We start from the raw sequence: 72089 nt of genomic DNA, 5'->3' as shown, positions 1-72089 counted from the left end.
GACAATAATCAATTCCTAGATTGATTTCAATTGTATACATATTAGAAAATAGATCCTATCAAAAGTGGTTTTGTTTTGTTAACATGAATGATGATTTTTAATAAAATTCTTTATTTGAGAATTTTGGCAAAAAAATTTGATTTGCCTAGGTAGAAAAGGTGCCATTTTCTTGTTCCGAAAGTCTTTGGTTTTATAGACTTGGGTACATGCTGTGTCAAGTTTGTCATTAGAGTATTGGGCATTACAGTTTTCTAATTTTTTTTATATAAATTTGTGATGAGTTGATGTGATTTTTTTTTCATAATTAAAAAATAAGGCAATCGTTAAGTGTATAATTGTTTGCGCCTTTCCTAAGTAAGACCTATGTCAAGAATCTGATCTTCAGTAGTTGTCGTTTGTTGATGTCGTTCATAGGTGTTTCTTGTTTCTCGTTTTTAATATAGATTAGACCGTTGGTTTTCCCGTTTAAATGGTTTTTCACTAGTAATTTTGGGGCCCTTTATAGCTTGCTGTTCAATGTGAGCAAAGGCTCCGTGTTGAAGACCGTACTTTGACCAATAATGGTTTACTTTAATAAATTGTGACTTGAATTGAGAGTTGTCTTATTGTCACTCATACTACATCTTCTTATATACATCATGCACATAGACAGGCATAGGTGACTTATTGCATTTAGTCATGATGAGACCGGTTAAAAAAGGCTCTGAAGAGTCAAGGATTTAGAAATAATGGTTAAAACTGCATGTCAAATAACACAGAAAAGTCTTATTCATTGAGGTATTCTTATTTAACTTCAAGATCTCCTGAAGTAAGTGATATTTCATAAATAAATAAACCGGCCATACCAGATATCGATTTGAACATATAGCCTTAAGTTTCAATTTCAAACATAGGAGTCTGGAGTTTTTTTCTCCATTCTGTATACTAGAGCTCTTACTTTTATATGAAATGACTATTAAACAAACAGAGGGAAAAAATCGCTTGTAGGCCACCATCTTGAAAATCTCTAAACCGTCCTTGGAAGTACGGTTAAAGGTTTCATTAACCAAATAACCAATTGGTTAAGAACAAAAATTAATAAAACATTGAACCAATAACCAAACTTCAACCAGGTTAATGATTAAAGAAAATAAAACACGCCTTATATTGGTTGACAGTTTTTCCACTAATTCCACGTGTTTTCAGGTGATAGTAAACTCGTAATAGCCCACAATGCATTGTAGTTCATTGAGTCCATTGGTCAGTTTTTCAAGGCCGTATTTGGCCTTGTGTTTGGGAAATTACTATTCTGACGTAAGGAAATCTAGAGTTCTCGGAAAAGACTCTATCAAATTCACGTAGAAAAAAATCAGTGTATATGCTGGGATTCGAACTCAAGAACTATAGCATATCAAGCCACGACACATACCACTTCACCAGGAAGACTCGATACGAACTGACAGTAATTTAACATACTTCTAAAAATGGAAGCAAGATTTTTCGGGAAAAGCTTTAATTATTAAATCCTTTGTACTGTCTGTCATTGGACACAAAATTAAAATGAGAGGTATACCGGATATATACGAAAATCAAATAAATAATATTATATGGTCCTTTAAATGGGATGGGAAAACAAACCAAATGGCAAGAACAGTGTGCTGTTTACCGAAAGAAAAAGGGGGATAGGAATGATAAACTTAAGGGACTTTATTAAATCAAAACAGGTGAAAAGTATGTACAGTATTGTTAACTCAAAAACACAAAAATGGAATGCAATAGGAAAATACTGGTTAACCTCACTAGACGAAAAATATGATACAGACTTTTTTTTATGCTCTTGTTCAAACACTACATGTTTTAGGCAAATACAAATGTTCAAATATTATAAAGAACTTTTAATTTCCTGGACTGAATTACAGAAAATCCAAAAATCGGTCGCGAAAGAGAACCTTTTAGAAGAAAATATATTCGGCAATTGTAAATTTTAGTTCAAGGGACATGCATTATATTATGCAAATGTTGCCTCTAGTGGAATAAAAAAAAATAAAAGATATAATAAATCCTTTAAATCTTTTTTTGATATTTTTAACAATCTTAAAGATAAAAGGAATTGGATAGCACAACATAGCTGCATTAAATCTTCGTTAACACCTCAACAAATTGACGTTTTAAAAACCGACTCTATCATACAAAGTCATTCTGATAGACCTATAAAAATAATAAATTCTTGTCAATTTATAATTTATGATCCGTGTTTCTATTGATAAAGATTTGAACGAGCGATGAACTTTCTCCAGCTGTTTAAGATTTAAATGTGTGTAACGGTACAGATTAGATCTGTCATAGATACAGACTTACAGCGACTGATGAAGTATAGCAAATTGCCACCTAAGTTAAAGTAATCAAATCAATTAAGAATGACTAATGTTTATTATATATAATTACACAGACTTGTATTCAAGTTATAATATATACAAAAGAAATAAAAAAAAAAACATAATATAATATAATACAAAATATAAAATTGGCGTTACGGGCAACATGCTAGCAATTGATATGTTTTTAAAAAATAAAAATAATACATATCTCAATTAGATTCACATTATTCGAGCATCTATCGCGGCATTTGCACTTGACGACAGAGTGTAGATGTGGTACCGTGACTTCAAATAACTTTGACCATATACTTTAAGGAGAAAGTCACGAGCCACTTTAGTATACATCAAACAGAAACATAACTCGTAGAGTATTGAATGAAACCTCAAACAATGTGAACCTAATAGCAAAGCAAGCCTTTTAAAAGAGAGTATTAAATGAATTGAATGTCCCTTTGGTATCTTTCGCTTCTCTAGTACAGAGGCAGAATGTTATATTTTCGGCACTGATATTGTGATTGTTTCTTTAACTTAAAGCATGCGAAGATGTTCTTTCAATGTAACAGTTTCGTTCTATATGTGACCTTTACCCTCAAAGATTTAAAATCCAAACCACCCGATTCCTCTTGCGCATCGTCCCTATACAAAAATAATACCGCTCGTCGTGTCATAGAGACATAAGCATCGTTAACAGTGATCAGCTTGGACAGTTTAAGCAAGACCCAAATGTCGTATTCTACAGTACATCACCCCGAAAAAAGATTCCCAGGTTACTTATAGATACAGTTGAGAATTATACCATAACATAGGTAACTGCCAGCTCATGGGTTACAGACCCTTTTAGGAAGTTCAATGTTGTGGAATGCTCCATCCCTCCTTCACGAAAAATGTGTTGTTGTTTTAGCAGACAAGGCCTCACACAATATTTCATTTTTACAGTGTTGTTACATTATAACATTTAATGTTTCTACACATTACACTACTAGGCTCAGTTGAAAGACAGAGTACTATCATCGCATTAAACAAAGTTTTTCTACACAAATGAGAAACGTGGGTTCAAATTCCTTGTGCAAAATGTTACTTTGTGAAGACCAACTGATTTCCTCTACACATACACTGGTGATTAAATCATCAAAACAATGGAATTTTTGATTTACAACATATTCGTTGAGTTCGGGGGATGAAATTTTAGTGGGCAGACGGTATTCCAATGTGTACTTATAGTGCACCACTACTGCCCAACTTGTTTTGTGTATTCAAATGAAGCAGCATTGATTCAAAACCTTCTAAAATAAACAAAAGAAGAAGCACCTTACAAAGTTATTTTATTTCGCTTTCAGATATATGAATGATACTCTGTCAGTCAGAAACCCACATTTCAACGAGTGCTTACATTTCATATATCCCAGTGGATACCACCGAAGGAGTCTGTTTCATATCTTGATCTTTTCCTCGATTTTGACATCGACGGAAGACCTCAAACTAAAATATATGACAAACGGGATAATTACAACTTTGTTATTGGCAACTTCCAACAACAGTAACATACCATTTACTCTATCGTATGGTGTCACACTATATGGACTCTGACAGGGTTTGTTCCTTCAACAAAAAATGCTCCGACAGAATTATGAAAAAGATCGAGTGAAATCGACACTACATACATTTTATGCTCACCATCAGGAATTGGGTTGGCCGATACGACGTGTTGGTGCCTCAACTCACTGGGGACATCGATACGTTGTGTCAGTTTCTCAACTCACTAGCGAAATGTTTTCTCTGTCTTAGATCGTTTTATGTCAGACTTTTGGTCTGGGTTTATTTACATGTTGTATCCTATATCTCATTGCGATTATTTTTACTAAGTGTGAATTAGTATGGTAAGTCTAGTGTTGCATGTACAGCAGAAGACACTCATCAAGTCTGCGCACCAGGATGTCAATCCCTCAGCTTGTGTTTGTTACCTTGATTTTCCTGATCCTACATTTTAATTTATTTGCGAGATTCGAACATCGTTTGACTACTGTTACCTTATTATAAAGGGCCGAAGCCTCATCAAAGGGAGAGTTTAAATAAATGACATCCGTACTCATAAGTTGTATTACAGTAGCTCCGTTTCGTCGTATTTGTGGTTTGCGTGCTTTGTATATTTAAAAAAGAAGATGTGGTATGATTGCCCATGAGACAACTGTCGACAAGAGACTAAAACGACACAGACATTAACAACTATAGGTCACCGTACGGCCTTCAACAATGAGCAAAGGCCATACCGCATAGTCAGCTTTAAAAGGCCTCGATATGAGTATGTAAAACAATTCAAACGAGAAAACTAACGGCCTTATTTATATAAAAAAATGAACGAAAAACAAATATGTAACACATAATCAAACGACAACCACTGAATTACAGGCTCCTGACTTGGGACAGGCACATTCATAAATATTGTGGCGGGGTTAAACATGTTAGCGGGGTCCCAAACCTCCCCCTAACCTGGGACAGTGGTATAACAGTACAACACAAGAACGAACTATAAAAATCAGTTGAAAAATATTTGTGTTTCTTTGTTACATATGACGTGGCTCTGTACCTATACGTCATTGTGTTATTGTATTATGCTAAATTTTTGTATTCTTGTCTTTCATTTTTGCTAATGTACTCTGTTTATATGCCTTTTTGTGCTTCTTTATAACACATTTTTATGTTTGTATATTGATTAAGAATATAACACAATGTTGACTTCTTTACCCCTAGTTTTGACATTTTTACCTATTATGTCTGTTTGTTTTGTTCACACATCATTGTCCATATAATGATTTTTTTTTACCACTGTCATACAAGTGTTAGGTTTAGCTGACAGTTGTTATCCATTTGTTTAGTGTAAAGTTAAATCACAAAAATACTGAACTCGGAGGAAAAATCAAAACGGAAAGTCAACAATCAAACTGCAAACTCCAAACATCAAACGAATTGATAAAAACTGTCATATTCCTGATTAAGGTAAAGGCCTTTTCTTATGTAGGAAATTGTGGATTGAACCTGGTTTAATAGCTAGCTATACTGCTGACTTGTATGACAGTCGCATCAAATTCCATTATATAATATTTACTACGATGCATGAACAAAACAAATAGACATAACAGTCAAAAATATCAAAATAAAGCAGTCAACAATGTGTTATAATCTAAATTTCTTAAAACAACATACAAGTATGTAACAAAGAGGCACAAAATGGCATATAGAACAAGCAGATTATCAAAAATTGAGAACAAGAATAGGATATATCAAAAGGTTGTCTTGTATAAAAATTAAGAAATACTTGAAAAATCAATTTTCCGACTCCTTCCTACAAAAAGTTACAAAAAATATCGAACTCCAACGAAAATTCAAACAAGAAACTCCCTTATCGATAAACAAAATCAAAAGTTCAAAGTTGATATTTTGGTTATTCTTTTTAGTTTCCTGTTTCTTTTGCTTCATCGTTTCTACGTATTATCAATGGTTTTCAAATATAAGGTTCCAATGTAGGATAAGCGATTTGACGCACGCATTTATAAAGTGTTTCTTTCATTTCAATATTATCTTGTATAACATAAATGTTATCAAGTCTTGTGTATGCATATTTATTGAACTAGGTGTAATTCCAGATAATTTCATGGATGGACCATTAATTCAAAAGTGTTAAAATTTTAAACTGGCGAAAAACGAATTCTGAAAAAGGATGTTATAATAAATGGTTATAAAAAATAAATTAAGTGTATGTAGTACTGTAATAGCATAAATGCAACCCATACCATCACTGCAAAATAGATAAATTGATAACTTTTTGATCTATAGATAGCATTTTTTTTAATATGATATGCTTATTATAAAAACATGTTGTTGTTTTTGTTTGTTTGTTTGTTTTAACTTTGTCTGAGTTGTCAACTACAAATGTTTTGATGTGAATTTTCTCAGCTTTGGTTTAAGAGCATCTTTATTTCTTACAAATTGTTGATGACTTAACATTTCAATATCTTTATATTGGGTTAACAAGATCTATTTCTATGATAAGCTATTATATAATGTAATATTGGATTATCGTTTAATGTTTTCATTAATTATTATATTGTTGTACTTATATATGGATTGTTTATTTTTGCATGAGCTAAGTTTTTACTTTGAATAAGTACAAGTAACAACCAGTGAATAAATGATCTTGACTTTGCGCAAGCATGCACAGTTAGTGCGCCAATATAAGAACAAAGCTGTATATTATATTCGTTTTCCGTTAATAACAACGAAAAAAAGAAAAATGAAACCGACAGTTCTTTTTTTCCCCGTTTTATGCCAGTGCCTCGTTAAGAATTGAAGAAATACAAGTCAAATAGCTTGTGGTATGATACAAATAACAAAAATATAATGAATAAACCGTCCAATAAACGATTTATACGATATTCCCGGGCTAGAGTTTCCTATTATGATTTTCTTGATAGAGGGTTGTCAATAGGAAGCTTTTAAACCAAGAGTTCCAAATGGTGAAGTTGTAATCATCCCTTCGTAAATTTAGCGGACGCCATCATGCGTTTGTTCACTGTAATTGAATGACCGTATAACCGTTTCACAGATGATATCGAATATGCTCCTTATGTCGTTACTACAATCCCCTCCCCTTTTCACGAATGTGACTTATCGAATCAAAATTGAGAATTGAAATGGGGAATGTGTCAGAGAGACATCAACCCGACCATAGAACAGACAACAGCAGAAGGTCACCAACAGGTCTTCAATGCAGCGAGAAATTCCCGCACCCGGTGGCGCCCTTCAGCTGACCCCTTTATTACTATTTACTGGGTTTGTAATAACATGATCAACACGACGAGTGCTACATGTGTAGCAAGATATGCTTACTCTTTCGGAGCACCGATGACCACCCCCAGTTTTTGGTGGGGTTCGTGTTGCTTGGTCTTTTGTTTTATATGTTGTGCCTTGTGTGTTGCATTGTCATTTGTATTTTGTTCACGTCAGTGTTTTTGTTGTTTCGTTGTTTTCCTCTTATAGATGATTTGTTTCCCTCGTTTTAAGTTTGTAATCCGGATTTGTTTTCGTCTCAATTGAGTTATGAATTTTGAACAGCGGTATACTACTGTTGTCTTTATTTGTATGTTTGTCTATTTGTCTGTTTGTCTTTTTCATTTTTAGTCATGGCGTTGTCAGTTGATTTTCAATCAATGAGTTTGACTGTCCCTCTGGTATCTTTCGCCCCTCTTTTATAACAGGATTTATAATTGAAAAAAAAATATGAAGAAAAAAAAAGAAAACATCTGCAAATAATAGTTATCAAAAGTACCAGGATTATAATGTTATACGCCAGACGCGCGTTTCGTCTACATAAGACTCATCAGTGACACTCAGATCAAAATAGTTAAAAAAGCCAAATAAATACAAAGTTGAAGAGCATTGAGGACCCAAAATTCCAAAAAGTTGTGCCAAATACGGCTAAGGTTATCTACTCCTTGGGTAAGAAAATCCTTAGTTTTTCGAAAAATTCTAAGTTTTGTAAAAATGACCATATAATTGATATTCATGTCAACACCGAAGTGCTGACGCCTGGGCTGGTGATACCCTCGGGGACGAAACGTCCACCAGCAGTGGCATCGACCCAGTGGTGTAAATAGTTATCAAAAGTACCAGGATTATAATTGTACACGCCAGACGCGCGTTTCGTCTACATAAGACTCATCAGTGACGCTCAGATCAAAATAGTTAAAAAAGCCAAATAAATACAAAGTTGAAGAGCATTGAGGACCCAAAATTCCAAAAAGTTGTGCCAAATACGGCTAAGGTAATCTACTCCTGGGGTAAGAAAATCCTTACTCATTATAGATATCAGGATTAAAATTTTATATTTACGCCAGACGCGCGTATCGTCTACAAAAGACTCATCAGTGACGCTCCAATCAAAAAATGTTTAAAAGGCCAAATAGAGTACGAAGTTGAAGAGCATTGAGGACCACAAATTCCTAAACGTTTTACCAAATACAGCTAAGGTAATCTATTCCTGAGGTAGAAAAGCCTTAGTTTTTCAAAAATTCAAAGTTTTGTTTATAATTACGAACATATCAATGACAACTCAAGTCAACACAGAAGTGCTGACTACCGGGCTAGTGACACCCTCGGGGAAATAAATCTCCACCAGCAGTGGCATCGACCCAGTGGTTGCAATTAAACTCATCATAGATACCAGGATTAAAAATTTATATTTACGCCAGAGGCGCGTTTCGTCTACAAAAGACTCATTAGTGACGCTCCAATCAAACAATGTTTTAAAGGCCAAATAGAGTACGAAGTTGAAGAGCATTGAGGACCAAACATTCCTTAACGTTTTGCCAAATACAGCTAAGGTAATATATTCCGGAGGTAGAAAAACCTTAGGTTTTCAAAAATTCAACGTGTTGTTAACAGTTAATTTATAATTATGAACATATCAATGATAACTCAAGTCAACACAGAAGTGCTGAATATCGGGCTGGTGACACCCTCGAGGAAATGAATCTCCACTAGCAGTGGCATCGACCCAGTGGTTTCAAATAAACTCATCATAGATAACAGGATAAAATTTTATATTTACGCCAGACGTGCGTTTCGTTTACAAAAGACTCATCAGTGACGCTTCAATCAAAAAATGTTTAAAAGCAAGGACAGTTCCCACTAATATAGATTAATTAAATTCTTATCTTATCTTGATTACAGGTCAATCGAATATTATCATTACTATGCTTAGTAATTCATTCAACAAGGATATTTAAGGGACGGTACTTAAAAAAATTATCTTCAAAGTCAAAATAAACGATATTTGAAAGAGAAGTTAAAACATCAAATATATTTTGTATTGTTTTTACTATCTTTGATTATGGTCCACGTAATTGTGGTTTATTCAAGATAATTTTCCAATGCCGAGTATAACAAACATATTAAGACTGGAACTTTGATAATTAAAGTGCGATATAATATGAAATTCTTATCTTTTTGCCTGAAATCAAATGAAATATTGCATTTCATACTCATTTTCAATTGATTTCAATAGACATGTATGTAGACTCTGGAAAACCTCGAAATCAAATAACCACCCCAAACGACAAAGATTAGTTACCAGGAAAATAAATAAAACAAATACTGGCAATACTTCCCGCGCTAAGCTTATTTTCATTAAAATTTTAGAATTTTTAATTGAAAAAAACTTGTTGTATAATGCATCAAATTAACCGTTCCATGAATAAGCTATCCCTTAAATCATAATTGAAAAAAAAATTAAAAAAGAAAAAAATATACACAAGGAAAGGATATCCTTCAAATGAAGTTGACAATAATGCAAAACAAGCCAATCGAATATAATCATTTATTATCCTAATTAAATCAGTTATCAGGGGAATACTAGTGCTGCTTTTCAACAAACTTTTGAAACATTTTAAAGGCGCAGTACACTTTATTTTGAGAAGTTGAAAATCATGAAATATTCTATGTTCATTTTAATCTCTATGATGGTGTTCCTTGTAATTGTGGTTAATTCGAGAGAAATTTCCAATTTCAATGCAGAGTATAACAGAAAAATTCATACACGAACTTTAATGATTAAAGTGCGCTCTAAAGTGGAATGTATATCACTTTGCTTAAGAGACAACGGTTGCTGTTTTACTAACTATAAGGATTTGACAAAGGAATGCATTGTCGGAACACCTATAAGATGTTATGCTTTATCAAAAAAAGCAGTAGGATGGCAGTTACTCAGACGAGGTATTATTATTATTATTATTATTATTATTATTATTATTATTATTATTATTATTATTATTATTATTATTATTATTATTATTATTATTATTATTATTATTATTATTATTATTATTATTATTATTATTATTATTAACATACGTAACATTTTAATACAGAGAAGTCCCACGAAAGCTTTATTCACATGATACCTTAATGTATTATTGTTTTATTTTGTTGTTGCTATTGTTTGTTTTATCTGTTTTGTGCTTGCAGAAGATATATTTCATCACATATGTGTTTGAACCATTATGTAGTTTGTTAAATGTACATACTGTAATGCAGCCTGAAAGATTTTTTTTAATATCTAGTATTGCAAAACGCATTTAGAGGTTGTATGAAAATACATATTTGTAGAAATTCTGGAGTTTTGATATCAATTAACCACACCAAAGATGTCTAGGAAATAATTTAGTATGCACAGTTTGTTTTATATTACGATAAAATACATCTAAATTTTAGGTAGAGTCTACAACAACAAGGTGTTCTTTCATTTTGGAGATTCCAATAGTTGGTCTAATGCACAGGTCGGTAACTATATGTAACAAAACGTTAAAAAAACCCAGAATGCATTATATAGCAGTTTTAGAAGAAGAGAAATGTTAAATAGAATTCGATGATATTTTTTGCATTAGGCAGTACATTTCAGTGATTGCATACTACTACAGATATATGTAATGAAGCAATAACTTTATGTCTTTATTGGCTATCAACATACAGAATCTGTTCTTATAAAAACTAGTACCAATATCATAGGGTTCAAACATTTACAGATACTGTCCGGTGTAAGATATATATCAATTATCATTAAAATGTATCAACCAGATGGATTTGTTTTCGAACAAAAAACCAGTAGCTTGTGCTCTATTTTTGTATCTTCGAATTCAGTGCATTTCAAATATGTTGGAATTGTAAAAAAAGTCTCTAATCCTGCTTTTTATTTCATTTTAGGCACATTGTGGCAGTTTTGGAATGAGACTCGCAACTGTTAACAGCTCAGTTGAAAACGATTTCATAAAGTCTCTAACGAATCGTAAGTTAATTAGAATGCATTGCTGTAAATTAACCTACTAACTATAATATTTCAATAGTTGGTTTACCTGACAGTCACAAAGGTAGTTGGTAGAGTGTGTCTATTTGACCAAATTTCACACTGTTCTTTATAGGAGTAATTGCGTTTTTGATAAAAGCTCTCCCAGTTAGAGAGAATCTTTAAAAATATACAACTTCTTATAAGTCAAATGACTTATGAATATGATTTATTGCTCTTTAAGTACGACACGATCTACATTTCTTGGCATTATTTATAGCAGGTACAGAGAAAAATAGCATAATAGTGCTGCAAGCGTAGTTTAACAGCAATAATTCAATCAATAAACATTTGTATTACTAGTATGTTTTGGATTTTTGAAAATTTCATCTCGAGAAACACTGTAGATACATTAATTGTAAAAAAAAACCGCATGAGGTGTCGTATCTTTCGTACCATATTTGCAGGATGACCCCTTCATCACAATTGTACAATTAAATTTTTTTTAAATCGATCTTGAAACTATAATGGATAGAAAAACTCTGTACGGTAAAAATCATAAGCAAAATTTCGTTCCACATAATTGCCAACTTAAAATATAACTCCTCTTTGTATATTTCATGAGTTATATGCAAAAATGATACGTGCACATATTCGAGATACAATCAATAATTTGCAAAGAACAAACATGTGTGCAGCAAAATTACTCTAGGACAAGTCTAAATTCTACTTTATCTACTAATCAGAAATAGAAAGATGTGGTATCAGTGCCAATGAGACAACTCTCTCTCCAAATAACAATTTACAAAAGTAAACCATTATAAGTCAATGTACCGCCTTCAACACGGAGCCTTGGGTCACACAGAATAGCAAGCTATAAAGGACCCCAAAAATTAGTTATGTAAAACCATTCAAACGGGAAAACCATCGGTCTAATCTATATATAAGCATTATTGATAATATGTTCTAAAACTATGTTTTGTCATAAATCAGATTGTAGATGTTTTCGTTTTAATAGACAACATCCGGAAGGATCCACACTTTGTCAATTTCCGGTACTTTGTCTGTACCCTAATCACATTATATAGGGGCGCGGTTATTTACGGTTTAAATTAAAATGAACGTCGATTCACCAAATTGCCAAACGTGAACAGTTTCTGTAGGACAATTTGGTTCCACAAAATGAAGAAACACTTTCTTACTCTAAATCTTGTGTATTGTAAATAAACTTTATTGCTTGTTACCATCGCTAAACTATTGACTTGCCATTGTGATAAGACGTACTTTGTTTTTTTTTAAGGTATGTCGTGTCTTTTACAGTGATTAATAATTAATCATTAGAGATCCCTTCAAAGGTTTTGACGAGTCGTTACATACTGATGAGGGTTAAGGTCGTTTTGGTGTGTTACATTCTGTTTTATAGTTTCAGATGTTCTCTATGAGGTAATGATAGAGGGTTCGATGTCTCCTTTTTGAAAATTTTCATTATGTTTTATACATGAAACTTAAAATGTCAATAAATTATAGTAATTAAGGATATAAAAACTTATATTTACAACTGTAAAGAGTAACACATAATGTTATTAAAATAATTAGTAAAATTTGATTTTGCTTAACAAACTTTTATTCGGAAAATGCTTTATTTATTTCCTGATATTATTTACTTCCATAGTTTGAACATCTATTACAACGCATTACTGGTATGTAAAATTGTCCTCTTGAATTTATTTCACACTGGGAATATTTAGAAAAATCTGTTTTGAAAGACGGTTCATGATTAGGTAAGATACTTATTGGTTTAAAATCCAAAATAACAGGATTGTTTAAAACGAAAATTAATATTTGCTAAACATTAACATACAAACATAATATGTTCACATTACAAACGAAGGATACATACATTTGTTTATCACTTTCATTATTAAGAAAATATTGATACACTTATATATGTATCTAATGTCTGCTGAGGAGGTGGTCAGTGGCGGATCCAGAACTTTTCCTAAGGGGGGGGGGGGGGCCGCTGACTGACCTAAGGGGGGGCCGCTCCAGTCATGCTTCAATGATTCCCTATATAATCAACCAATTTTTTCCCACAAAAGGAGGAGCCCGGGCCCCCAGCCCCCCCCCCCGCCCCTGGATCCGCCTATGGTGGTACCACAAAGTTATTTATAACTCAATGAAAATATTTTAAATTTTGCGTGTTGCTTATGAATTTTACAATAATTCTAAATCAAATCTTAACATCTATCAAAACTGCTTGAATTATATTTTTTCTTTCTTGTTAAATATACAAACTGATGCTTTGTGACAAATATGGCATTGGTGTATTTTCAAACGTAAAAATGTTTGAAACCTTACAATATCTAAGGCGCCAACAAAAAGGAATGTAAAAACTTACATGTGTTTGCCAACCTGGTGTTCCATAATTTTTATACTTGATACATTCAATTCTAGAGCCTGACGGATTATGGATTGGAGGCTCAGATTCGATAACTGAAGGACAATGGAAATGGGATAAGCCAACAAGAACTATAACCTTCGACGACTGGGGAACGTCAATTTTTTTAGTACAACCACAAGGATGGTTCATTGAAAACTGTCTTTCATTTTGGAATTGTGATCCATGGGGTTTGCAGTATCAATGGGCAGACGAGCGTTGTAGCATCGACTATCCGTTTTTGTGTGAAAGGTAACATAAGCTGAAAAGGAACTTATTAGCATAAATTTGATAAAGGGAAATATGTAAGCAGACATATATATGCTCCTCACAATTACTTTACAAGGCAATATATATCAATCAACTCGAATGTATTTCAAAATGCCGTTGAGACCAAATAATGAAAGTCTTAATATGTATTGAAGCTGATTTTTAGCTCACCTGGCCCGAAGGGCCAAGTGAGCTTTTCTCATCACTTGGCGTCCGTCGTCCGTCGTCCGTCGTCCGTCGTCTGTCGTCGTCCGGCGTCGTTAACTTTTACAAAAATCTTCTCCTCTGAAACTACTGGGCCAAATTTAACCAAACTTGGCCATAATCATCATTGGGGTATCTAGTTTAAAAAATGTGTCCGGTGACCCGGCCAACCAACCAAGATGGCCGCCATGGCTAAAAATAGAACATAGGGGTACAATGCAGTTTTTGGCTTATAACTCAAAAACCAAAGCATTTAGAGCAAATCTGACAGGGGTATTATTGTTCATCAGGTCAAGATCTATCTGCCCTGAAATTTTCAGATGAATCGGACATTCCGTTGTTGGGTTGCTGCCCCTGAAATTGTAATTTTAAGGAAATTTTGCTGTTTTTGGTTATTATCTTGAATATTATTATAGATGGAGATACACTTTAAAAAGCAATAATGTTCAGCAAAGTAAGATGTACAAATAAGTCAACATGACCAAAATGGTCAGTTGACCACTTTAGGAGTTATTGCCCTTTATAGTCAATTTTTAACCATTTTTCGTAAATCTTAGTAATCTTTTAGAAAAATCTTCTCCTCTGAAACTACTGGGCCAAATTTAACCAAACTTAGCCATAATCATCATTAGGGTATCTAGTTAAAAAAATGTGTCCGGTAACTCGACCAACCAACCAAGATGGCCGCCATGGCTAAAAATAGAACATGGGGTAAAATGCAGTTTTTGGCTTATAACTCAAAAACCAAAGCATTAAGAGCAAATCTGATAGGAAGTAAAATTATTGATCAGGTCACGATCTATCTGCCCTGGAATTTTCAGATGAATCGGATAATCGGTTGTTAGGTTGCTGCCCCTGAATTGGTAATTTTGAGGATATTTTGCTGTTTTTTTTGTTATTATCTTGAATATTATTATAGATAGAGATAAACTGTAAACAGCAATAATGTACAGCAAAGTAAGAACTAAAAATAAGTCAGTATGACCAAAATAATCAATTGACCCCCTAAGGAGTTATTGCCCTTCATAGTCAATTTTTAACAATTTTCTTAAAGTTTGAAGATTTTCAATAACATTTTCCACAGAAAGTACTGTTATAGATATAGATAATTGTAAGCAGCAACAATGTTTAGTAAAGTAAGATCTACAAACACATCACCATCACCAAAACACAATTTTGTCATGAATCCATTTGTGTCCATTGTTTAATATTCACATAGACCAAGGTGAGCGACACAGGCTCTTTAGAGCCTCTAGTTTGTTGTTGTTTTAGCAATGTTCAGTGTCTTCCATAAAAATGAGCAAAGTTTGGCAGTTTAATAAAAAATAACTACTAACTAATTTCGTGCATCGTAAGCACTTTTCATAATTTCAGGAACACTAACTTTTATGTAAATATTTGAAATTCAAGGATGTGGCCGCAGACTGCAATTTATGCCATTATATTTCTTTGTAATATTCCGTTGAATTAAACAATTCGGCTCAGTTACTTGACCAATCTTGTGTTAGTGATATCTACTGTACAAGTCTAAAATATAGCCAATATTTATAAACATTGAACCTTTACAAAGCACCTAAAACGTAAAGCCTTATTCATCAATGGTCAACTTTGCATTATGTAGTTTAGTTTCCCGAAAACTGCTTTGTTAATCATCGACAAGTTTGAGAAAACTATGTTTTACATCATGTTAAGAACTGAGCTGAGAACACCTCCATCCAGGGAATAACACTCCACCACGAAAGACATAGACCTAGTGTTTGGATAAACAAAGTGTCAAATAAGATCTAAAATTAGCTCAAATCTAGTAACCCTAGATCTTCATGTTTAAAATATGCCAATATTTCAGTTTTTTAAAGAGTATTTTTCAATTTTTTTTAATTTCTTCAAATTTAAGACAATATAAATAAACAAAAAGTTCATAATCGTTTTTAACTTTTCACTATTTATGTGCTGACGCTCGCCCGCATTAACAGTGATTTTTATATCAGCATGACGATACTTTTAAAATTTAAAAACTTTACATTGAATTACTGAGAATTTTCTAAACAAAAATAGATAACCTTATTTGTATTTGGCAAAATCATTTCACTTGCTTGTCTGAGCGTCACTGATGAGTCTTTTGATGAAAAAAACACGTGCCTGGCGTACTTATTAATAACCTTAATACTTTTGATATTTGAAATTTCGTATTTGGGTTTATTTTTATAAGTAAATAAATATGGTGAAATTTTAAATGAATAACTTTTCATCCCAGAAAAAAATCGGGATAAACATTCTTCAAAAAAATTTCAATAACAGATTGGCAATGCAAACATGCACCAGGCTGGATCTAAAAGATAAAAAATGTGGTACTGTTATAAAGATGCTCAAGCGCTCAAACCCTGGTCTCTTGTGAGTTTTTGTTAACTAACACCCAAAGTGTCCTTTTGACACGCACAACGAAAGGTACACAACAATTTGATACTGTTTGACTATCATACAATTTATCAAATCTTTAAAAATACCTTGTTTAAGAAAGTGAAAATATTATAAACACTTGAGAAATTATATGGTCGATTGTAGTTTTAATGGCATTGTCAGTTTGATTTCGACTGATGAGTTTGGAACGTCGCTTGATATATTTCGCCTCATATTTTACTAATATCAACTCGTCTCATTGAGTTGCCATATAAGCCGCATATTTCTTTTTATGCCCCACCTACGATAGTAGAGGGGCATTATGTTTTCTGGTCTGTGCGTCCGTTCGTTCGTCCGTCCGTCCGTCCGTCCGTCCGTCTGTCCCGCTCCAGGTTAAAGTTTTTGGTCAAGGTAGTTTTTGATGAAGTTGAAGTCCAATCGACTTCAAACTTTGTACACATGGTTCCTATGATATGATCTTTCTAATTTTAATGCCAAATTAGACTTTTTACCCCAATTTCACGGTCCACTGAACATGGAAAATGATAGTGCGAGTGGGGCATTCGTGTACTGAGGACACATTCTTTTTCTTTTTCAGAGTTCTTCGTGTCGATAGTGAAACGTGGCTCATTGAATGATCAACAAGATAGTCAAGTCAAGTGGAGGGAAAATTTCTTTTATATTTAGTAGTTATTTCAACAAAACAAACTTGTTTGATAGTTAAATTGTTTACAAATTGCAAATACCGATTAAATAATCAATGGTACTAATATGTACTATCACGCAAGTATATTATATATTCTCCGGTAAAGTTTGAAAATTTGATATATGCAGCCTCGTTCAATACAAATGCTTCATCTACCGATACTAAATAGATAAACTTTTTATAAATTAAGTCTCTATTAGAACAAATTAAACCGTTAATGCTCCACTTTGTAATTATAGCATAACAAATAGACTCGTAGATTGCAGCTGAAATAAACTCATCATAGATACCAGGAACAAAATTTTATATTCACGCAAGACGCTAGTTTCTTCTAAAAACGACTCATCAGTGACGCTCAAATAGAAAAAAAATTTTAAGGGCAAAATAGAGTACAAAGTTGAAGAGCATTGAGGACCACAAATTCCTAAAAGTTTGGCCAAATATAGCTAAGGTAATCTATTTATGAGGTAGAAAAGCCTTAGTTTTAAATATTATTTTAATTATTCTTTTGATATGTTTGAGATTTTGATTTTGCCATTATAATACGGACTTTCCGTTTTGAATTTTCTTCGGAGTTCTGTATGTTTGTTATTGAACTTTTTTTATTATTATTTCGTACAAAGACAGTTTCTGTACAAAATGTCAGCTCAGTCAGTGTAATATCGCGATATTAAAGTTGGTTTCCAGTATGATAGTGTCAAAAGTAAATCATTAACAACAATGCATGTTCCCTCGAAAGTTTAACGCAGTAATCATGCAATTTAGAATAAATTCATATTCCTTACAGTTGTCAGTTTATTTTCAATCTATGAGTTTGACTGTCCCTCTGGTATCTTCGTCCCTCTTTTACAATATTATGAAAGTTCTACTTAACATTAACACTAGTATTATCTCGAATATCCATATCTGTGTCTCTTTCTGTTTCTGGCTTTCTTTGCAGAGAGAATAATTAAAAAAAAATACCCTGGTATGTCCGATTGTAATTGTTTACACATCTAAAATTCTTTTCTATTACTACTTCAACTTTTTCTTCAGTTAAGAAATGAAATGTATGTATTGCCCCTGAATCATTTGTGCTTTGTCTAAGAACTTTTTCGTTTTTTCATTGCGCATAGTATGAATATGATCTCTTATTTTTTTTCACTAGATAAGAAACTAATATTTTTCTTGTATCAACAATTCGGAAAAACAAAAAAGAGGCAAATAAAAGCCCATAATTCTAATGTTGCTGTGTTGGATTTGTCTTTTCATTAGATTCTCTCGTAACGTAATAAAATATTATAAAACAGCAGAAACAATCTAGATTAGTACATTTGATAAGGTTTCACAATATTATATTTATTATCATTTAATGAGAAAACTGAAAGATAATAAAAGAATTGGACTAAGCTAGGTTTTCCTTAAGCAGATAAGGCTCATACAAACAAACTCATTAGTAATGGTATTAATTTTTAATTTTTCAAAAAGAATCGAACGCACAAGTTTTGTAATACAAGAAATTAACAATTTCAAGTTCAATCTAAACTTCTTGCACTTGAAAACAAAATGAATTATTTGAACGTTGAAATCCCCGTCAATGCTCATATATAATTATGTTTGATCAACCAGTACTTTTTAATTTATTTTCTCTGTTAATATATGGAGATTTTACTCTAAGTGTAGATTGTTTTATTTAGCTTTGAGTCATTTAATTAAACTTCACAAACGCCATGGCTGAAAAAGAAAAAGACAAACAGACAAACAATAATACACAAGACACAACATAGAAAACTAACGACTAAGCAACACGTACCCCCCCCCCCCCAAAAAAAAAAACCCCAAAAAAACTGGGGATGATCTCAGGCGCTCCTGAAGGGAAGTAGTTCCTGCTTCACATAGGGCATCCGTCGTATCACTTTCACAGCATCACATGTGAATTTCGAAAATCTATGTCCTTGCAGCCAGGATCAAGAACGAAATATCAGAATAACTTATTCTATACAAATGTTTGGGAGTTGACCAAACCAAGGAGAACTGAAAGCTAAGCTAAATGCAGACAAGGAATCAGAGTTTTGCTTTTTTTTTCAACTTTAGATATTTAATTTCACTACTGGTTGTCAACAATGTCCCTTAGTGCTACAACAATGCCGTTAAGGTTCCTCCCTGTGTTATTAATTGCTAATGAACCCAGGGGATTTGATCAGCAAAATAGATCATTTATATATATTCTGTGTAAGTTGCATTTTACCAAGAATTCATACGAGCACACCATACATAAACATTATTCAGTTTTATATAAACAATCATATGAGAAAGAAGAAAAAAAAACCGGGTTTTTGTCCGTCATTTGTTTTGATAAAAAAAAATCTAGTTTAAACCGAAAGTATAAATAACCAAACAAGCATGGTTAGACACATGGCTTGAAAAGATAATTTCATGAAATGGTTAGTAGTTTATTATAGTCATCAAGTGAATTATCTAATGATGTAAATTTGAAACTTAATAATCAGACTTTTGCATTGAGAAGAGAATAACCTTGATTCTAAAAGATTTCTGAATTTTTAAAACAGAAACTTTTAACAAAACAGAATCAATTCCAAGCCATTACTAAACTGCAAAACATGCAAACATATGTAATCCAACCGAGATAATTCAATTTCAAAATATAGTAATAAACGATTTCTATATAACAATGATTAAAGAAACCAAACATTATAAATACAATCCAACATGTTCATGTTAATTTAAAAAAAGGAGTAAAATAACAAAACTACAAATCTCCCATGAATATTCAAATGGAAAAAATCCTAATCAAATGGCAAAACTAAAAGAAAAAAACATAAGCATCAACAGTTGGTTTAATGAAAGATTGTTATTTTCAGTATTTGTTATATTCCTAAAAACATTTAGATTTTTATTGTTATCGTTTAGAAATAAAAAAGGAAAATAGAATTCTATAATTTGCCCCCTTTTCCTTATATACCCGTATTGGAGAGTTTGGTTTTTGTCTTCCTTTTTTTTTTTAAATATTCAACTGTAGAGTAAGCGATCTTGAAGGACAGCTTACGAGTTGAAATTAATTTTGACATCATTTTTCCGACTGCTTAAGAAATAGGAAAAACTCACTGCTAGTAAAACGTTTTGTAAACATTGTTCGACAAGGCTTGACACTGTTTTTCTTGCAAATAAGATTCATAGACAAATTTAAAAAGTTCAAATAACGAGTTTCACCTTTAATTTCAAATTCAAATTAAATATAAAAAAGAAGATGTGGTATGAGTTCCAATGAGACAACGATCCACAAGAGACGAAATGACACAGAAATTAATAGCTATAGGTCACCGTATGGCCTTCAACAATGAGCAAAGCCCATATCGCATATTCAGCTTTAAAAGGCAAACGTAAATCAATTCAAACACGAAAGACCAAAATTACAAATTATAAACGACGATTTTTATATTTAAAAAAAAAAGTTCTATTCACAATTCCGTTAGAGATCAGGAAATATGTGTAGCACAATCAAGCCCTTTACATACAAATATATCTTTAAACATTTGATAATAGAATAAATCCTTCAATTACAAGTATGTTTGAGTTACACTGAGCTACCATCTGTTCATCATAATGCAAATTTTATATAATGTTAAATTTGTTTTCACTATAAATAACGTGATTTAACATCTCAAGATTAAAACTAACGGTTAATATGATGTGGGATTTATTTTATTGCGTTTACAATCGTTTTTTCTGTAATACAAAAACATGTAAATGATCACTGTTTTGTAAGCATTTTATTTCATTTTTGGAAATACCATAAATTCAAAATCTGATCCGAAATTTTAAACATACAGAAAAACAATTGACCTCAAAATGAAAACACATTTTATAATATTTGTAAGGCAACAACCATTTTCTTATCTTTGGGGCCTGGGATTTTTTTGAAAAAAATATTTTGATGGCCTAGCTGAACGAAAAAAAAATTATGTTTTGCACTGTAGCTGAAAACAAAAATTATGCTGTCACCTGCTTGAAAAAAAAATTTTGCACTGCTGAATTTGAGAATAGTGAAAATAACAACAGTTGAGACAGTGGAACAGCAGATTATAAACATCTGTCCAGTCTACAGGTTAAGCTAAGATTTATATCTATACCTTATTACTATTTGTATTTTCCTGTAATAGTGTTTGATCCAGAAATATTTAAAAGCATTCCAAATCGAGAATAGTTATTGCCTTTCGTCACATGAATTAATGGAGTTTTAGCATTTGGTAGCGAGAAATAAGGATTCGGTAAGAAGAGAAGATGAATAATTTTGTATGGACAAAATAAAAAATAACTGGTCATTTTTTTTCTTGCAATACATAGTTCCTAACAACCCATATTTTGTTACTGTCGATAAAACCTTGGTGCTTCGATTGGAATTTGTAATATTCGATATACTATTTGTATTTTCGGTCGTTATTTTCCATGATATTTAAATTTAGAACGGAAATGGAGGAGTATTTCAAAGAGACAACAACCCGACCAAAGGCCACCAATTGGTCTTCAACGCAGCGAGAAAATCCCGCACCCGGAGGTGGGTTTCATCCGCTTCTAGATACAATCGTGTATTAGTTCAGTGAAAATGAACGTTACACTGAACTCCAAAACATATAAATGAACTAAAATTAAAAAAAACCCATACAAGACAAACTAAGGCATGAGGCTCCTGACTTGTGACAGGCGCAAAAATGCGGCGGGGTTAAACATGTTTTGTGAGATCTCTCCTCCCCCCTATGTGTTTAAATTTCTCTTTTGCATCTGCTTTATCTTGTATTAGTTTGTTAAACAATTTTTGTTTTAAAAAGACCTTTTTTAATGATTTTGTAAATAGTTCCAGGCTTTTAATTTGATACACCAGACGCGAGTTTCGTAAACATAGGACACACCAGTGACGCTTATATCAAAACAGTTTCAAACCCAAACAAGTACAAAGTTGAAGAGCTTGGGGACCTAAAATTACAAAAGGTTGTACCAAATTCAGCTAAGTCTATGCAGTTTTAATTCGTTGTGGGTGCTTTTTTCAATAAATAAACCTATTTTTGCTTAATCGAAAATGAGCTAAAGTAGTTATATTAATTCTCTGTAAAAGGTAATCCAGATGGCCGTTATTTTGTCATCAATTTTACCAAGTTATTGCATCTTTATTCAACAATTATCTAAAAATGAAGAGAATGAGAAGCGTATTAATTGTTTATTCAGCAAACAATCTAAAATGAAGAGAATAAGAAGCGCATAAATTGTTTATTCAACAGAAAATCTTACGCATAGGAACCATAAAATTGTTACGATGCTTGATTTTGATGTCTAGTCGCCCGTATCTATCTTTTTGTGTCAATTATATTGTTATACTAGTTTACAGAGTGAAGACAATACAATGATATATGTTTTGTCATTCCTGTACATTCATGATGGAAAATAATGGATGTCATAGTTCACGACACAAATTCAATACAGTACAAAGGAAAACACTAACAGAAAAGGAACAGTAGATGATTTTTCTGTTTTTCCCCTCTAACTGTCACAGTGAGGATTTCAACATAAACCATATGTTACTTAAAAAGTTAAAGACAGCAAAAACAAAAAACTATTCTTTACTATATTTTGATAACGCTTCAGCTCTGCATTAGACAATCGCAGTTTCAACAAATTGCAAATAAATCTAGCATTAAAATCTACAAAATATTATTTGAGAATTTCCAACCAATCTTACTGAATATATCCAAAAATCTAAACAACTACAATCAATATCAAGATAAATATCAGGAAACATTACAGGAAATTGTGTATCAAACGGCCACATATTTCGGTTAGACAGCATAAAACTACATATTATTTGTCAATAGGCCTGTAATTCGTCATCCAGTTATATAATTAAAATAATGACTTTCCGATTTAAAAAAAGAGGCGAAAAACATGATCTCTCTAAGGGTAATCCAGTCGTACTTTAAACTTTTCAGTAGAACAATTACATACATTGTACATGATGGACATTTTTTTGTTACCTAAATGGTTACCCTTCCAGAGCACCTGATTTCACTCCCGTTTTTTATTGTAGTTCATGTTGTTTCTAATTATTATTTATAACTGTTGATGTAAATGTCCTTTGGCTTTGTGAGTCTTTGTTTACTCCTTGGTTTTGATTGATATTGTCTTTGATTATTTTGTGTAAACTATGTCTTTTTGTTGAGTTCACACTTTTTTTGTCAATTTATGAAATTGTTAGCGACTGGCATAAAGTGAGAGGTTAAGTTAGCTATAAAACCAGATTGATTCCACATTTTTCTGCAAAAGAAAATTTCTGTACTAAGTTCAGAACATGACAGTTGTTGTCCATTCTTTTGATGTGTTTGGGCTTTTGATTTTGCCATTTGATCAGAAATTGTCCGTTTTGAATTTTTCCTCGAAGTTTGTTATTTTACTTTTTTATATTATATATCCGTGACATTTTTCTTACCTATGATACGATTGTAATAGTGTTGACTTACAAATTGACCAGACAGTACGGAGACATGGAACTACAACACAACTTTACGGTTTGTCTATGTAATGCTGAATATTTAGCACTTGCTTCTGTTTATTATTCATTATCATCTGGAACGATTATCTTTACTTATCATATGTTCTTATCACAAATTTATTATTCATTAAACCTTATATTTAGGAATAACTGAAGAGAGTGTACTACTACTAGGGGATGTTTAACGACCTTGAATTCCCATCAAGATCTCACACAACAGGGGAAATTGATAGTTAACTTGAACTAACAGACGCAGATGTGGTTTACATGATTTTAAAATGCATGATTTAACGACAAAATGGAATTGAATTGAGAAAATAAGAATACCATTTGAAAATTTTGGGAAATCATTTTTGATTTGATGGTCTTTGGGTGTAATACAACCATTGATTTCCCCTATTAGTCTTTATTAAATTTGCATTTTTCAAAAAAATGTGCAGTATTTATCTTTGCTTCAAATATTGGGTAAAGTTTTATCCTGTCCAGTACTATAGAAAAAATTTCGCATAACATTTCATTGCATATAAGAAAATAACCATCACTAGAAGTTTAACAATCAAATTTCTCCCCTTATTTAATATGTGTACAAGGTTTAGTAACCATGTAACCTCAAGTTTACAAAATATGCTATAGAAATCCCAAATAAAAAAAATAATAATGCTTTGAAATTCCCTAGACATATGCTTATGCCACAGAAATGTTTTACTGCAATAAAATGTAAGATTAATTACCTACAACTGTCAAATTCAAGGGAATATTTTTTTCGACCTATTTTTGTATCCAACCGGATGTGACGTACCATGATTTGGTGGTATTACACCTTAAATATATCTGTAAAGTTAATAATCCACGGGTGTATCGTTAGGTCGTTTTTATATTCATGTTTGTTTGTTACTTTTATTTGTTTAACTTTCCCACTTAGAATATCCAGTTGTATTGCGATTTTGGTTTCTTTTGGAGAGTTAATTAAGTGGTAGATATTGAGTTCTTTCAATATTGCGTTGATTCCGGATATCGGCAAATTCCTGATATTAATATATTAATGTACATCGAATTCAATAAATTGTGAAAGGCACCATTCCATTTAATAAATTGTTGTTGCTCTGTAACAGTTCGGTTATGAGAGTTTAACAACTTTCACAACTTATTCAGAGTTTTTTTTTGGAACCACATGGAAATAAAAACAAATGCATTGATATCAGACTTATTTTAGAAGAAGAAAATGATTAAAATACTATTACCAATTTTGGTTTTTACTTTTTGGGACAACTTCCTATTGGTTATGTCTGCAAATGTTGATGGTTTTATTACTGAGAGAGACAAGGGAATTTCTATTAATAATCAAGCTACTATAGTGGGATCCAAATTAGCATGTTCTGCTCTTTGTCTGAAAGACACTGACTGTTGTTTTGCTAATTATAGGGACAAAACAAAGGAATGCATTCTTGGAACATTGGACAAGTGCCATGCAGCAACTCAAACAGCAATCGGCTGGTTGTTACTAAGAAAAGGTATGTAAAAAAATCAATAAAGATACAAGGATATATCATATTTTTTATGTCATTTGGTCTCGAGTTGTATAATTGACAATCATAATCTATCTTTTTAATACCAGACTCTTGTTTCGTCGACAAAAGACGCATCGATGAGATAAACCTAAATGAATTGTAAAAAATATGGCTCATGTCATTAATACAGATAAAACAGAAGTCATGCTTTTCTCGAATATCAATGTACCAGATATTTATTTTATGTTAAATGGGCATATTTCATTCACCGATTACCAAAACGCATTCAAGTCACAATTAGTAATGATGTAAAATATAAAAGCCGCACCGGTAACATTTTACTAAGTGTACTTATTGACTGGGTATGAATGGAATAGTAAATTGATTGTTCACGAGATGCAACTATTGCCCTGAGGCGTAGCCGATGACAATTGTTGTATCGATGGGACAATAAACTTACTATTCCACGAATATCCAGTCAATAAGTATAAAATAGTTAAATATCCAGTCAGTAAGTGTTTTATTATACCGAAAGGGACAACAGAAATCAATATCAGGGCTAAATCAACTATCGTAATATAAAAAGCAAAAATACAACCTAATAAATAAACATACTACTTAAGCTAAATTGGGAATTTATTCTACCATCATTGCAAAGAACAACCACACGTTATCCTTTAATAATTTAATTTTGGATGTAACACGTCTTCTGAATGGTTGACGTTATTTTCTTATCAGCCCATAGATATAATTTAGTCATGTGACCGTGACGTCATCAACGTTATGGTTTTCTACGGTTTAAAATGGAATTAAGAATTAAATTATAAGAAATGACTGTAATATTTTTTCTGTCTATTCGAAATAACATAAATTTTTTTTAATGTTATTTCTTCATAGACAGAAAAAATATTACAATCATTCCTTAAAGGAATAACTAGTGCAGATATTATGTTACCTTTTTGTACACTTTAGATAAGTAGTGACTCATTTATCCTATCAATTATTTGGCAATGGAAAAGATTGGACATAATTATCCGTGCGAACAGCAGACACTTTTTTAGTTTAAAAAAGGTTCTAGATTAGATAATTAAACGGTGCCTAGTTACTATGCACTAGATCCAAATAACCTCAATGTTATTCAAAGCAATTAGGATGTTCAGCTACGCCGGTTATTCACTGTGTACCACATTTTTGATGTAATGTCTTCATAGACAGAAAAAATATTAAAGTCAGTCCTTAAATATTTTAATAAATATCTGTAAAATAATCAATTGTTATCACATGAATGATTTCTAGACATTGTGGTACTCATATAATGTAAATCTTTATTTCAGGTAAAGCATACAACAACAAAGTCTTTTTTTCCATCGCGGATGCCTTACCTTGGTTGGATGCACAAGTACGTAAATGCCATAGTAAAAGTGTATGCATAGCCTATAGATATATATACGCAATAGGCTATTGTGATAAAAATTGGAATCTAGTACCCTAACTGTATAAACATAAACAACAAACATTTTACACAACTGTTAAAAAACATTCCAACAAGTGTATATATCAATCTAACGAAGACATCAACAAAAGATATCATTACAATTGATAGTAAATTGGACAAAGTCTCTCAAAATACTGTTTTGTAGAAAGAAACCTAACAATATTTACCTGCAGAGTAAGAATATATAGATTCCTACACTGCAACAAGTGTGTTACGATATTGCTCCACTCGAGACAGTTAAATTTTATTATTTAAAGCGCGAGGCTTGCCGAGCTTTTTAAATAATTAAAATTTAACTGTTGAGAGTGGAGAAATATCGTAATACATAAGTTATAGTGTCGGAATCTGTTTCTTTAATGATTTTTTCCTAAGTTTTCCAAGATTTTCAGAAAGTTGTGTTCTTTATATGCGACGTCATCAGGCATGGTCGCCTTTTTTCATGACATCACAACAGGAAAATTCAGAAGAAAACATGAAATTTCGAAGTCAAAATCAAATTTGGCTTATCATTTGCCGAGAACAGATATTTCACTAGTGAGGAGAAATATTTTTTCTCACACCGCTCAAGAAATGTAAAATTTTTATACATTTTTATACATTTAGCCATATTTAATCGGAGAATTTATAAAGCATCGTCATCAACAGTACATGAAACTTGGCATATTTAGCTCTGGACAAAATATACATAAATAACAAGAGTAGCATTTATTTAAATATTGATTCTAAAAGGGGGACGAAAGACATCAGAGGGACATTCAAATTCATAGATCAGAAATTTAATTGACAACGAAATGGCTAAAAAAATAAAAAGGCAAACAGACAAATGATAGAAAACTAAAGACGAACCCCAATAAAACAAATAGGGATGATCTCAAGTGCCCCGGAAAGGTAAGCAGATCATGCTTCACATGTAGCACCTATCGTGTTGCTATTGTTATTACAAACCCGGTAAATAATATATTTTGATAAAGGATACATTCATAATAAAAAGATGTTTTCTTTGATTTTAGGCATACTGTAATAAATTCGGTATGAGACTCGCCACTATAAGTAGCGCAAATGAAAATGATTTTTTGAAATATGTCACTTCTCGTAAGTAACTTTAACATTATAATAACGAAATGATGTTTTGGATGACAATAGTACTGTTGTTTTATGGAATGCATTATATTGAGATACAAATTACAATAATCAACCCATCGAAACGCTGACAAACAGTCTATATACGGTGACCTATAGTTGTTAATTTCTGTGACATTTTGGTCTCTTGTAGAGAGTTGTCTCATTGGCAATCATACCACATCTTCTTTTATTATATTATGTAGACAGAAGACGTACTTGCAAGCATACAACTTTTTTTTCTGTTATCAGTATAGATTACTCATTGATTTAAAGCAAAGCTGCTAATGGAAATTCAGGTAAATCAACCTTTTTCGATTACAATCTAGGATTATAAAAAGCAGTACACAATCGGTTAAGTTCATTGCTGAAATATGTCAGATTTTACACCGGAATGCTAATGCAAATGTCATTTCTTTTAAAGTTTTAACTGTAGCACAAAGAAGTTTAGTGAAACCATTTCCGCCTTTATTTGCATAAAGCATACTGAAAGCATATCTTTTTTCAATATTCCATTACACATTTTTTTTTATATGTTTTAAAAAAAATAATTATTATAAAATTGGGTCTGAAGCTTCCACAGCAGCACTGCTGCCCATATACTGCGATTTTATTACATAACGGTAAAATCTATATTTTGGTCAACATTAAAATGTATTACTCCGGTTGACTGTCTGATCTGGGGTTTTTTAGGAGAATCGGTATGTTATATCGACAAATTACTTCGGTTAACTGCCTGATCTTTGTAGGTTTAAATTCGGAATAATCGGTACGTTATATTGACAAACTATTTTGTTTTACCATCTGGTCGATGTCGGTTTGCAATTGGGAGATTCGGTACCTTGTGTCCACAAATTATTTCGGTTAACTGTCTGATTTTTGTCGGTTACTTTTGGGGGAACCGGTAGGCTGTATTGACAAATTACTTGGGTTACTGTCTGATCGATGTCGGTTACTTTCGGGGGAATCGGTAGGTTGTATCAGTAAATTACTTCAGTTACTGTCTGATCGATGTCGGTTTGCAATTGGGAGAATCGGTAGGTTGTATCGACAAATTACTTCGGTTTACTGTCTGGTCGATATCGGTTTGCAATTTGGAGAATCGATACGTTGTGTCTACTAATTACTTCAGTTTACTGTCTGATTTTTGTCGGTTTATATTCTAGAGAATCGGTAAGTTATATTGACAAATTCAGTCGGTTTTTTTAATATTAGAATAATACAAATCGGATAAAAATCATCTTCTTAATAATACCTGATTGTTATGCTGATTAAATTTACGTTTTAATGCCTAGCTTATGAAAAAAGTTTATTTAGAATGGTCCTATCAATGTCATCTTATGTACGGCCTTTCACAAAGACTAAACCCTATACCAAGAAGGTAAGTTCAAAACAGAACTTTGATATCAAAATTATTAACAATAAAAAAACCAACAAAATCTCATGTTATTTTACTCATTATTGTATAAAATGATAATACAATTTTACACTTTATGAATAACTTTGCTATGTATTGGAAACTGGTAATATTAATTTCAGGTATGACTGCAACATGGTTAGGAGGATCAGATTTGGTGACAAAAAAGGACTGGAAATGGGATAAACCATCGAGAAAAATAACTTATTTTGATTGGGGACATAATCAATATAATAAAGAACCCGATGGTCTTTCGTCTGATGTGAGGGTAGCGGATTGTCTGATATATTCTCCTATATGGAGATGGTTAGACGAAGGATGTAGAATTCCTTACCCCTTCTTATGTGAAAGGTATTTTTTCATCAAATTGTAATGAAGGCTATTACTTTGATAAAACAAAAACAAACACATGTTACTAGCTTGCGAACTATAAACAACTGTCATACAAGAAGGAGGTTAAGCTAGATATAAAACCAGGCTAAATCTACAATTTCTGCGGAAATTACTTGCACAAAGTTAGGAATATGGCAGTTGTTTTCACTTGTTCCGTTTATTTGTAGCGTTTAGTTTTGTCAGTATTTCAGCTTTGAATTTCGGTATCTTTATTTGTTTTGTTTCATAAGTTGACCAAACTGTCAGAAGATCTCAAACGTTTCAAACATTGTTCTCGAAAGTATCTTATTTTTTCATTAAATTTCAACACACACAACTTTAAAATGTTAATATTTGGAATACAGTCATGTTTAGTCTACAAATAATTGCCCAACAGACCTCGAGATCAAACAATTACAAGGCAAAATCGATAACTAAGAGTTAAGATATAGACAACCAAATAAAAAAAAACCTGAAAAGATGGGATACTGTGAATACTGAATACACAGTATTTGTCCAAATGGCTGAGACTCCTTTTAATTTTTTTATCTGTTTGGCTGTCGTCCTTTTTTGTCGTCTGTCATATTCTTGTACGTCAATGGATGCCTGTGTTGACATATTTCTTCTTTCGATCTAATGATACGTTTTAAAGTCATTTTGACAAAGCGAAGTGTTCTGAAACCAGAATCTTATATTTAATAAATTGCAAGCTAATTTATAATAAATTGGTATTATCGTCTTTTGCAGGATTGTTCGTATTGATAACAGAACCTGGCCCGTTGAATTGAATTGAGAAAGAGATCAACCTGAATACGCGACAGTTACGTACTAGTCCTTTTATATAGTTTTTATTGTATTGTTTAAATCTGATTATACTGCTTAAATGGGAATTAGATACGAGTAAGACGAAAAAGAAGGTAGAATTTGAGGTTATTTTAAACATTGACAATAACAAAATACTTAAATAATGATTCGTTAATAGAAGCATCAATATTTTTTTATTTTTTTATATTAAAACCATAAACATCAATAGTATATGGTTGTCTTGCAAGACAATATTTCGGTCTCATAAGTGTCCGTATGCATTTAATCTTATATTTTATCCTTAGTAGAGTATTTGTTACGCTTGTGTTCAACATGTCAAGTAATTAATTCAATTGCAAAATAAAATTAAGTTTTAGCTGTAAGCAAAATTATAGTGAAATGGTTTACTTTAACTTATACCCAGCAGGCACTCAACGTTGATTCAACGTTGAAACAAGGTTGTTTCTCAACGTTTAAAAACAATGTCAAATTTATGTTTGATTTTGAAAATTTGAATTAACGTTGAGATTTCAACGTTGAAGTTTCAACATCCATTCAACGTTGATTCAAGGTTGAATAGTAGTTTATTCTTAAGCTACATACACATTTTTACCTGCTCTCCAAACTTTTGCTGTTGTTAGATGGTAGGCAGCCTGAGTGTACACTTTTTTAATGTGTTTTTCTCTCACCAAGACACATATAAACCAAATAGATAAGCTAAATGGGAAACATCTAAATAAATACATCAACTGTTACTGAAACAACATCCCCGACAGCACAGAAAGGATCTCCAAACAGAAAGGAAAGAAGATGCTGAATAATTATAGTTCTAAAGAATTCGCACAGGTTGAAAGTAGTTTTTTTTACTACTTTTTGGAATTTTGGATCCTCAATGCTCTTCAACTTTGTACTCGTTTGGCTTTATAAATATTTTGATATGAGCGTCGCTGATGAGTCTTATGTAGACGAAACGCGCGTCTGGCGTACAACACTATAATCCTGGTACCTTTGATAACTATTTTATTTAACGACCAACAAATGTTAAGCCCTTCTTAAAAGAAGTATATCCCAAGAAGCATGAAGACATAATAAGATCCAACTTGTGTTCATAATGATCGCAATACTTATTACAATAAGAAGACGCTGCATGACTGCTAACCACTCACGGACAGACATATCTCCACAAAAACCAAAGGTCCTTGATTATATATACAAATATGTTATTTATATATAAATATAAATATTACCCTCACACCAATAATTGGTATAAACCATTAAATGAATACATATTCAAGGAACCATATCAAATTAAGTACTGTGAAAGTACTTTTATTCGTGGGGTACCAATTTTCGTGGTTTTCGTGGATGACTTTATCCAAGAATTTAAGTGTCCAACGAAATAAAACAACAATTGTCCAAATCAAGACATGGAAAGATCCTCATCGGTAGGTTTGATCACTGATATGATCTAGAGAATATATTGAATAACGCCAAATCTGAGAATACATTAATAGCAGTCACAGAACTACAACCGCATGCAGAATTATACCAATTTAATCTTTAATAACCTAAACCGTACAACTTTTGATCTTTTTATTCTCATAAAAAATATTGTTGATCGACGAAAGTCAGATTTTCGGTATTGATATGCTGGTATGATAAAGTGTTCACTTTATATCCTCATAGTTCTCCTACATGTGGGAAATAATAATTTCATGCTGGGCTTGATTATTTGACAATTCAAGATACGTTTAAACCATTTATTTATGTTACTGTTTTCTTTAGGTGACATGTTTATGGCCTAATCAACACCTTTGATGGTCTTTAATCTGTTGATCACTTTATCATAGGTTAATTAGTGTTATCACTACGATTTACACGGTCAATGTTTACTTTGCAATTTCCTTCAATCAAGACTATTTGTAACCTACGTTTCTAAAGGCTTTAATTTTTCATTTTTTTTTTATATTGGAAAACTAAAATCCACGAATTCAAAAACCCACGAACATGTTAATATTACTCAAACCACGAAAATTGATATCCACGAATTAAAGTACTTTCACAGTAATACAATCATATTTCTTTTAATACAATATTTATTTTATAAATTCATTTGTTATCTTTGTCTCTGTTTGTCCTTATTGCATGTCATCATTCTTCCACCACTTCGAGATCTTTCTGCGGTAGACTTTAAGCAGGAGGGGTCTTTATCAGATGTGTATTTCCCAATGACATCTTTATACCTTTCCAGTATATTTAACCTCTGGAAAAAATCAGATTATAATAGATATAAATTGTATGTCGTGAAAAGATATCTTAAATTTGAGCCTCTTTCATTTTGTTCCTAGAAGCATTGTAAATAAATAAAACCATAACAACAAAGCACATATTGTAATAAGGTTTCATTAATAAAAAATATATACATTAATGTTTACTATTGTTAGTTTTTTCTTTATGAATAAGCTCCAACCTGAGTTTTGTAAGACTTCGGGTTTAACTATAACAATGAAAACACTTTACCTATGATGTTTTTTTTTTTTATTGATGACTGTCCTAGTCCATTAACATGAAAAAATAGCTTTACTAGAATAGTTCAGATATAAAGACAAACATACATGTAATATAATATATGGTACATTTTTTTGTATGTAAGGTTAACAAAATTAGAATAAACAACGGATTAATCTTTGAATAAAGTTATACAGACAAAAAAACCTACCTTTGATGATTTTAAAGACTCTGCAACCTCGACCTTTGTTATTCTCTTTGAAATACAGGAAAGGTGCGTGTTTAAATAATGCGCATGGGCAATCCACTTTCCTGTTCAAATCCCGCGAAAATATGAATGAAAGAAATCGCGATCATTGTTGATAATCAACTTGCTATTTCAAATTTCTTTACATATTATCCCTATGTTCTAATTAACATTATGTGAAATAAAATAAATAACTTATATTTATTATTCCCTAGAAATTCAGTATCAAACAACTTGCCCCCCTTTTTTTCTCATAACGTGACACAACTCAAGTAGAAATAGTGATCAATAGTTGGTACTATACTGTTTTATCAATGTGAAAACAAAAATTCTATTTCATTCTTTTCTTTATAAGTGTATACTACTACGGTTATGCATGTATTACCATTTGATAATGCTTTTTTTTTTATATAGGCCTACCTGATGAGTAAATAAGTTAATGTTGATTCAATGTTGGATCAACGTTCGAATTTCAACGTTGAAATGGTCAACGTTAATTCAACGTTGAATCTTTGTTTATTTCTCAACGTTGAAAATGTTACGTTGTTTCAACGTTGAATATACGTTGATCACATTTCAACCTCATTTCAACGTTTATTCAACGTTGAGTGCCTGCTGGGTATATCTAATATGTTTTATTCAAGAATAAAATTGAGAATGGAAATGGGGAAGTCGAGAAGAAAGAAGAATTCATACATTGAGTGTGTCTTTAAAGAAACTGCGTTGTTTTGTATATCAATAAATTAACTCATTGAAAATATCAAGTTTAAAATATGTATGACAGACGCGCGTTTCCTTTACATGAATTTGCAAAAATAAGACGGCAAAACAAAAAGAAAATATCAAGATATTAAATTGAAAATTAAAAAAGACATTTAAAAAAATGTTGAACCAACTTGTTAACATTAATTTGGCAAACAAATCAACACAATCAAATATTCCTCATCAGTTAGACAATTTTCCCATCTGGTTAAAGGAGTGATTGCCACCAACAAAAACGTTTAACCCCGCCACATTGTTTATGTACCTGTCCTTAGACAAGACCGGTTGTAGTTTGTCGCTATAGTCATAATAAATCAGAATTTTTTTCGTTCATTGTTCTGTACATAAATCAGTACGGTGACCCTAACTTCTTCTATCTCATGTGGTGCAGAGTTTAACATGAACAACTCGACAGGTGTTATATATGGGGCTGGATTTGCTCACCCTTGCGGAGCACCTGAGATTACCCCTGAGGTTTTTGGTGGGGTTAGTGTTGCTTAGTATTTATTTTTCTATGTGTTATTTTGTGCAATATTTTCTGCCTTTTACTTTTTCAGCCATGGCGCTGTCAGTTTTTGTACGATTTAAGAGTTTAAATGTACCTCTGGTATATTTCTCCCGTCTCTTGTCTCATTGACAATCAAACCACAGCTACGAATTTTTATATAATATAGTATTGAATAAGGAGATATGACATAGCATGCTATCAAGGGCTCAACTTAACATACAAAATTGTTGAACCATGAGGAAGCCAATTGCCTGATTTACTAGTAAGTACAAACAAAACCGAAGGACAATACTGAAATATAGTAACAAACGGCACACACAAGAACAAAGAAAAAACGATAAAACAGTTGACGAAAAAAAAACCCCATATATGATACACAGAAAACAAAGACGTGCTCGACACTTGGGATGGATACATGTATAATGTAAGGAGGTTAGACATATTTTTCGGTGTCTAACTCTCCTTTTACTTTGGACTGTAATGTTATATTTAGCACAACATAACAACAAAATGAATATAAATATATATCCAAGATTATTTATCGATCAGTTTACATGAAATAAATTCAGTGTAAAAGCAACATTGAAAGTGCAGGAAAACAGCTGATTTCCTATAGTTCATCTGTTCTATTTAATGTGAATATCATTGTCATACTATAGTTTTCGTTTATCGTGTTTATATTCTTTGAGCAATACAATTTTATAAAGTCATTTTTAAATTTTTATAATTTTATCTGTATATTTTGTTCATGTACCACAGACATTTTAACTTTTCTTTTTGGAGTCTATTTAACTGTCTGGCTTGATAACGTAACCATGATACACAAATTACTTTCATTGGAAACTACAGACAAGGGTGTAACGACGAATTGGGATATACGAATAACTTAAGGTTATCGATACATAAATAATGGTTATTGGAAACTACAGACAAGGGTGTAACAAACAAGTTGGGATATATGAATAACTTTAGGTTATCGATACACAGATTACGCTCATTGGAAACTACAGACATGGGTTTAACAAACAAGTTGGGATATATGAATAACTCAAGGTTATCGATACACAAATTATACTCATTGGAAACTGCAGACAAGAGTGTAACAAAAGAGTTAAGATATATGAATATCTCAAGATTATCTATACACTGATAACGCTCATTGGAAACTGCAGACAAGGGTGTAACGAACGAGTTGTGATATATGAATAACTTAAGTTTATCGATACACAGAATGCGATCATTGGAAACTGCAGACAAGGGTGTAACAAACAAGTTGGGATATATGAATAACTTAAGATTATCGATACACAGATTACGCATATTAGAATCTACAGACAAAGTTTTAGCGAACGAGTTGGGATATATAATCAACGTAACATTGTGAAAACGGAACATCAACGTCACAAAAGGAAAATTACAACAGGGAACACAAATACCTACTTTTTATCGCCATTTCAGTTTTGTCGTGCGAAACTAAAATATCTGGATCTAGGAAAGGGCTCTTGTTAGGGAAAATGTCAGTTGTTATCTAATTGTTCGTTTCTGTGTATGTCGCATTGTCGTTTGTTTTTTCGTTGCATTTCAGTGTTTCTGTAGTTTCGTTGTTTTCCTCTAATAGTTGTTGTGTTTCCTTCGGTTTTAGTATGTAACTCGGATATGTTTCTCTCAATCGATTTATTAATTTTGAACAGTGGTATATTTCTATTGCCTTTTCATATAAGATAACTGTTGGGGAAATTACATGTGGTAGGTGTTGGCAGTATATTTGAAGTTCTTGATTATTTTACCAAATAAATATCATCAAGGAAGATATTGTTCAATTCATCAATTAGATTAAAATAATACGGATCTTTACTGAGTTGGTGCATACAACTTCTAAACTGTGATTTCTGAAAATAACATGAAGAAGTCTGCGCAATTGGTGTCCATGGTTACATCTACAACATGATGATACAGTGTATGCACGAAGCGTAGATAGATGTTGTAAAGGGATGATCATTACCATTATAATCCTTTCATCACCGTTCCAGTAAGTATTATTTCATTGCTAGGAAACTACAGAAACATCATTTGTAGACTATTTTATACCCTGATTGAACGATAAATGACAGGTCCTAAGGTGTTTGTGTACACTACGACAGGGACATACTCTGCGATTATTGTCATCAAATTAAAGTTCGCCATGATGGGCTCTTATATCTATCATGATGCCACATGGTTTGATTAGTTGACAAGGTATTAAAAACAATCAAAATACCAGTTAAGGGAGCTAGTGATTGCATTTTTTGAAATGAATAACTTCTGATGATGTGTCCCAGATGAATATTCAGTAAGTGTTTTGACATACTTTTTGCATTTAATTACTATGACATGGTTGGTTTAACTCATTAGAGAGCATACACACGACTTTCGAAATTTGTTTGGCGATCTTGTTTTCAATGACTTTACTTCTACCAGATTAATGTCTGTTTTCTTGTTACTTTTCCCAATTATCTTATATAGTTATATATTAATCTCAGCTAAACATGTTCTTGTATTGTTACGAAGCACAGTTTATAGCTCTTCAACAGTTTCGGTACTCATACATCTTCGGACTTCAAATGTTGCGCTTTGAGCGTTTCTGAGGAAGGTAAATCCAGAAAAGCGCCTCGGACGCAAGAAATTATTAAACGTGTTGTTTTCAATATTTTATGACCTTACATGGTAATGTCCCGTCTAAATTGTATCTAAGCAATAAATTCAACATCACTTATTGTTGTTTTTTTATTTCTTTTTCGTTAAATAATCAAGAATTTTCTACATATGCTGCCGAAATTTACACAAAGGTGCTTTCTTTAAATTAAGCAATTATAAACGGTAATAACTGTCTTTTCCTATATTTAGATGTTTCAGTTTTACATCGGTAACTTCACACTAAAATTAACGGAAAAAAGCACGATTTTTCTCTCCTTATTGTTAATTTTCCTTTTTTGAGTGTGATGTTCCTTTGGTACCATCTTATGGTGTTTAGATATCAACACTCGTTCGCTATGCTCGTGTCTATTGTGATGGTTTTTTTTGTTTTGTTTTTGTTAAATTTGTTTATTACTGATTATTCAGGAATTTCGTTACCACAAATTACTTAAAACCTTTACTATATTCATCCATAGATAAAACGATTTTGTTTTGAAGTTTAGTTGCACCTGTAAACATTTCTTTCAAACGGAATTGCACATCCTCATTTTTACAGATATGTTGATATGAAATATGAAACTTAAAAACAATCCGTATAATCTTATCGGTCCTCTATACAAACCTATTCTAAAAGGTTTCTCATAAATTTTGTTTTTAGTAAATTAAAATCAAACTAAATATTATTTTTAAAACATATGCACATTAACATCACACTCTGTCGAAAACGGTTTCTTGATCTGTACTTAGTGTTATTTTGTTGCGAGATATACAACTTCCTGTACGTCGACTCCGTATTTTTGTTGTTTCGTTGTTTCCCTCTTATAATTGATGTATTTTCTACGGTTTTAGTTTGTCATCCGGATTTGTTTTCACTCAGTCGATTGATGACTTTGGAACAGCCGTATACTACTGTTGCCTTTAATATATGTAGTTCTATTTCTATCCATCTGACGAGTTAATAATTTGTAACCGTTTTTATACTTTGTTCTTATGTTGTTCTGTAACACCAGTGTCCTAGCTTATGGGTTCAGAGATGGGTCCGATTACTTTCAATGTAATTAATCAAATTTCAATTGCTTTGTCATTTCTACGATTAAATTAAATTAATGATTACCTTATTTCTGAAAGTGTCTGATTAAATTAATGATAGCATTGGCAAAGTAATTATGATTACATCTGATAACAATGAACTTAAAAAAAACATTTCAAATGATGTGAATGAATAAATGTTTAATATAACTATAGCATTTTATGGAAAGGATTTTGTTTGGTATATTATAAAACGATAACTTCAACCTTCAACTATTTAATAAACCACAAAAATTAACTACATATATATATGAACATTGTGTCACTGGTTATAACCCAAAACACTTTATCATAATTTGTCTCTGAATTGTTTTGACTTTAATTTATAGCTTTATATAGAGTTTGCTGTTTGTCTTCTTACCTATTCCAGACTTTATATGTTTTTCAAGGTGCAGTTTATGTAAGTTACCATATGGATGAAATAAAGTCGAAGGGTTTGCGCCTTATAACGTGTTTAACACCGCCACATTCCGGAGCCTGTAATTAAGTAGTTTTCGTTTGTTGCTGTGTAGCATATTTGATTTTTGTTCATTTGTTGATTTTCCCGTTTGAATTATTCAACATTTGTCATTTCAAGGCCTTTTATAACTTACTATGCCGGATTGGCTTGTGAACTACAGCTGTTAATTTGATTGTCATTTGGTCTTTTACACCACATCTTCTTATTAATAAAGTAAGTTTCGTTATTATATGTAGCATACACAAGTTGAAATGTCTCTCGGTTTTGTTTATATTATTACTCTAATTTTTTTTTAAATATTTTTACAATAAAGAATTTTTTTATATCTTAAATATGGAGGAGCTGAAAAGAGTTTGATAGATATGAAAGTCTATTCAGACGGAATAATTAAATGAATTGTCAAAACCATAAAGGCTAACTATGCACAATGTTATTGAATTACTCCATAATCATAGTTGTAAATATAACGGAATTTGATGAGACTGTCTTAAAAGTGAGAGGTTAAGCGCTACAAAACCAGGTTCAATCCACAATTTTCTACATTTGAAAATGCATGTACCAAGTCAGGAATATGACAGTTGTTTTCCATTTGTTTGATGTGTTTTGTCATTTGATTTTGTCATTTGATTTTGCCATGTGATTAGGGACTTTCCGATTGAACTTTCCTCGGAGTAAAGTATTTTTGAGGTTTTACTTTATTTAAATGTTTCCTCCCCGAGGGTACGACTGTCGTGTATTCATCACTTCGGTGTTGACATGAATATCAATTATATGGTAATTTTTATAAATTTACTGTTTGCAAACGAATGAATCATTCTAAACACTAAGGATTTTCTTATCCAAGGTATGTATTTGGCACAACTTTTTTTTTGAATTTTTTGAATTTTTGGTCTTCAATGCTCTTCAATTTTGTACTTGTTTGGCTATCTTACTATGATCTGAGCGTCACAGATGAGTCTTATATAGACGAATCGCGCGTTTGACGTATTAAATTATAAGCCTGGTACCTAACTATTTACACAAAGACATGTGCTATTATGATAAAAAAAACTACTATATATAATGGTATTGAATTGCTCCATATTTTACACAAATACATGTGTTATTAAAGGTCAAATAATTTTCATGTGACTTTTTTCATTATATAATTCAACATTGAGAATGATGTGATTTTTGTCTACAAGATTTCTGACTTATTCCCTTTACCTTTATAACCGTTTGGTCTAAATCAACAGATAACATGGTTGTATTGAATTAAATTATTTAATTATAAAAAAGAAGATGTGGTATGATTGCCAATGAGACAACTATCCACAAAAGACCAAAATGACACAGACATTAACAACTATTGGTCACCGTACGGCCTTCAACAATGAACTAAGCCCATACCGCATAGTTAGCTATAATAGGCCCCGATAAGACAATGTAAAACAATTCAAACGAGATAACTAACGGCCTTATCTATGTAATAAAATGAACGAAAAACAAATATGTAACACATAAACAAACAACAACCACTGAATTACAGGCTCCTGACTTGGGACAGACACACACATAAATAATGTGGCGGGGTTAAACATGTTAAATTAGTCCATTTTGAGTGCATTTAAAGTCCAAAATTCTGTGACCATTTTAATACTTTGTATAATAGATTTTCAATTGTGACATATTTTGTTAGAAACAGCCTCTTGAATGGCCACTTCAAATCACTAAAGATGCTATAAGTTTCAAAATTTTTGAAATAATAGGACATATATCATTTGCATTTGATTTTTCAGAAAATGAATTCTTCTCATGAAGTTTTGAATTACAAATATCATTTTGTATTTTGAAACTTGGTCGATTGAGAAAAAAATCAAACGAATCAATGGTTCCATCTAAAACTCAGAGGTTCAAGCTTCAATGTAAATACAAATAAATAATGAAAAATAACCTGTTTTCACAACTTATTATAATGGAGGTTATAATAAAAACTGTGGAAAGAATTATGGACAATTTACCTGTGCAGATAAACTTTTGATGAAGGATAGCACTAATCCACCTGACTACTGAACAGATGGATAATGCTGCATCTCACCAGGAAGCCTTATTAGATTGACAAGCCCTTGATTACTGTTTTAAAAAACACTAAGGATTTTCTTATCCCAGGAATAGATTACCTTAGCCGTATTTGGTGCAATTTTTTGGAATTTTGGGTCCTCAATGTTCTTCAACTTTGTACTTGTTTTGGCTTTATAACTATTTTGATCTGAGCATCACTGGTGAGTCTTATGTAGACGAAACGCGCGTCTGGCGTATTAAATTATAATCCTGGTACCTTTGATAACTATCAACATTCTATTATTGATGACCACTTACAAAATACCATCATTTGATGGTGACCATATCAGATTGAAGACTGGAAGAAATAGAACACGATGTACTGTAGTTAAAAGTAAATAGATACATTTTTATTATCAACCGATTTCTATTGGGAGTACAATAACAGTAAACTTTCCAAAACCGTTACATGATTTCAAATATAAGTTAATACAAGAAATAAGAACTAGTTCAGTCACAGTCAAAGTCAAATTGTTTATGATTACTGTATTTTTATATTGGCTCTTACATCAATAAACCGTTTTAAACAACTTATCACTATAATTGAATCCATCCCTTAGGGGACACGATATCCGCAATGCATTAAACAGATCAAATCTCTTCCTGACACAAAACAGTCAAAATGTAACAAAGATCATTAAATCGTTCATTTCGTTCGAAGTCATTCGGGAAGGACAAAATGAAAAAAGAAATACTAATCTTATTATTTTTCATTCCGTGCAACTCATTATCGGTGTGCGCAATGAAAGGTAGTGATCTTATCATTGAGAAAGACATGATAGTTCCAATTGATACACCGGCTCCAATAGTACGTCCTGAAATAGCATGCACTTATCTTTGCTTAAAAGACCATCATTGCTGTTTTGCGAATTATAAGGATCTAACCAAGGAATGTGCTATCGACATATCGAACATGCGCCATGCAGAAACTATTAGTCAAATCGAGTGGACATTTCTAAGAAGAGGTAGGAAACTTATAAAATTCAAGAAATTAAGATTACACATTTTGAATATGAAATGCTCCTAAAAACAAAAAATATATGTAACAAATTCAAAGAAAATGAAATCAGATAAACAAATTTCAAATTATTATATATTCGTTTTTAAAATAAAAAAGAATTCATCAAAGTTGTAATGAAAACACACAAGTCAAATGAAAATAGCCATTGTTAGGTCAAAAAGATAAACTACGGAAAGATAGCCAATGAAACACATAGTAAACTTATCAATCCCATTAAAAAGCAAAATTTAACCCTTATCATTTTCGGTATATTAATGATCATTTATTTTGCCTACATGTATGTGAAGGTGAAGTATAGTTGAGCATAATCACATTCTAAAAGGTACATTTTATTCAAATCAAGGCACTTATAATGTAAACGTGATATACAATTCAAGAAAAGCGCCTTGGACGCATAACATTTATAAATTGTTATTTTCAAGTACTAGCATTTGGTTCATACGTTTACATGTACTGATAGACTGTTAGTTATTAGTGATTAGCTTATTAGTGTTACAGTGCTGTTGGGGTTAATAACACCCATTTCTTGAATTAAATGTTTGAAACTTAAGGTGGTACCTAACACTACAGGGAGATAACTCTGTAAAATCAGCAGAACGTTTTAATGACGTTGTGTTGTTAAGGGAATATCAAGCTTCTCAATGACCAAAATAAGTTTTTGTCAAACTGCTATAGAACCAGTGTAATTTTTCTGATTAAACGGTTGGTTCAAAGTTTTTGATATTTTTATATTTTTTGTCAAAGGGTCAAACTAAATACTTTGTCAAAATTTAAAGAAAATTAAACGAGCCAAATTAATTTTAGTTCAGGTGTTAGGTACCACCTTAAATGCATGAAACAAATATCTCTAATTCGATTTCAGTCACTGGGTCGATACCTCTGCTGGTGGACTGTAAGCCCCAGATGATATCACCAGCTCAGTAGCGAGTAATTCGGTACTGGTATCAAAATGCGGATGTTGTTAGATTGAAATTCGTCCTTATGAAAATTATGCATATTTTTCTAATAAAAGAGAAATTTCCCTTATGCAAAGCTCTTATTATATGTACGGATTTGGTTATCCTTTAAGTGCTTTTTGTTTTGGTCAACTTTTTCAATAATAGGTATTTGAAATTCAAATATTTCGGCATCGAGCATCACTGAAGAGACAATAGTTGTTGAAATACGCATTTGATGCATTTCAATTGGTGTCATTAATGTTATAATAATTTATAAGAATAAAAGTATCAACTTCCGCAGTAAAAATTGATATCAGACGGACTTTGCTTTTATGTTGGTCTTGTTTTGGATACATGGGTCATCACGTGTAACAATACGAAAACATCAATGGGTTTAGCGTTTAACTTTCTTGATGAAGGTTAATCCTGAAATGTGCTTCCAATACATAACATCTAAACAAAGAAATGTAAAGTGTTATTTTCATTTGAGACTCTTCAATATCCTTTTGTATTCCGTGTATTCAATAACACGGACAAACTCAATTTGTCTCCGTTACGCTTCTAACTTTATTTAATTTTATTTTTAAGAATTTGATCAATGAATAATATAACATTGCAATACAATTTATTTTAAACATATACATCTGTAAATCTTTTTTTATTTAGTGTCATCAATGACTTAGTCATAAAAAGTGGAACTCAAGATTCTAATCTATATTTTAGGTAGTGCTTACAACAACATGGTATTTTTCTACTTCGGAAATACATTGCCCTGGATTGACGCACAAGTAAGTTACAAGTAAATACAGTTGGCCAACTGTTTGTATGAACAAGCTGTTGGAAGAGTTTCGAGGTTTATGTCATTCCTACCATTGGACTTAGCTTTATTGATGCACTTACCTTTACATGTGAACTTTTAAGTTTTATTCAGAGTTTGTTTGTTCTTTATGAAATTGCATTCTATGATCATTATGCTTATAAATTAGGAAATTAAGGAATGTAATCTTTATAATATTTTTGATTTGCTTTTAAAAGAATGCATTTGTTTAGAAACATAACAAAAAATAACACTAAGTAGCTGAAAGATATTATTTCTGCAATTCTGACAAGTAACATGCAATTTTGATACACCAATTAAGCATTTTCAACCATATGTTTTTCAAAGACAAAACATTATTAAAATATTAAAGCATTGAATTTTGTTATTACTTTTAGGGCTATTGTGACGGTTTTGGTATGAGACTTGCTACTGTCAGTAATACAGAAGAAAACGAATTCCTGAAATCTCTAACTACTCGTGAGTTATTTTTATTTTATTTCAAACATAAGCAAAATATCTCGTCTTCGTATTTATTTCAATTTAAAATATTATGTATGCAATTGTATTAAGATTCTGAGTGTAATTTCCTACAGCGAAGTTAAAGTCTTGTATATTGTGAAAAATGAAAATGGCAGGTGTCTTTAAACCAAATAACTAAACAAAATATTGTAACATCAACAATAGTGTTAGTTCTACAAAGCTTCTACCTCAAACAAATAAATCAATTTTTAATTTCGTTCTAATATAATCTCTTCAAAAATATATATTAAATTTCATTTCCTGATTATCTTTGTTTTCTTGTACTTAGAATGAAAATAACTTGGGTCACAGTCAAAGTACACCTATCGCTCTTTTAAAGTTTCGGAAAATAATTATTGTATTGTTATGAATGACGCCGTTAGTTTTTCTCTTTTGAACATTTTCACATTTGTCGTATTGGTTCATTTTATAGCTGCCTATAGCTATAATGTATGGGATTTTCTTACCCTTTAAAGCAGTACGATTATTATTGATATATTTACGTCATTTAAGCCCGGATGTATAAATGTCTCAATCAAACCAAATCTCATTATTCCTATACTTAAACTGTTTTTTCATGTTTGTATTTGCAACGTTTGGCTTTGGTAATTTTCTCATGTGTTGGAAAATAGATTAAAATGTGATTTATAGCAATAGATCGTTTTCTTTTTCATTTTTCTCATTTTTTTTCATTGCAAAAACCCTTTATTAAAATGATGAATAAGTAACCATACTATACTATATGTCCTTTTTGTGAAAAGTCAAGTTAATAATACATTCACCAATGGCACCAAATACTTATCAATTAAGACACACACATGTAAAACTAGCAACAACTTACGAGAATCATGATCTTCAACATTCCTTGAATATCTAACGGTGGTAGAAAAAACCTCATCGAAGCAACTAGGTTGATGAAAGTTCAATAAGTTGGTATTATGACAGACGTCGGCGCTCAAATCAAACCCATAGGGAAAGTCAAACCAAATCCGAAGTTGTGATAAATACGGCTTAAGTAACCTTTGCCAAAATGAAGAGACACATTAGTGTTCCGGTGTAAAACCTGATAGTGAGTTCTCAACAAGATAACTTGACCATAAGAACGAAAACACATCTCTTAAAATTGTAATCCAACATAAAAATACGAAAATATTTGTAATTGGAATAAAAGTCACACGAAATCTTTTACTGAATACAGTCATTTGTTAATTTGACATTTTATCGGCAAGTCCGATATCAGTAGTTTTTCTTATGAGAAATTATATTAAAATGATTGTTCACTATACAGATGAAGATAGAACGGAATACAATGCATGCATGCATAATATGTACTTATATTTTGCTTAAATTTCGAAACCTGTTCTCTAGTACTCACTTTCCTGGTAGAACAATCATCTAGCATTTTACAAGAAGTATATGTCGAAAAACAGACTTGGTTGAATATTACATATGTGTATATATTTGTAATATCTTCACTTATTCTTACAACATTTGTATAAACTTCAAGATTATAAAAAAACCGTTTTTTTTCTAAAGTGAACATTGATTGGTTAAATATTTCTCAGTCATGTCCTGTTTTTGAATTTGTTTGTTAGCTTTTTGGTCATGAATGTTTGTCTCTAATATTTAATTAACTGTACATTTGTATTCAGATATCGCAGATCAAATTTATTCGTTCATTGTTTAATCATACGTTTTTTGATTGAGTTAAGTCTGCCAATTGATATTTTATCGTATGTTTTTCTTTGTTGTGATGTTATGCTATTGTTTCAGAAAAAGGGAGAAGGTTTGGATCCATTAAAACGTTTAATCCCGCTGCAAATGTTTGCACCTGTCCTAAGTCAGGAATCTGATGTACAGTAGTTGTCGTTTGTTTATGTAATATATACGTGTTTCTCGTTTCTCGTTTTGTTAATATAGATTAGACCGTTGGTTTTCCCGTTTGAATGGTTTTACACTAGTAATTTTGGGGCCCTTTATAGCTTGTTGTTCGGTGTGAGCTAAGGCTCCGTGTTGAAGGCCGTACTTTAACCTATAATGGTTTACTTTTTAAATTGTTATTTGTATGGAGAGTTGTCTCATTGGCACTCACACCACATCTTCCTATATCTATATAAACAAGCCGGACAATCACACAAAGTATCAACAATTTTATAATGTCTCAATGCATGAGGTCAAGATATTTTTTGACAGTTTGGTCAAGTAATGTCAATACATTTGCAATTTCAACAGACTATGTTCATGCCACAATACTTTTTTTTTCATTTTATATGCTTATGTAGTGTAATCAATTGTTGATATATATTATTTTTCAAAACACACAATATATCAATCTCTTTTTCAAATTAGAGAAGACCGGCGAATGGTTAGGAGGTTCAGATTCGTTGACAGAGGGGACGTGGAACTGGGACTAACCAACACAGCCGATAAGCTTTTCTGACTGGGGATTTTCTTCAGGAGTTCCACAGCCAGATGATATACTTAATAGTGATTGTTTAGCATATTTGATGTATGGTTTTTTTCTTATCCATACTTATGCGAAAGGTAATGATAAAAATTAGTAAATATATCAAATGAAATGACTAAATATAACTTTTGGTTACAGTTTGAAGTCGTGTGTATTATTTAAGTTCTGAGTATTAACCTTACAACTCTATATTAGTTAAACTATGCTTTCATTACCACATGTGGAGCATGATATGCTTACTCTTCCGCAGAACTTTAGATTATCGCTCCTTTTTTGCGGGGGGTCGTGTTACAGAGTTGTATGTGTTCTATGTTTAATTTTGTATACCGTTGTTTTCTTTTGGTCTTTTCCTTCTTTTTATGTTGAAAAAGTGTTGTCAGTTTATTTTCACCACTCTTTCAAAATAATCTTATTAAGGATGTTCGCTTGTCATGTTTTGGGATTTTTGTCAGATTTTCGGAATCCTCTGCTTTTATCCATTTGAATACCTTAAAAAAATTACCCATTGACCCCCATTTTTCTTTTTATAAATATTTTGCATGTATGATAATAAGCCATCTGTAAAAGTTATATAAAATTTTTGTTATTTTTTAATAATTTTTAGATCATAAACTTGTCAATGATAAAGCTATGAAAAATCAAGAAAGAACATTTTCCCGCCAAAATTTCAAAGGCTAATATCTCGAAAACAAGCACATTGACCTATATATTTTTTCTTCTTTAGTTCCTTCATTAATTCCCTATCAATATATACTAGTGTTATGAAAAGCTTATTATTTTGAAACTAAGTAGCGAGCCTCTTTTAGAACAGAAGTGTCTCAGGATGTGCAGGTCTCTTGTTATTTTGGTCAGATATTACACATTCGTTTGTTTTCATATTTTGTGCAAATAATTGTGGATTGCGATAAATAAATTGTGGTAAAAATTTCATTTCGTTATCAAAACGCAATTTTGCATTAAAGCAGACAGCTATCCTTATTTTGATAACCAATGTAAAATTTATAATATAAAAAAGAAGATTTGGTATGATTGCCAATGAGACAACTTTCCACAAGAGACCAAAATGACACAGAAATTAACAACTATAGGTCACCGTAAGGCCTTCTACAACGAGCAAAGTCCATACCGCATAGTCAGCTATAAAAGGCCTCGAAATGACAATGTAAGTCTGCAATTTGACTAAAGTAAGCTTGTATATGATCTCTTCATTGTATAGTTAGCCGTAAACAATTTGATATATTAGTAAACTCTCAAACTATTTTTTCTTTTACGTCTGAATATTTGAGATCATAGTACTTGCCTAGAATGTTCTCACTAATCAGTATAATGAAAACTAATCCGGGTTGAAAAGTTTAAACCAACGGAACACATCAACTATAAGAACAAAACAAACAAACAACAGGAACACCGAATTGAACGAAAAACAAACCCGCTAACATGCATATAAACGAATTATTTGATAACAGCTGTCATATTCCTGAATAGGTAAAGGACATTTAAAGAAAACATGATTGGTTGAACCTGCTTTAATGGCTAGCCAAACTTTTCTCTTTATGACAATGTTATGAAATATCGCTGTAATGACAACACTACGTGAAAGAAATACAGCAAAAACACACGCAAAAACATTCATCACCCAGAAACGCACAATAAAATAATGTCATAGTCGACACAACAGGTAAATAACATGCAACCTCGAACATCTTATTTTCCATGTTTATTTTTCCTCCTCTCCAGAATGCGTTCCAAATTATATATTTCAAAACTAACATTTGAAAGACTTGCAAGATGGCGTGTAAATCGTCTTAAGCTAATATCAATTATTTAGTAGAAATTTTCTTACCATAAAACAATATATTTATAATTCCAGATGATTAAAAAAAAACTTTCAGTATACTCAGTAAAAGAAAAGATGAAATATGTGTATACAATGGACAAAAATATTGCTATGAAAAACAAATGTGAAAATCAGTTTCTCAGAGAATGGAATGTTTTTGATAGATTACCTAGATGAATTAAATTGAAAATTCACCATAAATAATAAAAATTAAAAAACAATTATTTAGTAAAACATATGTGTTTACACGTTGAATACATTTTGTTCGTAAGACCCTTTTTAAAGGGACTTCTATAATGGAATATCTGTTTGTCTATCCTTTGCAGAATTGTTCGTGTTGATGGTGAAAACTGGCCAATTGATAGATTAGACAGGAAATTTTTTTAACTTGTTTATTGAAAATCATCTTTTTTTTCTTTTATCTTACAAGGCAACATATCTTTATAAAACAGAATCATGTAAATAGAGAAATGAAAAGTTGTATATACAGGTATGTGTGGATATGCAATTAATGATAATATTACCATATCTGTTTAACAAGGAAACAAGTAAATGTAGTCAAAAGGAATACACACAGTACAATTACATATAGATTTTTAAATTGGATCTGCAAGCTGCACCTTTAAGCAAATAAAGGCAACAGAAGTATTCCGGTGTACAAATATCATAAATCGATATAAAATTGATTTTGAAGAATATCCCTTTAACTGTCTACAAATGTTAGATGATATGTTGAACAAGGCTTTATATTTATATGATATGTGCGGTATGGGCTAATTGTTAAATTCTGTGTCATTTGATCTCATCTGAAGAGTTGTCTCATCGGCAATCATATCACATCTCTTTTTAATATTTATATAAATATGCTCCTGTTGTTAACAAGAGAATTGAAATGAAAAACTTCATGCGCCCGAAGCGGGTTTTCTAGTTAACCTTCCCAAGGAACGCTCAAGGCCGAATATTTGAAAGCCAAGCATGTATAATTGCCTAAACAGTTGAACAGCTATATGTAAAAAAAAAACGACTTTAAAAAATTGCTAAATTTATCGAAGTTCAAATTTGCCTAAGAAAATTCAACACTTATTAGTTTCTTATAATTTTAAATTTGTTTACGGATGGCGTGTAAATCGTCTTAAGCTAATATCAATTATTTAGTAGAAATTTTCTTACCATAAAACAATATATTTATAATTCCAGATGATTAAAAAAAGACTTTCAGTATACTCAGTAAAAGAAAAGATGAAATATGTGTATACAATGGACAAAAATATTGCTATGAAAAACAAATGTGAAAATCAGTTTCTCAGAGAATATATAATTAATAATAATAGTTAAGAAGGGTTTGTTATAAAAAAAAAATATAATATTATACCGAAATACTTACTACTCAGCTGGTGATACCCCAGGGAGCTGATAGTTCATCAACAGGGACGGACAGACTGACTGGTATAATAGTATGATCATTTACGCAAGGAATATTAGAGATAAATATATTGCACTTGGTTTAAGGAGTTTGTATAGATTTTGGAGGAATAAAACTAAACAAATCATATATAATATAGGCATACGTTTGCGAGAAAAGAATGATGGTTATTTAGAAGTGTATTAGACTTAAGTTCCTGCTAGTACTTGCAAATTGTACTTTCTTGTTATTTTTACCTGTTTACACAATTTGGGATGCATTTCTGTAATTCGATGTTTACTTATTTTGTGTTACATATTATCTCACTATTTTTAAATGTATATGAAAAAAATGGAAATGGTACGTTATATAATAATCATGCATCCGAAGTGCATTTCTAGATTTACCTTCACAAAGAACGCTCAAAGTCATTTATTTGAAAACATTGGTATGACGCTAAATTTTCACTTCTGTACTCGTAACAATAAATTTATAAATTCTGTGAAAAAAATGTTTACTTGCTTTAACTTCACTATCCGCTATATAAAAGACGTTTTCTCAAAATATAATTCAAAGTCCGATGATGATGTACGCATCTATTCCATTTAACTAAGATAAAAGATACAACAGATACAGTAAGTTGTGTCTTATTTTTAAACCTTCATCTAGAAATTGACAATGAGGGTCGTTTGAAAACAAAACTTTTCGACACAATAGATGATTACAAATTTCCAATTGTGAACGTTCTATTTCTATTGTGCAATATTCAAGCAACGCCAGCATAAGGAATATATATCTCCCACTTTTATTAAGCTATATTATAGGGCTAGTATGTCCTATGATGATTTCTTGATAGATAGTTGCTGCTTATAAGGGAGCTATTCAACCAAAAGTTTCTAGTGGTTCAGTCGAAATCACCTATTGGTAATTTCTCCGGACGCCATCGGGAGTTGGATGACCTTTATGTAATTTATATATCACAGATGACGACGAATATGTTACAATTGTCCAACTAGAATTCAGTCTTTCTTTCCAAAAATAGAATTTTCATCGGGTGTGTACTTACACGAGCAACACGATGGGCACCTCAATGGTACGGTTCAAATGACAAACATAGTAAAGTAGGATATAAAACAATTATTAGAAGATACGAAAATGTATTATGTTAAATGTAAAAAAAAACCCACATGATACAATAATGCATTTTCAAACTTTTCAAGCATAATTAAGAGTTAATTTACAAAATTGGTGTTGACCTTTCTATACAGTGTTCGTATGATTTGATTTTGTTTATTGTCAATATAAAAACATATTAAACTGTTGTTTTCTCTTCTGTTGACAAATATGATAGAAATATTTCATATCGGATGTATTACATTTATCGTCCGACGTTCGTAAACTTTTCACTTTTTGAACTTTTATTACTTAAGAATACATTAAACTGTTATTTTTCTCCATATGATAAAAAAATCATAACATGTCATTTATCCTATAAGATGTATCATCAGCCCTCGGTCAATATTAGCCCTCGCGCTTTCGGCTCTTGTGCTGATATTGAAATATCTGATATAAAACATGCCATGTGATAATCTGATAATATTATTATAGTATATGGAAATATATGGATTATCTATACAAATCTGTAGAAGCATATGCGATAAGCTTCGTGAATAAAATAATTATATTCATAGAATTTAGTAATATTCAAACATCCAAACATCTTTTACATTTCTCCCGCCCGATACATTGACACTATTTGATGCTGACTTTACCAGATTGAAGACATATATTGGAACATGTCACGCATAGTACTGAAGTACATAGTAATTATTTTCTATAATCAACCTTTTGCTTTCGGGAATGTAATTACAGGGAACTATACAAAACCGTGACACGACACTTATCTTTTTATAATTAGATTTGAAATATTTATCATAAGAAAATTCAAATTGAGTGCAGAGTAATTCTTACTACATTGATCATTGTTGATGTAACTGTTATATCAATCAACCGTTTGTAACAAATTATATTGATAATTAAAAATATCCCAAAGGAAAAACATATTTCTCCTATTTATTGAGTTGATTATACCTCTTGCCAACACAGAACAATCGAACTTTAACAACGATCATAACAAAATCCGTTTAGTTTGAAGTCATATGAAGGACAAAATGAAAACAGAATTACTTTTTTTTAATTTTTTGGTTTTGAGTAATTTCATTTTAGTGTGTACTACGAATACAGGTGATATAATCATTGAGAGGAATTCAGTAATTCCAGGTAAAGGTGTGTCTACTATAGTACGATCTGAGTTAGCATGCACGTTTCTTTGCTTAAAAGACAAGGATTGCTGTTTTGCTAATTATAGGGATTCAACAAAGGAATGTATGGTGGGAATGAGCATGTGCCATGCAGAAACCATTAGTGAAAATGGCTGGACATTTCTAAGAAGAGGTAGGATTCAAAATATAAAAAACACATTCTGCTCAAATTTTATTATTTCAAAGAAAGATTTGACATTTGACATATAAGGAATTGCTGTAATATTTTTTTCATTCAGACTATGAAGAAATAGAAAAAAATATGGTGAACAACTGATTAAACCCGCGTATCGTTTTATTTAAAAGTGTGCACCACATTTTTTGGGGGTTATTTCGTATGGACAAACAAATACTGTCATTCCTTATAACCTAATATTGAATTCCATTTTTAGGAGTAAATCATGACAAAACGATGACGTTACGGCCACATGGCAAAATTATGTATATGAGCTGATAGACAAAAAATTTATGCAAATAAGAAGACGTTCAAAGTTAAGATATCATTGCATATTCGTTATAATTAGAAAAATTTACCAAAGTCTTAATACTTAAAAACTGATTTAGTAATTACCATTTCCAGTATGACAATCATTTTTCGTTTTACTTACATAACTGTGTATTAAGGATGTATTCCTCTGACTTTTCAGCCTCGTTCAGTCTCGTTGAAATCTCGTTCTTGAATTATTTCCAAAACATGTGATACAAGTGGAAAATATCAATGATTTTTTTAAAATGTTATAATCAAACATCTGTGAAAAAAATTGTGTATTTACAATGAACGGTTTTTGAGTAATCCAGTTTTCAAATTTTACGACAAATCAAGTCAGTATTTTTAGCCAAAATTTTGAGAAAATGGGTGAGGGATACAAAAAATGATTTTACAAGAATCATGTACATCCCATATCATTTTGGTCTTTTCGAATTTCTTAGATATGTATGTTTTCAATCATTTATAACAAAAAAGTTGAAATAATATGCACTTTGTTCTTAGAACTGCGAAAAATCACAAAAAAAGGAAAATTGACAGCATGGTAAAAAAAGCGTCAAAATATGATAAAACTTTCTTATATTAACACCTACCAATAGTTTTTTTAAGTAAAATTTATTAAGATTGGTCCACTTCATCTTTATAAAAAGTATAAAAAAAAAAGTTTAATTGTGGAACTGTGAGTTTTTTCACGATAATAGCCCCAAAATAGGTAAAAATCGATGAAAAATGGGAAAATCATCAAATTTGGCCATTTTCAAAGGGCCGTAGCAAAAAAAGAAGTGCACCACCATATGATTTTTTTCTTCACCAATTATTTTGTTACAGTCTTATGAACCCAAAATCAGGTTAAGAAAAAAAGTTTAATTCTAGAAATGTTTGGCTCCTCAGAGGTGTACATCCTTAAGTTATTATTTTTTTTAGAAGGAATCATATGTGAAAAAATAAAAATCACAAAAATACTGAATTCCGAGGAAAGTCAAAAAAAGGAAAGTTCCTTATCAAATTGCAAAATCAAATGATAAAACACATCAAACGAATGGACTACAGCTGTCATATTCCTGACTTGGTACATGCTTTTTCAAATGAAGTTTTGGATTGAACATTGTTTACGTAAATCAATACGTTTTTCAATATGCTAGTATGTTCAAGAAAACCGCTTCTAGAATTTTTATTTTTAAGTACAAGCACTTGGTCGATACGTCCAAATATACTGATTGACTGTAAGACACCGAGGTAAATCATTTCAAAATTCAGTGTTACGGTACCGACTTGAATTATAACATATCTTTCTTACATCTTCCGTTTGAAAACTAAAAAATCATTAAGAATCAAAGGTTCCAACTTCCGCAGGAAAATATCGCCTAAGACGGATTTGGCTTGTCTTCGCGGTCCAATTTTTACACTTAGTTATTAACGTGTACCGAGACGATAACAACACTGGGCTTAACATTTTTGAACTCACTTCTTCCTGTAAGTTATACAAAACGTTATTTTCATTTCACACTCGTTCATATCCTTTCGACTTTGTGTAATCAATAAACACGCACTCTTAACAGCTTCAGTTTGTTTCCGTTACTGGTTTTGTCTGAGTGTTTATTTGTTTTGATATTTTATTAAAATTTTTACATAATTTCTGTATTAATAAAATAACATTATAAGTATTTCCGTACTTCAGGTAGTGCTTACAAGAACAAGGTTTTTTTCTACTTCGGGAATGCAGTGCCTTGGAATGATGCGCAAGTAAGTTATTAGAAGAATACAATTATTCGACTTCTTATTACATGTACAAGCTGTACACATAGTTTCGTTGATTCTAGTTTGTCAATACAGATGTCATTCATAACATTGCATTTACCTTTATTTAAGCAATAACCTTCACGTTAGACGTTTTATTGTGAGGTTGCTTGATACTTTATGAAATCGCTTTCCATAAAAAGTAAGTTCATTATATATTTGAAAATATAGATTTTTTAGGATATCAATTTTGTTATTTTTAAAAAAATGTTTAAAGAATGCGCTTGTTTTAAAATTAAAAAAAAACCCAACTTTTAGCTGAGTGACTGGAAGAAAATTTATTTTTTTACAATATAATCAGTAACATAGAACTTTGAAACTTTGTTTTTTAATTGAAGTCTTGATATTACAACCATTGCAATGTAGTATCCATTTTAGGGATATTGTGGCAGTTTTGGTATGAGACTTGCTTCTGTCAGTAATTCAGATGAAAACAAATTCTTGAAATCTCTCACTACTCGTAAGTTATTTTAATTTATTTTAGATATTTAGATATAATAAAATTAAATTCAATATAAGAATTTAAAAGTGAAAGAAACAAAACTGCCGAACTCCGAGGCAATTTCAAAATGAAAAGTCCTCAATCAAATGGCAAAATCAAAAGCTCAAAGGCATCAACCGCATAGATAACAACTCTCAAATTCGGAAGTTGGTACATGCAATTTCTTATGCAGAACAGGGTGTATTAAACCTGGTTTAATAGCTATCAAAACCTCCCACTTGTATGACAATCGTTTATACCTAATGCGTTAGGAAATGCTTATCCCATATACAGGCGAAGTTGGTAAAATGCTTTTAAGGTGGGGGAAATTGAGAATTTCAAAATTAAAAACATCTCGTTTGTCATAGATTCTGGTCTTCAGATGACCGCTTATGTCGAATTCGAGGTATAAGTCTAAAATCATCCAAGAGGAAGCCGTGTCTCATATTTCTTTCATATTAAGTTTTGGGGGATATATTTAAGAAAAGCTTGGATTTTAAATGGACAGAACATCATCGATATACAAGTATCTGAAAGTGAAAATCTAAGATATGGCTTTTTTGATCATCTTGTTTCTGACAAGTGTCAGAAGGAACTCAGACTGATATGAAATAAAGAAAAGGTCGGCAAGTACAGCGCACATATTGTTCCCATAGGAATGTTTATAATTTGTTGAAGAACCTCGTATTAATAATACATGTTGTTGTATGATAAAGCGAACAAATAAGCGGTTTAATCCTATAATCTTGTCAAACAGACGTAAGAAATACTGTGTAATTTGGAGCTTATAATTTATTTAGGAAAATATTTTAAACAAGCGTTACAGTGATTATGAGAGTATTATTCGTTACCATAGTTATGGTTGTTATCAGAACAAACATATTTTCGTATTAATACCATTATTAAAGATGATTGTATGCATACTATATATTCATATCTTGCTTGAAACTTTGTTCTTTGGTAATCTCCCTTACCCCTTTGATTGAAATATTTAGGAGAAATATTAATCCCACAATGAAGATTTACTTTATATGCTTATTTGGTTATATTATACTCTAGTTTTGTTGACCATTTCTATTTTGCCAAAGATATAAAATCTTCTCCTTTTGATATTTCAGAGAGTTCGGGAGTATGGTTGGGAGGTTCAGATTTGTTACAAGAGGATAAGTGGAAATGGGACAAACCAACACGATCGATAACCTATTATGACTGGGGATATTATAATGGGATTCCTCAGCCAAATGATTTATTTAACCAAGACTGTTTAACATATGGCCTAAGCGATCCCTTTGAAACTCAATATACATGGGATGACCAAACATGTTCAAATGATTATCCGTTCTTATGCGAAAGGTAAAGATTAAAATAATAGAGAGAGTAAAAGTAATAACTAACTAATATATCTATATGGAGTTATTTTCCTTTCAGAATGACAGGTCATTCATTTGACTAATAAACTAGACGATACCAAGTTTCAATGAAATGTTTTTAATGGCATAAAATAAAGACATGTTAAAGATCATTGTTTTTCCTAAGATTCAAACTATTTTTTTGTAACACATTTATCCCATTTGATGTTAATCGTATGTTGTTGCCAATTAGGTTTTTAATGAAAATTTACGTATCGCTTCTATAACAAAAGTGAGTTAAATTTGATAAGGCAAATATTTCGTAACACTTTTAAAACATTTAAAAAAGCTTTAATCCTCATGCATAGGATTAATATGGGGACGAAGTCCCCTATTACAGAAGAAAATTCAATAAAAAAAAAAAAAAAAAAAAAAAAAAAAAAAAAAAAAAAAAAAATCCGAAAAATTTCCCGAATTTTTCATTGTACTAATGAACTCAAAATCGTTCAATTTTTTTTTGTTGCGTTTTTTAATTTCCTGATCTGCGCAGAACACATTACTCTACTTCCTTCTTCCGATCTTGTTGTCGTGAGACTTTGATTAGTCTAGTAAAATATAGGAACTCAAGGAACACAATACCAATATTTCATTTTTAATCATTCTTTGTCTTTGGTATGAATAAACGTTACCTGATGCATTGCGTTTCTTTGTTTACATTGAACATGACGTCATAACTTAAATAACGTCACAAGTAAAATCCCTAACAACAGAACCAAAATCGGAAACGTTACGGTATTTCCGTTTCTTTTTTTAACAAATATTTAAGTTACAAAAAATATAATTTAAACAAACTTCGTCCCCATTCACAGGTAATGCCTGCCTCATATTAATTAATATTAAGTATTAATAAATACAAACACAGAAGAATTCAATGTTGTTGAATTACCAGGACGTTCTTTAACCTACATTCGTATAAATGTCAATTTTTCGAGTTTCATGTGTATTACGATTATCTATTCTCGTCAACATCTTTAATTTCGTGATATTTCACAATTATATAGTATTTGCTTTCCAAATATTTCTATTACCTTAAAGTAAACAGATACGTTTAACATTGGGAGATGTATATAGTTTATCTGGATTTTAAATTTTTCAACAATTGTTGCCGAACAAGAAACAGATTTTTTTTCGTGTGTAAAATAAATCATTAAACAACATTGAAAAAATACGATCCTTTTTAATACATTATCATTTTTAATGGACAGTGATCTTTTTTTTAACTTTTATTTCTTAATTATAATTTATTCTCACCTCAAAATTGAGCCATCGGGCGTGGTTATAGCAATAGAAATTGATTGTTCATTTAAATTTCATCGGTAAAAGGAGATGCAACCTCTTGCATATATTTGCAAAAGATAATATTTGTTGACGTTATAAACGTCAGAGAATGCTTGTTTTCATATAGTTTAAAACACCTCGGGATGTCAGGAATACCCACATCTGTCTATTCGTAATTTAAACTAATTTTGCATCAATGTGTATAGTGTAATTCGTTTTTATTTTTTTTAATCTATTTTGCCCATTTTATTTTAAAAGCTCTCATTTTCAAAAAATACGTTTTTATACATCAGTTATCAGTTACATAATTACCACGAAAGAAAAGTGTCAGACGTTCCAACGATCAATATCTAACTAGATATTTAGAGAAAAATAAAACATCTGAAGAACAGTAATAAATGCGCTGTTTCATTGCTTTTTGCCTTTTAGATTTTGTTGCTGTTGGGTTGTTTATTTTTGCAGTTTGTGTATTAATTTTGTTTCATAGACGTATACCCAATACCCTTGGTTTTTCTGCTATACAAAAGTAAAAACATCCTAGAAGTATATTCGTCCGGCCGATGAGGTTATATTGGAATCTCCTGGTCAAGTCACGTGATTGAAGTTATGTTGCTTTACCGATTGACCGAATTTATCTGAAAGATTGAACACTATTTATTTTTCAGACCGTTCATGTGATATTAAGATCGGAATTACCGTTTCAGACCAAATTCGTTTACTAGTTATAGCTCAGAATGAACATTTATCATACTTTATCATACTTTAAAGATGCCATTGATATCGTCCAAAGCTAATAACAATCATTTATAACCTATATATTTTCGTTTGTTTAGATGCATACATTTTGTTGTTTATATCTTTTCAAAGGCTCTGCTAACTCCAGGATAATGTTCTTTTTATTTTTTGTAGGATTGTTCGCGTTGATAGTGAAAACTGGCCAATTGAATGAATAGAGAGACAAAAAATGTTAACCTGTACATTAGAAGTTAACTTTTTTCTGCTTTAAAAATTGCACGGAATATGTTTTATAAACCAGAATGATGCAAATTGAAAAAAAAATGTTAAAATTGATAAAACTAAGCTGAATAACTGATACATCTGTGACAATATATAATAATAGATGTAACGTTTTGTTCATTATCATGGGGATTTGAGCATGGTTGCCATAATGTTTTATGAGGAACTTGTAAAAGGAAGAATGGTTCAGGATGTACTTAGATAAGATTTAATAAATCAAGAATTTTAAATTGATACTATGAGCCGTAAGAGCATTAGTTAAGGATAAAAAAAAGCTAAAATATTGATAGGTCATAAAACTCCTTTTCGAGACATTTGATTTTATTTAAATATGGCTGGAAAAGGCTTACTCGGACTTTTACTTTATAATTTCATTGGTACTATATGGGTCTCATATCAAGAATTTGCTTACATTTTGTTACATGACCTTTTATGAGCTATTAAGACTTATACGAAAAGCTAAATGAGGCAAAATACGTTACCTTGTATCGTATGGAAAAACACAATGAAGTCTGAACATCTGACACAAATTCCAAAACCTCATCTAAGTACATCTTTAAGTACTATGGCAAATCATGTTATGAATGTTCAAGAGACAGGTAATATAAAGTTTGTTGTTATTTTGTACTTACAAAATTTTGTGAAATGTTATTTTGATAGAACAAAGTCTATTTAATGAAGATGCATGTGGCCTATAAAACGTTACAACGTAATTCTATTGGTTGAATGGTCAACAATATCTTGTCCCTTTTAAAGTGCAGAAAATCTGTTGTCAATATTAAATTTAACATTTCGACCTATCTAAAAACATTACACATTTTGTGGAGAATGTAGAGAAAAACCTCGACCTTATCAAAGATCAGTTAAAACCCTTTTCAAAGAAGAACACATTCATACGTCACGCTCGTGTATGTTCACACTTTGCAAACTTCATCTGAGAGTGTACTTACATGAGCCACACAGCAGGTGCCACATGTGGAGCAGAATCTGCTTACCCCTTCCGGAACACCTGAGATCCCCCCCTAGCTTTTGGTAGGGTTCGTATTAATTAACCGTTAGTTTTCTTTTTCGTGTCTTGTATACTATTGTTTGTCTATTTTTTTCTTTTTTAGCAATAACATTGCAGTTTTTTCGACTTGTTTTGTTTTGTTTGTAATTCCCTCTGGTATATTTAAGCCTCTCTTTTTCCAAAAAAAGTCAAAAAGTGTTATTTGCTAGGAAGAACCACTGAAATAAACACTTCAAAGTCATCATACCAAATTAATTAAGCAATACGATTTGTCTATTTCTTGCTTCATTAACAAGATGTTTTTGCAATATTGGAGCTTTAAATACATCTAATCAGATATTTTAACGAATATGTCAACTCTTGATAATGACATTTAGATTGAGAATTAACATGAAGGGCGAGAATTTCATAGAAGAATTTGCATATCCGTTATCAGCTGGTCTCGCTTTTTTCAGATTTGGTTTATAACTTTTTTGTTTCGAATTTTCCTATGATTTCGGTGATATTGTTTTTTTTTCTTCTTTTTTATGTGTCCTTGATGTGGCCATTTGATAAAGGATTTTCTATTATGAACTTTCCATGTATTTTGGTTATTTTCCTTTTTCATAAATTACATTTTTATTAATTTTGAAATTATAAAAAAAACAAAGTAGTGATTTTCTCAAAGGCGTTCTTGAATCCCGAAAAGTTATTTTGACGCTTCGATTTATAAAATGTTATTTTATTTCTTTTACAGCAATAGTTCAATACCCCTCCTTGTGGGCTATTTTTTCTCTAAAGGCATCATCATGAAAATAAGATAAAAAAATACGCTTTGTTATCAAGTTTAAATAACCTAAATTCTTCATTAAATCTTGTTTTCTTAAAATGACTACAGATTATTTAATTGATGAAAACGTTTGAAATTTCAAATTTCAAATTAAAAACGATAAAAGTAAAACTGGTCAAAATCCTTCAGGCAGAAATGACCTTATATGACTGTTTTTGTAGATCCTTTTCGTTACATTTATCTTTCAGTATTTCTACACACTTTGCTTTCAAATTTTTGACAGTGCACGTCCCTCATAAATTAAATATCAATTCAGAAGTGTGCTTTGAACGCTTAAAATTCTTAAAGTGTTATATTAATATAATTATTTTCTGATTATGATATATTTAAATTCCATCATGGTTTTTTTGTTGGCACAGCTTTTTTTGGTTCGTTTTTTTTTTTGGTTTTTTGTTTATTTTTGTTTTGTTTGTTTTGGCTTGGGTAATAGTGTTGTATGTTTTTTTTATAATGAATTTGTATGCTCTATATTTTTTCTTTTTTTTAACTTATCGAATACTCATCTTTAATTTTACGCTTTTTGTATGCCCAAATGGAGACATTCCTTAGAGTAGTTAAGCTTTGTTACTGTTATGGTATTACAATTGAAACCTAGGTCATATGTTCAGCTCTATAACTTTTTCTAATGCGTTCGTGAATTCTTTTTCTAAGGGATCGGTCATGTGGATGATTAAAACTTACCATTTGTATTCAACCAGAGAACATATTCAACCGGACCTGAATAAATAAAGATGTTATATCATTTCTAAACTTTATCTGCGTCTGTAAAATGAATTTGAATCTTGGTAATTGAAAATAAGTTATTCAATTTAAAGAATTACATTGACGGTACCAATTATTATGTGCTAACCTTCTTTGTTACATTTGTTTGTTTTTATAGTGATTAAGATGACTACACAATGTTTGCTTCTATATTCCTTTTTTTGAGATTTTAACCTATTTTGTCTGTTTTGTTCACACATCGTTGTCAGTATAATATAATTTGATGCGACTGTCATACAAGACATAGATTAAGATAGCTATAAAACCGGGTTCAATCCACCATTTTCTACATAAGAAAATGCCTGTACCAAGTTAGGAATATGGCAGTTGTAATCCATCCGTCTGATGTGTTTGAGCTTTGTGATAAGGGACTTTCCTTTTTGAGTTTTCCTCGAAGTTCAGTATTTTTGTGATTTTACCTTTTTCTGGTACAATATTATTTATACTCATCTTTGATTCGTTTGGCTTTCCATTTTGAACAAAGAACATAAAAAATCCTACTTTTAAATTTTGGTTAAACTGTACAAATGACGAGGTTTTCTGGAATAAATTTTTATACCTCTGTTTGTCAATATACATCATTTATTTATAACAACCAACCTACTTATCTTCTTAACTCCTTTATCTTAATTGATGTGTAATAGGAACCTAAATTATATATTTTTTATTTGGTTTTACTGGTCTTTATTATTTTAAAAAGAAATAAAACACGTGATTACATGTGAGATAAGTTAATGAAGTAAGAAAATAATTGATTTATATTAATCTAAGGTAAACTCATTAATGTTCTCTTTTAAACCTTGTCAATAAATAAGAAGATTTCAGGTTATTGACCATACACATGTCTGATGATAGATACTGAAAACATATTGATGTGTGTATTATAATTGGTATAATTATAGTTATCAAAGGTACAAGGATTATAATTTAGTACGCAAGACGCGCGTTTCGTCTTCATAAGACTCATCAGTGACGCTCATATCAAAATATTCATAAATCCAAACAATTACAAAGTTGAAGAGCATTGAGGATTCAAAATTCCAAAAAGTTGTGCCAAATACGGCTAAGGTAATCTATGCTTGGGATAAGAAAATCCTTAGTTTTTCGAAAAATTAAAAGTTTTGTCATATATCTTTATAAAGGAGAAGCGAAGACATACCAGAAGGACATTCAAACTCATAAGTCGAAAAAACACTGACAGCGCCATGACTAAAGCAGAAAAAGACAAACAAACAAACAATTGTACACAAAACAGAACAAGAAAACTAAGCAAATGGAACCCCACAAAAAACTGGGGTCGATCTCAGTTGTTTCAAAAGGGTAAGCAGATCATATTCCACATTTGACACCCATCGTATTGTTCATAACTATAGGATCGCTCGTGTTTGTTGTCTACTTCAAAGGGTATATAACTTGTCAAACAAACACTGCACAGTTTCAATATAAATGTTAATGTTTGTTTAAAAATTGAAAATAAACAATAAATAAAAAGAAAGCATTCAAAACTCATAATTCGGGTAAAACTGACCATATAGCATAAACGAAAAGAAGAAAAAAGCCACACAAGTTAACAAAACACTACACAGAAATATATTAACTAATTACATGAATGTTGTTACACAAATATATGAACTTTCTCAAACAAGTTTTATCAGTATATCCTGATCTGTTTTGGCTTTAACGTGTTAACGCGCTGACGTAACTTTTTTTCATAGATTACTTTATATCTAGCAAGTCATTTCCATAACCGTACAAGTGTTAAAAATGTTATGACATATTTGACATATTTTATTTAAAACTACATTACCTACTTTTCAAAATTATAATAGCTAAATTATTAATATTCTCACTGCTTTAATTCGAAATTTTATTCTAAAATTTCAAAGCTCAGTAGTCAATAGGAATTTTCATTGATATTGTCTTATATATATGGTCTTTTGGAAAATGTTGTTTCTGCTGTATTGAGACCCATTTACCAAGAAATTTGTTTTGCATGCACACGTAATAAAAAAATGCGGTTTTTATCCAACGTTGATTTTCAATTTAGACCTGTTAGATTTTTTTTCGTTCGGCTTGTAATAAATTTACCTGCGGGTTTATATGATCCTATTTCGACTCTTTTAAAACTCAAGAGTCTATCCTTAATTGAGGTAAATGTTATGACCTTCTTACCATTACTGAAGAGACATTAGCTACGATAATTTTGAAAAGTAGGTTATATATAAATATTAAATAAAACATATCAAATAATTCATAGCATTTATCATTTGTTTTTAATGGCTTTTAATACTTGTACGGTTATGGAAATGACTTGTTGTTAGATAGAAAGTAAACTATAAAAATGTAGTTATACAAATATATGAACAGTGGTTTCTGGAATACATAAACTGGCAGAATTTTGACAGCAACTTTTTTATCAATGAAGCAAATTGTTGGGTTCAGATAAATCTGGCTGTCTTCGGAAGTGTTATAAATCGTATATAACTGGCATCTGACTTCCTTGGTATAAAATGCAAAGAATAGTGGAAACATATCTCCATCAACAAGTGCGTGTAAAATGTACATTGTAAATACTTATTTAAAATTTTATGTATCATTTCAATTTTTATGTTAATATCTTAAGAAAAAAAATGTTATTAAAATTAATATGTGTTTATGAATAAACGTAACAGTTTAGATATATTTCATAATCCCTAAATGTTGTATTATTCAATCAAAATTGTATTAATCGGATGATGTAAAAAAATCAATTTTTATACTTTTATAAAATTTATATTAAATAGTAAGAGTTTGAACATGCAATAAACAATATTTGTGCATGTAGCAAAACAAACAATAAATACCTTGTTTATTAATGAAAAATATACTATTCATATCTCAGAACTCGGGAATAAACAATTTTCAAAACAAATATTACACTTAGTGCAGATCTGAGAGTAATCGCAGTTGCTGGCAGCTAGTTAAAAAGCTACTTACAAATAATAAAAAAATCATGAAAGTTTTGAGATAGAAAATTGAGAGAAAAAAAATTTAAGACTATAAAAATATTGTTGAATCGATACGAATGGTATTTCGTTTTATATGTGTCGATTAAATATCATACACTAATAAAACTGGAAATGATCCAAAAATTAATACACACGAATAAAATTTATAAACCATATGGTTGGGCGGTTCAAAAAAGTAAAATTGTAAATTTCAGATTTACAGGTAAACATTATTTGTCTGTCTGGTCATTCAATTGGCCATGTCTTTTTATCAACACGAACAATTCTGCAAAAGATAATAATATAAATACAGTATAAAATTAATTAACAACAATGTTTACAGAACAGTTTGCGTAAAACATGTTTTGACCTATAATGGCTTACTTTTTTATAAATTTTGATTTGAATGGAGAGTTGTGTCATTGGCAATCATACCACATCTTCTTATATTTTGGCTTTATAAATATTTTGATATGAGCGTCATTGATGAGTCTTATGTAGACGAAACGCACATCTGGCATACTAAATTATAATCCTGGTACCTTTGACAGCTACTTATACATTGAATTATTAACAGGGTAAACGATTACCATGAACTATAATGGTTTACTTTTATAAATTGTGACTTGGATGGAGAAGTGTGTCATCGTCACTCATACCACATCTTCTTATACATCCTTGTTTCAGGCCACAATTTACATCAAACCAATCTGTTAAGTGACCATTTACTTAAACACAAGACTGTACATTGTTATAAAGAGAATAAAGAGATTTTAACATTTTTGAACTAATACCAAGTGTTTTTAATTTACAAAAAAATTAATTTCTATTTATCCAATCGTAAGCTTTTTTGAATTCAATGAATGCCACCACATATGTTGATTGTTTACGAAGTTTTTCTAGTTTCTATAATAGTAGACAATGTACTTAAATGGTCAACAGTACTACGACCTTTTCCAAAAACCGTTTTGCTCGTCACATAGGAAGTCAATGTCATCAAGCTTATATGTTAGTCGAGAGTTCAATACTCTACAATACAGTTTGTAAGAAACTGATGCCAAAGTTATACCACGGTAAGACAAGGGATCCCTCGGATCTGATGTTGAGTTTTTTTGGAATAGGCGTTATAATCCCTTTTGACCCCATTGCTGGAAACAGATATTGAAAACTCTAGTTAGTGCAATTTACATAGTTTGGTTTTTGTACAATTCAACTGGTATTTCGTCATATCCAGGTGATTTACCATTTTTGGAACATTTTAAAACATTAAATACGTTTTCCACAGATATTTCACAATCTAACATATCATCATACAAAACATCTACATCATTTTCACATATATTTACATCCCTATCATCATTTCTATTAACCATATAAGAGAAATCACACTTCCATTTATTTTAAACTTCATCTTTATCACTAGAAATTTGACTATTATCTAATTTCACTTCCATGGGAATATAATTTTGACACTCACTACCTACAACAATTTTTCCAATTTTTCGCCAAAACTCTTTTGGGTTTCCACACGAATTACTCAATTCTTCCTGAATGGAGTACCAATATTGGTGTTTTGCCTTTTGGACCGCTTTATCAAATACTTTCCTTTTATTACCAAATACTTGTCGAAAAAACTTTTTCTGATTTTGAATTTTACACTTAATCCATATTTTTTCGGATGCACAAACGTCGTTCCATAATTCAGTTAACTCCTCACTCCACCAAGGTTTCTTACATCTCCTTCTTTTATTATTAACGCCGTCGGATAAGACAACCACTTTAGATGATAATTTTGTAGACATTTCTGTTTTTTATAACATTCACAAATGCAACATACATGTTGTTAATCTGGCCTTGCGTTACATTTGAAATTTCCAAATTTTGAATAATAATATTAATATCATTCAGAGCAGATTCCGAACTGAGCCAGTGTTCTGGTATATTTTTGATGTCATATTTGGATTTAGTTTTACGATTGTTTTTTGGTTGCGCAGCATTTTTATTACTTTGACTAAATTTCAACGTTATTTCCCAAGAAAGTAGAGAGTGATCTGGGATAATTTTCTGAAGGTCAAATTTACCATAAGCACATATTTGCTCTACAATTAAACTAGTTCTTGTAACTTTAAATTTGTTGAAAATATCCAGCATTTCGTACGGTACTACTCAGTAATCCACAACGCTCAGACCGCGGGTCGATACATAGGTGTAGTCATTAAAAAGGGTATTTATTCCATTTAAAATACAACAGCTAACATCTGTAAGAAATTCACAAAAACTTTCCCATAACTGTTACACTGAAAGTTTACAACATGCCTGTCAGGAAGATTATTAATACCAGTGATTGAATCCACAAAGTCTGAACATCGGCTATTCTAGTCACCACACATATAGAAGGAGTTTCCTTGAGGAACAGTGTATACTTTAGTCATTAAGTTGTCAAAGAATTCATGTACGTTAACTGCACGTGTGGAATTTTCGGAAGAAAGATAGACAAAACAGACATAAAGAACGTTATTGGCATTGGTTTTATTCTCAAGTTTAATCCATAACATTCCCTCAGTGTCATTATCTGCAATTGTAACATCAAATTCATTGCATGTGCTATTTCGTATTAAAATTCCAACACCACCCGATCCGGATTTTGCTCGGACATGAATATGTTTACGATTAAGACCGAACCACTGATAACCTTCAACGCTAATAATTTTAGCTTCAGTAAGATGCGTCTCCGCTAGTCCAAGTATATCCAAATTACACATGAGATTAAAACATATATTTATCGCTATTTACATCAGACTTCCAACCATTAATATTCCAAAATCCGCAATTTACCTATTTATGCTCACCACGGCTATTTTGATTTTGACCTCCTCCGTTCTGACCTCTGTAATTTCCTAGACCCCGACCGTTCAAATTCCTTTCTTACTGATTATGGCTATTAGAGTTTGTATTGCAATTATCATTGGTAGATTGTCCATTTCTATACGTTGATCTTTGATCAGTGTTATGGCTATTTCCACCTCTAGTGTTTCCACGACCACGATCATTTCGTCTGTAATAGCCACGATTACCACTCACATTATTGATTATCGTATCGTCTCGGTCACCGCGTCTTTGTGTATTGGTGTCGGTGTCATGTGTACTTTTAATGTGTCTAGACCTTACCACTGATCCTCTGATCTCAAGCTTGTCGTTACCAATTGCGTTGACAATACTTCTCAAATTAGAGTTCAATAATCGTTGTGCGCTAGGAATGGCATTATTGATATAGACATCTTTATAGATATGAGTGTTTCTTAACTCACGTTTTTTCTCCATTACCTTTTGTTTGTCATCCTTATTTTGTAATTTAACTATAACAATTCCGTGTTTACCTGTGTGGTTATTCTTTTTTCGCTCTACAGCGGCAACTTGTATACTATTTAAGTGTATTCAAACTTTGATTAAATCATCAACTTTATAAGCAATATTTTCTTTTTTCGTTTCGGGAAGATTTTTTATCACCAATGAGAGATTGTTTTCACTGACCACTTGAGTTTGTTTTTTATTTTGTTTAACCAGATCTGAATATGATTGTTCTAAGGAGACGACTTTTTCGGACACTGTTTTTAATTTGTTTTAAATTCTTCTCTAACTTTTTTCATTTCTTCAGACACTTTTTGGTCGATCATATTCGTCCCTTGTTTTGGAATGTTAGTTTCAATATCACCCATCCGTTTAGTTAAGATGTCACAAAAAATTTTCATGCTATTGGCTAGCCCAACCACTAAATTCTTTAGCTCACATATATTATCGAGTTTGTCTGAACAGTGTTTATTTTGTGTACATTGACTATGAGGTGACCCGTCAATCAGATTTACACGGTTTTTGTGTGCAGTTTCTGGTTTCAGTTTTTTTGCATTTTCCGAATAGAGATCGGAATCGGAATCGGAATCAGATTCATGCGGTCTTTTTAATCGATTGTTATTACTCACAGTTTTCTCATTTAGTACATCGACATGGATATCCGCCGTTGTTATTAATTGGTTTACTTCTGACGTCGCCATTACTGACTGGACATACGGTCCTACAGATTTTGAATTTAGCAGGTCGAATTCTAGTAGGTCAAGTCCCTGCATTTCACAGCATCCATATCTTATATGGCGTTTAGTGACTCAATAGTATAATTGTTTATGGTTCTAAATCACAAAAATCCACATACAATTCAGAATTATTGAGATTTTTTTTCTTCGAAAAAAAGACGACCATTCAAATCGACACATGCGCAATCATTATATTAACAAGCTGTTACGGTTAACGATCAATTTGACATAGAACGTTCATATTTATCTTTTGGAAATATTTGTCATTGTGAAAATTGCAGACCTGTTCTTTAAGATAACAATTTCAGTAAGCAAAACTTTTTTTGTGTTACCTTAGTGCACATTTTACCATTATGATTTTTCATTTTAGTGAATGTTTTGAAAGATTTTCGGATGCCGAGGACTACTGAAGGGTCGTTTATTTAAGTTTCATCGAATTATCATCTCTATTTAAAGTGTGATGAATATGAACAGAATGTAAAAAGAATTCCTTTTGTATAGCATTAATAAGAATTTTCGTTTTTAAAGACAATTCATTTTAATCAATGAGATGACAAGCGTTGAAATATCATACAGTGACGCTCGAATAAAAATTGTTTGTTTTGTTAATTATTCCTATTCTTATACAATCATTTATACATTTTTTTTTCGAAAGTATAGTACTTGTATCTAAATCAGATCAAGAAAGTTCAGTAAAGTGTTTTTTTTGCCAAATTTACTTACTTCATACTGATTTATATTTACCTTTCACATATGAAGTAATAAGAACTCCCACAGCTCGCATCAGCCCATTGATAGTTAGTTTCCCATGGATCACAGCGCCAATATGTTAGACAGTCTTGATTAAATACATTGTCTGGTTGCATGAATAATGCTGACCTCCCCCAGTTAGTAAAGGCCAACGGTAAGTTAGGTTTGTACCAGTGCCAAGCTCCTTCATTCGGCATATCTGAACCTCCCAACCATACTCCACTGCTTCCTAAAATTAGGAATAAAAGTAGCTTTATAATTTATCACACTACAGGAAAAGAGCTTTTATTACATGTATTACCAATAAGTGTAAAGAAGCTTTGTTAAATAAACGTTGTCTATGTTCTTCATATTAAATGATCAGTCGGCAGTTCTGATGGCATATGCTTTTGTAGGAACATTTTAAATTTTAATCTGGGACTATTATACTAATAGTCCCAGGTATAATGGTCCGAGACCACAGTTATCGAATATAGTCCCTAGAATGGACAATGTTCTACTTGCCATTTTTTTCATACCCCTTTCAAATTTATCTCTCTATGTTTTGTGCCTCACATAGCAAGTAAGGGGGTGAAATGACACTGAAACAACATTTGGGTCATGAATTGTAATGTTAAGTAGTGATTTGGTTCAGCTGAAAAATGTACAAATTAGCACTTCGAAGCTGTAAAAAGATTTTTACACCCTTGATATAAAATTGTCCATATTTTGAGTTAGAACTGATGAGTTTTTCTATCATTTTGATAAAATTTGTCCAAAAGCAGTACAAGACGCTGTAAACATATGATTGAGAAAGCGAAGGTTGGATTATTTTAATTTTCTTTTTTTTTTGTCTAAAAGAAATATACTACGAAATAACTGTGGTCTCGGACCAAATGTTCGTTTTCCTTGTCACAACTGTTCGACATTGTATACGAGTACTCCTTTCACTGATTATCGATGTGTTGGACATCAGTGGGTAACGTTCTGTTCTTTATCCCAAAAGTGTGTGCTACCTGACAGCGACTGTGCGCTTCTTTGATACGATATGATATGCTATTGATATATACTTGGATAAAAACATTTTTGAGTATACGCTGATAAAAAATATAATTTCTTTTACCGGTATTATTATTTCAAAAGTTTACTGATTGTATTGTGTTTTAGATAGCTTTTGTTTCTTCGTTTGTTCAATATTTAAATGTACAGATCACATAAAAATTGCCCCTCGCATCAAGGTCATGTGCTAGTTCCAAGTCATTATCTATATATATATAAACATATACATAACGACAAAACATTTTCATATTATCAATTTATGTTCTAAACAAAAATATTTTTATCAGTATTCATTGATGAGATGTAATTATAAAAAAAACGATAAGGAATGTTATTTTGCGCTCGTTAATATCCGCGTATTTATCATGTTCATAGATCGGTTACAAACCCAAAACAAAAGTTACGTAATGGAAATCCAGACGATAGTAATACTTCGGAATGCCCTCATGGTCATCGCGATGTAAAAATCCGAAATCATCAGTAGACAGATTATAGCAAAAAAACCCACATCATTTCAGAAAATGGTATTCGTCTAGCTTTAGAAACCAATATGATCGTCATTAGAAACGAGGGATAAACTCCAACGCTCGGCAAGGTCATGCAGTTCTTAACTGACTTGTGTGGTGACGTCATTTCAAATAAAATCCGATCATAAGTTGATTTCAGGATTACGATTCCGACAAGATATCTGTGGGCATTTTGAAACACAGGAGTGATTTTTAATATCTCTATTATTGACAGTATACTGTTGTCTTTTCCGTTTAAATGGTTTAACACTAGTTATTTGTTGGGCCCTTTATATATAGCTTGCTGTTCGGCTTGAATCAAGGCTCCACGATGAAAACCGTTCTTTTACATTTAACAGTTTTTCCTTTACAAATTGTGACTTGGAAGGAGAGTTATCTCATTGGCACTCATGCCACATCTTCTAATATCTATATAACATTGTGTAAGAGTCAAAGATGTGAGTCCTATCCTAAATAACGTTCAAATCAATAGACAATTTTCTTATTACCAACTTTTTAATTCAGATTTTATTCATTTTTGGACAACCAAGAGTAACGTAAAGAAGTAAAATCAAGCTTTAAACTGGTTCATATTTTGGAGGAAGTAGTCTGTTTTGTGTTATTATTAAACGACAAAATAATCGAAAAACAGTAAACTTTCCACCCACAGTGCACATATGTAATGTCTGATTTAAATTGTTTTAGTTGTTCTTATTTAACCTGTTCCAGGATATCTAACCACAGATAAGGTAACCTGTCGAAAAAAATAATATAATCCGGAGCCAAAAATCGGTATAAAAAAGTCTACTATATGTCCTTTATTTTCACAAATATGTGTACTAGTATTTCGCAGCATGTTATGCCCTGTTATATATGTCAGCGTCAGCGCCAATAATTATCAAAAACGTTATCGAGGATAATTCAAATTATTTTTTTTAAAGTTTTTGCAAAACAGAATTGTGAAAAAGCACTGATATGCAACAACGACATGAAGCAAGTACAAAATATCCCCCCCCCCAAAGCCACATGCTTATCGTTGTGAAATTGTTTGGAATTCCTGTATAGCTTTTAATTGGTGCAGTCGTCATATAGGCTTGGTTTAATGCCAAAGCTCAAATATTGTCAAAAAACACTAAAACATAAAAGTTTACGACAAAAAAAAAACCACTTTTTTTTCAAGTCTACATTTATTTATCATTTAACTGTCTTGGTTCGTATGTTTGGTTATAAGATTAATTAATTGATTGACTGACAGTTTATGACACAAAGAAAAACATATTCCCTATTCAATAGGCTATTGAGTAATTTATTGATTGTGATTCTATCGGCAACGTCCAGTGACAAATATTTAATAGAAACTCCTAATTCATGGAATGATATATGTCCCAGATTTCAATTAAAGAGATTGTCCGGGATCAATTTTATCGGTTATACAATGCACGGGTTTATGTTTCTGAACAATCATGGGGGAGGGAGGAAAGGTAGGACCTGAAGCCGTTTCAGTTATACGTTTTCGGGTAAGTGG

The 72089-nt window shown here is 31.4% G+C and overlaps 2 protein-coding genes and 1 long non-coding RNA gene across 3 annotated transcripts; all 3 read left to right on the top strand.

Moving 5' to 3' along the window:
* Positions 1 to 24868: 24868 nt before the first annotated feature.
* Positions 24869 to 30534, top strand: LOC139511991 (C-type lectin BML-2-like). The gene is made up of 5 exons (XM_071299275.1): positions 24869 to 25253; positions 26585 to 26649; positions 27756 to 27837; positions 29404 to 29632; positions 30401 to 30534. The coding sequence occupies exons 1-5, from the start codon at positions 24965 to 24967 to the stop codon at positions 30444 to 30446; spliced, it is 711 nt and encodes a 236-aa protein (XP_071155376.1). The 5' UTR covers positions 24869 to 24964; the 3' UTR covers positions 30447 to 30534.
* A 12944-nt stretch (positions 30535 to 43478) lies between these two features.
* On the top strand, positions 43479 to 46646 carry LOC139511976 (uncharacterized). Its single transcript, XR_011662127.1, has 3 exons — positions 43479 to 43551; positions 43979 to 44060; positions 46452 to 46646. It is a non-coding gene; the product is annotated as an uncharacterized lncRNA (long non-coding RNA).
* A 3279-nt stretch (positions 46647 to 49925) lies between these two features.
* LOC139511975 (perlucin-like protein) lies at positions 49926 to 59218 on the top strand. The gene is made up of 5 exons (XM_071299216.1): positions 49926 to 52262; positions 54295 to 54359; positions 54792 to 54873; positions 56013 to 56247; positions 58491 to 59218. Exons 1-5 carry the CDS (start codon positions 51968 to 51970, stop codon positions 58528 to 58530), a joined length of 717 nt encoding a protein of 238 aa, XP_071155317.1. The 5' UTR covers positions 49926 to 51967; the 3' UTR covers positions 58531 to 59218.
* Positions 59219 to 72089: the final 12871 nt, after the last annotated feature.

The sequence above is a fragment of the Mytilus edulis genome, chromosome 2, assembly GCF_963676685.1.
Source record: "Mytilus edulis chromosome 2, xbMytEdul2.2, whole genome shotgun sequence".
In the NCBI taxonomy this organism is placed as follows: domain Eukaryota; kingdom Metazoa; phylum Mollusca; class Bivalvia; order Mytilida; family Mytilidae; genus Mytilus; species Mytilus edulis.
The sequence above is the reverse complement of the archived record's forward strand: the minus strand, read 5'-3'. Positions and strand labels throughout refer to the sequence as shown.

Coding starts and splice junctions, on each gene's coding strand:
- LOC139511975 (XM_071299216.1), top strand. CDS start 51,968: ATGAAGGACAAAATGAAAACAGAATTACTTTTTTTTAATTTTTTGGTT. Junction 52,263..54,294: donor CTGGACATTTCTAAGAAGAG/GTAGGATTCAAA, acceptor TCCGTACTTCAG/GTAGTGCTTACAAGAACAAG. Junction 54,360..54,791: donor TGCCTTGGAATGATGCGCAA/GTAAGTTATTAG, acceptor TATCCATTTTAG/GGATATTGTGGCAGTTTTGG.
- LOC139511991 (XM_071299275.1), top strand. CDS start 24,965: ATGATTAAAATACTATTACCAATTTTGGTTTTTACTTTTTGGGACAAC. Junction 25,254..26,584: donor CTGGTTGTTACTAAGAAAAG/GTATGTAAAAAA, acceptor TCTTTATTTCAG/GTAAAGCATACAACAACAAA. Junction 26,650..27,755: donor TACCTTGGTTGGATGCACAA/GTACGTAAATGC, acceptor CTTTGATTTTAG/GCATACTGTAATAAATTCGG.